The 72,089-nt window shown below is 42.5% G+C and overlaps 1 protein-coding gene, 1 long non-coding RNA gene, 1 other non-coding gene and 2 pseudogenes across 4 annotated transcripts; 3 read left to right on the top strand and 2 right to left on the bottom strand.

Annotated features, from left to right (window-relative positions):
* Positions 1 to 1,646: 1,646 nt before the first annotated feature.
* LOC136530030 (small nucleolar RNA R71) lies at positions 1,647 to 1,755 on the bottom strand. Its single transcript, XR_010777539.1, has one exon. It is a non-coding gene; the product is annotated as a small nucleolar RNA R71 (small nucleolar RNA).
* Positions 1,756 to 35,821: 34,066 nt separating this feature from the next.
* On the top strand, positions 35,822 to 47,985 carry LOC136526526 (putative F-box protein At2g33200; annotated as a pseudogene).
* Positions 42,599 to 50,990, bottom strand: LOC136527568 (UDP-sugar pyrophosphorylase-like). Its single transcript, XM_066520344.1, has 17 exons — positions 50,637 to 50,990; positions 48,880 to 48,984; positions 48,511 to 48,627; positions 47,995 to 48,135; positions 47,358 to 47,457; positions 46,993 to 47,120; positions 46,803 to 46,874; positions 46,622 to 46,686; positions 46,444 to 46,504; positions 46,052 to 46,169; positions 45,604 to 45,728; positions 44,914 to 44,990; positions 44,649 to 44,754; positions 43,977 to 44,036; positions 43,548 to 43,628; positions 43,197 to 43,436; positions 42,599 to 43,055 (listed from the first exon to the last, which is right to left on the bottom strand). Exons 1-17 carry the CDS (start codon positions 50,769 to 50,771, stop codon positions 42,888 to 42,890), a joined length of 1,899 nt encoding a protein of 632 aa, XP_066376441.1. The 5' UTR covers positions 50,772 to 50,990; the 3' UTR covers positions 42,599 to 42,887.
* A 302-nt stretch (positions 50,991 to 51,292) lies between these two features.
* Positions 51,293 to 52,987, top strand: LOC136529891 (uncharacterized). 2 transcript variants are annotated; one of them, XR_010777461.1, is made up of 4 exons: positions 51,293 to 51,616; positions 51,734 to 51,787; positions 52,140 to 52,417; positions 52,511 to 52,987. It is a non-coding gene; the product is annotated as an uncharacterized lncRNA (long non-coding RNA). The 2 variants fall into 2 exon arrangements; XR_010777462.1 differs by having other exon boundaries at positions 51,716 to 52,417.
* A 15,389-nt stretch (positions 52,988 to 68,376) lies between these two features.
* Positions 68,377 to 71,884, top strand: LOC136525150 (pentatricopeptide repeat-containing protein At4g28010-like; annotated as a pseudogene).
* The last annotated feature ends 205 nt before the right edge of the window (positions 71,885 to 72,089 follow it).

The raw sequence follows: 72,089 nt of genomic DNA, 5'->3' as shown, positions 1-72,089 counted from the left end.
ATATATATCAGCCCCCGCCACCCCCAGGCATAACTCCAGTCATCAAGGCATTTGAGAAGACAGAAACCCTAATCATCCTCAGAGCTCCATCAATTCTAAGGCATAGCTAGTAAGGCTAGGTCTAGAGGGAGGCAAGCAGGCTTCACTTGGATTCCTGATTGTGTCAAGAGCGTGGTTTAGTATAATCTTTGTACACCCTCTCTTTTGTATCTCCTTTACTTTGATATGCTAGCTACAATTATTATGATAATATTAGTATTCATCTCATTTATGGTCTTCATTATAATGTTCATTGTCTACTTTGATTATATGCTTAGTATAGTTGGATTATCATCATATTCATGCATAAGATCGTATAGTGCTCACTCTAAGGATCCATTGGTGGGTGGTCGATATTGTGTAAGCGTGGTGCTTATACATTGTTTACATGTGGATACACCCTATAATTGCACTAATTAATGTATGCTTTGACTTGTAATTAAGAATGACTTAGGAATTATTCCTCTAATATTCTACCTAACCATGCTAATGCCATAGAAAGGAGTACTCTGAGTGATTTATCATTATCATTGATCAGTACTTATCATATATATATCTTATACTATGACTTACCCCTGTTATGAGTAGAACATTGGTTATGGTTTACTTCTCCATCAATAGTATAAGTTATCAATATATGTCCATGCTAGACCTTCTCTGTGGTAAAAATATAAATAACGATACCTAGAATACTCTCAGGTGAAGTGCTACAATGGTATACTATCTGTGCGCTTGCAGATCCTTTTCATTCATATATTTATATATTCTTTCTAGTCACATAAAATGATAAAGAACTGCTTAGTATTATTCTAATAGTAATGCTATGTAGTACCAACATGCATCTCTGGCATTATCACTAGGGATGACAATCTAGTAAAGTAATGTTAGGAGATATAGGTTTATACTAGGTGGCTACTAAAACAAGTGACAAGTTAATAAATACCAACAAGTATTTCTGGTGCCGTTGCCAGGGAAGGTAGCTAGGCAAAGGAAGTATTAATAAACTTATACTTATTGATATGATTGAAATAACCATTGACCTCTACTCAAACAGGCTTATCCTTGTTTTGTCTACTTGTGTATCTTATGCAGGGTAATGTATGATTGGTTTTGACCTTCCAACAAACTACGTTGATGATCTAGAAGCATTAATCAAGAAAACTAGAGCTAAACTCAAGAAAGTTTTAGCTTTAGAGTCATAAGACAACCATATAAGGCGAAGCTTAACACCAGAATTTGAAGCCATGGCTAACAAGACTCTCCATGAATTCTCTGCTCCAACTATGGCCAACATCCATACTGGACCGACAGTCAATGTTGGAGACAAGGATTCGAGCTCAAGCTAGCCCTCATCAACATGGTGCAAGCAAGCCAATGTTGTGGAAAGGCACATGAAGATGCGAGTGCATATCTCCAACACTTCCTAGAGATTTGTAGCACTTTCACAATCAAAGGAGTGACCCAAGATGCCATACTACTTCGCATTTTCCCATTCTCACTCTTGGGAAAGACAAAGCAATGGTTCTACGCCAACAAAGATAGAAATACTACATGTGATAATTTCTCTACTGCCTTTCTAGCAAAGTTCTTTCCCACAGGTAAGACCAATGCTCTACGTGGGAGAATCTCAAGTTTTTAGCAACAACATAATGAATATGTACCTAAGGCATAGGAATGCTTTTAAGATTACATTGTAGAATGTCCCCATCATGGGATGGAGAATTGGCTACTCATGTAGACTTTCTACCATGGGTTCACCAACAGTACCCATGAGACTATGGATGCTGCTGCTGGAGGTGTATTCCTATCACTCACAATTTCAGTTGCAACAGCTCTTGTGGGGAAGATGGCCTCCAACCAAGGTTGAAATGAAGAACATCTTCAGACCCGCAAGAGAGGTGGATGTATGCATCAACTCAAGGAGGTAGACATGTTGTCTGCCAAGATGGACCTGCTTATGAAGAAGCTCAAAGATCGTGTCAATAAGAAGCAAGAAGTCTTACACATTCATAATTCCCATATGACATGTGAATAGTGTGGAAAGACTGGGCATTCAGGGAGCAACTGCCCTGAGACCCATCAGGATGTGAACTTTATCAACAACAACTACTCTCATTCTCAACAGAATTAAGGATGGAATCAGCAACAAAGGCCGAACTACTAAGGTAATTACCAAGGTAACTATCAAGGTAATAATTTTAATAATTTCAATCAACCACCCTTGAGAGAATTAATTGTCGACCAATCCAAACTTATGGAAGGGTTATCTAGAAAGGTAGCTACCAATGATAAAATTCTAGCGAACATAAATAATAGAATAGATAGCTTTACTTCTGCCATTAAGAACCAGCATAGCTTTAATAAAATGGTAGAATCACAAATAGCTCAGCTGGCTACTGTTGTTCCTCTATCCGACAAAGGTAAGATTTTGGAGCAACCGGAAGATCTATAAATTACAAATCTTCTCGATATTTACAATGCAGCTTACTACTACACGGAGCCATTGATGGGAAGGTGGATAGACTATACCTTGCTAGAAAAGAAGAGCGATCCAGGGAAACCTGTCATCCCCATTGCCATTGGAACTTACATTTTCCAAGAAGTTATCTATGACTTCGGAGCAAGTGTCAACATCATACCTAAGGTAATCTATGATAAAATTAATGGAGATACTTTGTTGTATACAAATATGTGTTTGAAGCTTGTAGATCAGTCACTCTGTTATCCTAAGGGAATTCTTGAAGATGCCATTGTTCGAGTGGGACAATCATATGTTCCTGTAAACTTTGTGGTTTTGGAAACAAGTGGAGATGTAAGGGCACCCATTATTTTGGGCCAATGTTTCCTAAGCACCACAAAAGCCATCATCTACACAGATAGTGCCAAGATCTATTTCACAATCATTGATAGAAAGGAGAAGTTTTCTTTCAAGAACCGTATCTTGTAATCTCCTGGACATCCGCAAACGCCATACCTGCCCGAAGAGACAACAATGACCAAGAAGAAGAACAACAGGAGAAGGAGGAAGAACAAGGCCAGGCAGCCACAAGAAGAATCAATTAACATTATTAACACACTCCGATAAGAGTACGACCACCTCCTCGCTTCACCATTCCTAGCTAAGAAGGATGATCCAGGCGTACCAATGATCGAGTGTACCATTGGACAAAGAATCTTCCACAAGACCTTCTGCGACATTGGATCGGGTGTAAATATAATATCCAAGGTAATATATGAATATTTATTTGGTGATGAACCTTTGTTCCCTACATATATGCAATTGCAGATGGTGGACCAATCAATCCGATTTTCAGAGGGAATAACAAAAGATGTCATGGTAAGAATACATGATTACTATGCCCCTGCCGACTTCATGGTTCTAGGCATGGGTGAAGAAGAAGATGATACGCCCATCATCCTTGGAAGACCATTCCTCAACACCACCAACATGATTATCTACGTCGGATCTAAACAAGTCCACTTCCAATTCCCTAGAGAGAAGGTACGCTATTATTTTAATAGTTATACCAGTTATGAATAGCCAAAGAAGAGCCACTCTAGGAGGAGACATTGATCATCCCAACACCGGAAGAATCAACCCCAAGGCATGAACAGGAAGAAGATGAAGAACCTAAAGAAGTTATGAACGATGAACCTACTATGCCTAAGACTAGTCCACAAACCAAGTAGGTGTGGAAAGAAAAGGTAACATCATCATCAGAGTCACCAACACAAGAGGTGCAACCATCAAGGTCTCCATCTCTGAGACCGGATGATGCACCCGAAGAATAAAGGGCTCTTCTCTAGTAAAGTCTTGTCCGGAGGACTTAAAAATCCAAACCCTCACTGAGAGGTAACATCGATAATTATCCATATTTACTTCCTAGCATTTCATGAATTACTTTTCACTTTAGCATATTTACTATTCTACATTAGCATTGCATTTAGAAAAAGGAAGATAAAAACTTTCATGACTGCATTACATCATTGCATCATAAATCCTAAGCCCCATGTGAATAAATCTACGGTGTAAACACCCACGGGAATATTCACTGTGGTGGCATAAAAAATATATATATCATCCATGCATATTTTCTTTCTATATTATATAAATAAGAAAATCCAAAAATATTAAATAGACATCCTGCTAGAACTTTACCAATTATGAAATTTGTCTAAACCTTAAGAACAACTAATCTCTGGATGGCTGACCGCTAACCCTTTATCCTAATCCATTCCATGAGTTTTGGTATTCTTGATAGTATTTTGCAGGATGATATGATCAAGAGCAAGTTCACCCAGTTGTCTTCATCTCATCTCATCCCGGGATGAGAGGGACATCTGCTGGTAAATCTGCTCCGAAAAGGATCACTCAACTTCAACATTCGACCGCGCCAACATCCAGCTTAGGGGAAAGGCATCCCCTATGTATCTAGCTAAGTATTTCTTTCCCTTTTGTTCTATTATTTCTAAGTCATAAAAATATGCATAACAAACTAAAAGCAAAATAAAATTATTATCTTTATCTTTTATATATAATAGTAAGGTGTGATCTTAAAAATAAAAACAAAATAAAAAGTGTGTCTAGTTTTCTATTTTAAGAGCTAAATAAAATGACTCTGAAGGATAATCTCTTGCAATGGAAATGATGAATAGTTGCTCTGTCGTAATTCCTTTTAAGTACCTAGTTTTCAGCCTTGAATTCTCCTGAGTTTTGGATACAACTGTTTTGATATAAGAATTTACTCTAAACTTGAAACTCGTGGGTAGCGTATGCTTGATTTAAGTCTAGGTAATTGACGGATATGATATGAGAAGGTCTGAGCAGTTGTTTATCTTATTCCAAGTGATACTAAAGTTCTAGAGATTTATCTTTTGAAAAAACATAAAAATGCTTCATGATGAGCTCATGTATGACAAAGCTTGAATTTCAACCAAAGCCATATATGATATTTAGATTAGAAAAACTTCCACTTATATGCTGCTTGTTTTGTATTGAGTTTAGTCAAGCTTTGTTGACCCTTATGAGAGGTTTGTCATGCTCTTAAAATCAAGATCACATACACACCACCCAAATATGCACTACTCCTACACTGGGGGTAGGTGCAACAACATGCCATTCCATCTAGATCCACCCAAAAATGTTTTACTCCTACACTAGGAGTAAAACACCAAAAATATTCTTGATAGGAGATCCACCAAATAAATGCTCTAAGTTCTTGATGCTATCTCTCAAAAGTTTTGTTGCAGAAAAGAAACATGGGGCTATCCAAAAGTTATTCATAAAAAAGAGAAAAAGAAAAAAAAGAGATGAGAAAAAAATGGACAAGTGTCCGAGATATTTTAAACAATGGGTACTCAGATGCCCGCCTGTTTACACCAAAATTTGGAAGAAGAGTTGCAAGGACTCAAAAGCTCCCAAGATCATGTCAATTGCGTGCAGATCGGAACCAGCTGATTCGGATACAAAAACTAGAATTGGCTTTCTTCGGATAGCGCCAGCAGATAACGACAAAGGCTACGTTCGGCGCAAGGACGAAACATGTTGGACTCTACAAAAAGAGAAAGATTAGAGTCCAAGTTATCTTAAATTAGGAATGTTTTCTCTAGGGTCAAAAATTATGATGAGTCATGCTTAGACAGGAGTCATGCGCAGGTCCTGGGTATAAATATCAAGCCCCGGCTATTGTAAAAAACAACAATCAATCCAATATACAAGTTATTTACTTTTTTGGCTCTGGCCACCCCTTAGGAGTAGGAGTAGAGTAGATCTCGGCGAGTTCTTCAGTAAGTATGGCTACATCGATCCGGTCGACCTCCACTGCATGTTGTAAGTACCATCATGGCTTATACCTCTGTTCGTACGACTGCATCGATCCGGTCGACCTCCACTACAACTCTGGTATAAGTTAGTTATCGACTCTTGCCTAGTTCAAGTATGACTGCATCGATCCGGTTGACCCCCACTACATGAACTAGATCAAGGTCAAGTTATCAGCTCTACCTTAGAGTGGCAGTCTTTGGTAGATTCATTAAGTTACCGATATTGCTTATTGCTTTCATTATTTATCTAATTGTAGCAATATCACTCTGCCCGATTGAGATTAACCTAGATCGGCCTTATATCTTGTTTAGCCCATCGTTTGTTAGTCTGAAACTGATCTAATCTATACCTTAAACGATGAGTTATGTTTTATCGGTTATTTTACTTTAATCTTGATCGTTCATAGCGTGCGGTTAAAGCATGTTGTGTCTTGAGTAGATTTATTGGCTAGCGAGAATCGTTCCATGGTCCGTTATCATGGCATGTGTGATTCTACCTCACACCCCACTGTTAACACCATGGAGTGGGGATCGTTATTTGATAGATCTATTCCTGATAAGGCTTGACTTTAATTGTGCGCTATGCCTGAATTAGCTGTTTTAGCCGATATCGAGTGCTTTCACGAACAGTTCGCATCACGAGACCATTGAAGTAAAGATAGGTTGAAAGATATGTTAGCCCCATGATCTTATTATTCTATTACAGTCTACATGATTCTGCATCATGCCCCACTGATATTAGTAATGAGTTAGGGTCATCGAGTCTATTGTTATTTCTATGGCCTGCATGATTCTGCCTCATACCCCACTGGTAATAGTGATAGATGAGATCTAACATGTTCATTAGATTTATCTTTATTAAACGATTAAGTGATGTTGAATTGTTTCTTTATATAAAAGGAGTTCGGTTGCTTGTAATCATTAGTTCAGCATAACCCAATCATTGTTGACACCTTATTGCCATTGATTAATATCTGCTCAAATAACGACATTTATCTTGAATGATAACTGATTCTTCTTATACAACCTAATGAGCTTTAACCGATTTATTCTCATGAATATGTTGGAATCGACTGTTTAGTCGATCTCCTTTCATATCGGCTCTCTGAGCCACATATTCAGGACTGTTTGGTAACACCGACAAGTTCCGCCCTTAATTACTGATAAGCTTTCCCTCCTTGTCAATTACAGGGTCAAATTAACTGGCACGTCTTGGGAGGAGTGCACAGGATCGACCATCCCTGCGCTGAAGCTAGGCAGATCTATAGCTTCATCGAGTAGACTCTTCCGGCTTGCTGCGTGTGTCCTCGGCATGGGACAAAAATTCTGTGTCGACACACGTTTCTGGCACGCCCGGTGGGACCCCACAATCATCATGGCGGTTCACAACAACAACGACATCCTTATGCTGCATTATGAAGATCTACCTAATGGGGATAAGGGTATGATCAGCAAAGCTACAGAAGAGTTTCAGAACAAATGTTTGTTGTCCTACACTAAAACACATGACAACACAATTGTTCAGAAATTTCCACTACCAAGAGTTTTGTTACACGGGCAGACAGACACAACTGAAGCTGAAGATAGGCGTTTCTTTAAGGAAGTGGTAGACAAATCTATTCGTGATGCCATATCAAGCCATAACGAAGCTTTCATGGACATATTCCACAATGCCATGAGAGAGGCGATTCATGGATTTCCAGTTGGTCAAGGCGGACTGGCTTATTACAACATTCTAGATCCGTCGACCCAAGGGACTAATCAAGTCGGTACCAGCCATCAAGAAGCAGCATTAGCTGGTAGTGGTGACGTCTAGATAGTCCAGGGTTCATCTGAACTGGCTCAAGGAACTACTGCAAATCAGACACAGTACAATCCTAGACCGTCAGTACAGCATGTGCAATAGCCAGCGGGGCAAAGTCAGAACCAGGTGATCAATTTTGGCATATTAGGCCACATACCGTCGTCGGCTCAAAAAATTGCACCATCAATTCAAAGGATCCGTAGGGATATGATCCTTATGTCTATAATCAGAGACTTCAAGTAGCAAGCCAGCAAAGGACCCAGCAGATTGAGATTCCACAAGGGTATCACTATGGCATAGATTATAACACCCTCCACATAATACCAAATCTAGGATATCAAGGCACGTGGGATTTCAATCCACAGATGGGTCAGCAGGTGTAGAGAAATCCAAATCCGCAAGCTAATGAATTATTGCTGAGGGTAACCGAGATGATGAAGAATCAGTTCGGTCTAAAGCCAAAAGGGCTGACCTTTTAGTATAAATGCCCATATCTAGAATAGTATGATTTGGTTGCTCTTCCAACAAATTATAGGCTCCTAGAATTCGCTAAGGTCACTGGCCATGACAGTACAAGCACGATAGAACATATCAGTCGGTATCTTACACAATTGGGCAAAGCGTTAGTTGAGGATGTCCATCGAGTTCGTTTCTTCTCTCTGTCCTTATCACGGCCAGCCTTCACTTGGTTTTCATCATTGTCAGTAAATTCCATTGCCAATTGGGCTAACCTGGAGAAGAAGTTTCATACATATTTTTACACTGGGACTGGAGAAAAGAAGATTACCGATCTAACAACTATAAGACAAAAGACTAATGAATCAGGCACTGAATTTCTTCAGAGGTTCCGAGAAACTAGGAACTTGTGCTTCTCCTTAAACTTGGCCGATGATCAATTAGCTGCTTTAGCTGTTCAAGGAATACTGCCGATGTGGAAAGAAAAGCTATTAGGATAGGAATTTGACAACTTGGGTCAATTGGCTCAGCGAATAGCAGCGCTCAATAGCCAATTCCAGAGTATGCGCAGAGATACTCAGTTCTAGAAGAGTACTACAGTAGCTGAAGCTTATGATCCATACTCATCCGATGACGACTATGAAGATAAATAAGAAGAGGTTGATGCGGCTGAATGGAATTAGGGCAAGAAGACAGTGATGATGCCCAATCCTTGGGGAAGAGGAGTCGAGGAGAGCTATGACTTTGATGTCACCAAATCAGATAAGTTTTTCGATTTCTTGCTTGAGAAAGGGCAGATCAAATTGCCTGATGGTCATGTCATATTGCCCCCTGATCAGTTGAAGAATAAGAAGTTCTGCAAATTTCATAATGTTACTTCTCATTCAACCAACGAATGCAGGATTTTCCGGCAGCATATACAGAGGGCCATTCAGCAGGGGAGGCTCAAATTTGATATGCCTCAAAAAATGAAAGTTGATGATAATCCTTTCCTAGGAGATCAAAACATGGTTGATGCTGGGTTATTCAAAGGAAAAACTAAGGTCCTAACATCAACTAAATCAAAAGAAGCTAGAATAGTCGATCCCAAGATGCAAATATCGGCTGACGAGTACAGAGAGATTAGAAGACGTCGTGCCAAGCAAAAGAGCAGATATGAGCGGGGGGAGACGTCAAAAGCAAAGACAACAAAGCCATAGGTCATGTCTCGAATTTTATTGAATAAATGGCAGTGGCAGAAGGAAAAGGATTATCAGTGTTGGTCGAAAGATCAAGCGTACCAGCATCAACTAAAAGAAGAGAGGTATGAAAGGAAACAAGCCGAATTACATTGGAATTGTCCTTTCTTCAAACATTGCTGGAATGAAGGTTTGAAGTTGCCTACCAGACATGACTGTCCAGAATGCAGCAATCAATATCGGGAGTATAGGTAGTCTCAAACCAACTGCCGGTCTATCCATGCTCAAGATGCATATCATCATAATAACATGGATTGGTGCTTAAAAAATAAAAGTGTTCATGATCGGCTTGGAAAAAGAGTCATTGATCAGGATTGGACTGATTATGAAGAAAAAGGCAATGAAAGAAAGTATGCTTGGCAAGAAGGCGAATGGTGTCTAGGAGGATTAACAAGAAGCCAGAAGAGAAGGGTGCAACACCTAAGGAACAAAGAGATGGAACAGGCTTAGGCATCCGGTAAAACTCAAGTGTGGCGTACCAAGCAAATAGCCGATAGAAAGCAACCATCGGCTAATGTCCAAATGGCTTTTCTATTACCATCGGGATTCAGAGCTCCAGGAGATCAAGAAGTTTATTCGGATTTTGATGAATCAGAGTATAAGGAGATAGTTGCCAAGTAAACAGTTGTACAACTAGCAATATTTGACAAACCAGTCAAACATCGGCACTTAAAAGCTTTATATATGAAAGGTCTTGTTGATGGGAGGGCGATGAACAAGATGTTGGTGGATAGAGGTGCTTCTGTTAATCTTATGCCTTACACTACTTTTCATAAACTTGGCAAAGGACTAGAAGATCTGATGGAGACTGACATGATGCTTAAGGATTTTGGAGGTAATACATCTAAGACCCGGGGGCAATAAACATTGAACTAATAATCGGGAGTAAGACTCTGCTCACCACATTCTTCGTCATCGATGGAAAAGGGTTGTATAGTTTGCTCCTCGGCCATGATTGGATTCATGCGAATTGTTGTATACCATCGACCATGCATCATTGTTTGATTCAATAGCATGGAGATGACATCGAACTGGTTCGCGCTAATGAGTCCATGAGCATCGTAACAACTGATCCAGTCTTTTGGGAACTAGGAGACTTTGAATGTTTTTCTGGCAAGTCATGGGAAGGAGGCTTCATTAAGATCAGCAATGAAAGCCAACAACCAATGCAAGCTATCGGCTCTGAGAGTTTGTTTTAGTAGAAAAAATCATGGCTTCACATCGGCCATTGGATTAAAGGAAAAATAAGCGTTGAGTCTTAGAGATGGGTTTAGGCCGACGTATGTGAATGCTGAGTCAAAGTATGAGTGCGATTCAGAGTTAATGGATTTCTTAAAGAAGTTCTGTTTCGAATGCTTGACCTAGGTTGATTGATCATTTGACCTTTGATATGAAAAAGTTCTACGGGGTGTTATCCTAACAATTGATCAACACTTGATAGCCGATTCGTTCTCGGCTCTAATAGCTGGTACTAGGAGTGTATCGCCTCTAGTTCAAAAAATAAAAATCTTCAAAGACAATAAAAGCTGATACGATATGTATCGCCTATAGAGCAAAAACAAAAGATAAAAACAGTCATACACAAGAGCATTGTACTAAAGTACATTCACGGAAAGAACAGAAGTCTTTGTTCATCGGATGACCCTAGATACGATCTAACCAAAGATCTTGTTCACCACATCCTGGGCGGATGTGATGTCTACTATGGCCTCCGCTGCCATGACAAATTCTTCGAGCAGGTCCTCATGCTCTTTAGGACCGTCGCCCATTGGTAAACCAGTCTCCATGGTGTGGAGCTTGTACTCAGTCTAGACTTGTGCCGTGGTCAGCGCCACCACCACACCATGACGAACGCCGTGGAGGGCGATCTCCCGAACATGGACCGAGACATCTTGGAGACAAGCATTGATAGGGGAACCCCATGCATTGATGGCATCCACGGCCGCGTTTGTCGCTAGTTGGAGAGACTCCAACTGCACCATCAGGGCTGACAGTCACAGGAACAAAAGACTATCAAGATAAAGATAATGGAAATCAGAATGAGGCGTTCCTAGAATTTATCTTACCCACCACCATGGCATCAGACTCGGCTAGCCATGCTCAGACGGCGCTGGCCTCCTCCTCAACCACGTGAAGGTTGGCTTGAGAGACCCCGAGGCGAATCTCCAGTTGGCCGTTCTCCCAAGTCACCTCAGAATAGCGATTCTGAGCCATCCTCCACTCGTGAAGGTAGCGCCAGGCGTCGTCGCCATTGTAGGAGTAAGAAGAATCCGATGACGAGGCCAGCACAGAAGATGTGGTGTTAGAAGGCCCGTTGGCCCTGGGAAGAGGACGGAGATTGTCATTCACAACAAACTTGTAGGCAAATCAAAACTGTTCATCATCATAAACAAGAAATGTCAATCGCACCTCATACGTCAGAGACACTGGTTCATCGTCATGTTCTCCTCCATCACTCGCTTGCCGCGGTTATCCTCGCCGGCCATGGATTTGACTGGATCTACAAGAAGGGAAGGGAACCGCTATAGGGTTTTAGAAGGCAGAGAAGTGCAAAGGAACAATTACGAGTGGAGATATGCTTGAGGCTGAAACCATCGACTGGTATTTGAAGCCACAAAGCGAAGAGGTGCACGCCTTGGGAAGTGCGGTAGACAACCTCAATTAATAAAAGGCGAATCGTCGCCTCACTAATGCCGAAGAGAATACGACATTAGGCGATTGAAGGCAGAAAATCGAAGGGTTCTCTTAATGAAAGCCGTGTTTTCAGACTCAATTGGATTGAGATCAGAAGTCTGGGATCGGCTGTATCAAATTGGCTCTTTAGCCAAAAAAAGAAGCATAATTAAATAATAGAGAGTATGATCGATTCTACACAAGATACGCGTTGACATGCAGATCTCAAGTCTGGAACATCATGGGTCGCTCTCAATATTTTTAGCCGAATAGCATCAGCTCCCATGATATGTTTGACTTCTTGGACTGATCTAGGGATGCTCTCGAAGACGTACTTATGACGACCAAAAGCGAGATAGCCGGTATGGTCACCTAATCGGGAGAAACCTTATCGGATCAAGCGTTATGCGCTTGGTACATTTTGGAAACACTGAGAGGAGAAGAAGGATTCGGCAGAGCAATCGAATGGGAAATATTTGAAGGAATATTACCCTAACATTTGGATTAATACTTGACAACCAATTTGCTCGGTTGACAACTCTACTAGCCGAACCAGAAGGGTATCGCTTCTGGTGCAAAAATAAACCTAGAAACGTAAAAGCCGGTACAATGTGTATCGTCCGCAGGAGCAAAGCAAACATGGACAGAGTGATGCATATAGCATGAAGCACGAAACAAAAGGAAAATCACTCAAGACAGAGGAATTGTTTGCTAATATCACCTATTACAAACTACGGGCCAGAAAACACTTTGGCTATTATATCATCGACCTAGGACATAAAGGTTATAGAGTTGGCGACATCAAAGAAATCCACGACCAGGCACTCATAATCTCCAGGGTATCCGTTGGTTGAAGCTCCACGGGGAAGAAGCCAAAGATCGTGGCCAGAGTGAACTTGCGCAGCAGCCAACGCCATGACAGCACCATGATGAATGCCATGAAGAGCAACTTCTCTGACGTAGTTTGGGATGTCATGCAAGTGAACCATCAGAACGATGCCCCTAGCATTGACAAATCCTGCCGCATGGTCCGCAGCTAAACGGAGGCTTTCCAGTTGAGCTGATAGATCTAAAGGATTTAAGAAAGAGGTGATCAGGATCTTGGAGGCAAAAGTTAAGAAGACATAGAAAATTATGGTAAATATCTCACTAGTGATTCTGGCTTCAGCCTTGGCTAGCCTTTCCTGCACTAGGTTTGCCTCAAGAGGTGATCGGCCCTGAACTATGGCTATAGCCAACTCCACAATAGCGAGGCAATCGGCAAGTTTCTCGCCAGTCTGATCCATGGAAGCGATCGAGTCATTGTTATCTCTTGGCCTCCTCAGATAGTGGGGAAGCTGGCAACAAATTGGTGCTGAGGATGACCCCGAAGGCTGAGCAGAGTCAGCCCTTTGCTCTGAAATGATAGGAACATCGCGAAGTGCACCCTCTTGACAAAGGATGCGATGTCGCGATGAAGCAGATCCATCGAGAGCCTCCTCAGTAGATCTATTATTGTTCTTCATAATCTCAAGCCTACGGAAAAAGCAAAAACTATACTAAGGATACAGGAGGTTTGAGACGAAGCGGGTAGTTTTTTTATCCAGAGCCATGGCCCGTATATATAACCCGGGAAGGCGAGAAGATGGACTTCGCTAGGGGTGTAAAACTAAAATCAGGAATGGAAATGGATCAATGCTCCAGAAGTTCAAGGGACATATAATGAAGAGATAACAAATTCAGACTTATTGCTTCCCTGAATTACAAAATATCATGGGGCGGATACAAAAATTTACATTGACCAGAGACCAACCCACCAAGATTTCTTTAGATTGAAGGGAGTCCGAACCCTCACAAGGACAAAGGTCATCGTGGACCGAGTCACGTCGGCCCGTTGATAAAATTGTGCTAGAAAAAGGGGAAAGGTCATCCAAAAGATGCCCAGTTGATTCCTTGGTGAACTATGGGAAAGAAGCCTGTGGCTTTCATGGTGGGCATTTGGTGGAACGAATAAGGGAAATGTGTCCACACATTTTAACCCTTACAAACACTAGAACAGCACTACGAGCATGGTGAGAAGACACAGGTGATGGCACAAGACTTCTTCTAGCTGTAGTAGCTGATTCTCTTGCTTGACAAGGCGCTAGAATGAGCGACACAATCACCCTATGCACAAGAATTCTTCTAACCGCTCAAGATCTTCATAGCAAGAGAATGGACCATGTAGGGTCCGGCGGAACTAGAGGTGCTCGAGGGAGCAGATGAAAGAAAAACATGACTGAATTGTTGAGTTGCTCTCGCTAGGGTCGGATAGGCATTTTATAGCCGGCCCAGGAAGATTAATCCAAGTGCCCATGAAGCAGTGACGCTCTTGTAAAAAGTTTTGAGGCATAGGCTCATGAGTGGATGCAAGTGGTGACAAATAGTGGACCCTAGATCAAGGTTCTCTACCCATGACTGTGGACCAATCAGGGATACAGACATGATAATTTTAGAATAAAATTACTTTTATCCTAAAATTGGGGACATATGTTTACACCAAAATTTGGAAGAAGAGTCGTAGGGACTCGAAAACTCTCAAGATCATGTCAATTGTGTGCAGATCGGAACCAGCTGATTCGAATACAAAAATTGGAATCGGCTTTCTTCGGATAGCGCCAGCAGATAACGACAAAGGCTACGTTCGGTGCCAGGACGAAACATGTTGGACTCTACAAAAAGGGAAAGAGTAGAGTCCAAGTTATCTTAAATTAGGAATGTTTTCTCTAGGATCAAAAGTTGTGATGAGTCCTGCTTAGACAGGAGTCATGCGTAGGTCCCGGGTATAAATATCAAGCCCCGGCTATTGTAAAAAACAACAATCAATCTAATATACATGTTATTTACTTTTTTGGCTCCGGCCACCCCTTAGGAGTAGGAGTAGAGTAGATCTCGGCGAGTTCTTCAGTAAGTATGGCTGCATCGATTCGGTCGACCTCCACTGCATGTTGTAAGTACCGTCATGGCTTATACCTCTGTTCATATGGCTGCATCGATCCGGTCGACCTCCACTGCGACTCTAGTATAAGTTAGCTATCGATTCTTGCCTAGTTCAAGTATGGTTGCATCGATCCGATCGACCCCCACTGCATGAACTAGATCAAGGTCAAGTTATCAGCTCTACCATAGAATGACAGTCTTTGGTAGATTCATTAAGTTACCGATATTGCTTATTGCTTTCATTATTTATCTAAATTACAGCAATATCACTCTGCCCAATTGGGATTGATCTAGATCGGCCTTATATCTTATTTAACCCATCGTTTGTTAATATAAAACTGATCTAATCTGTATATTAAATGATGAGGTATGTTTTATCGGTTGTTTTACATCAATCTTGATCGTGCATAGCGTGCGTTTAAAGCATGTTGCGTCTTGAGTAGATTTATTGGCTAGCGAAAACCGTTCCATGGCCCATTATCATGGCCTGTGTGGTTCTGCCTCACACCCCACTATTAGCACCGTGGAGTGGGGATCATTTTTTGGTAGATCTATTCCTGATAAGGCATGACTTTAACTATGCGCTATGCCTGAATCGACTGTTTTAGCCGATATCGAGTGCTTCTTTCACAAACAGCTCGCATCATAAGACCGTTGAAGTAAAGATAGGTTGAAACATGTGTTAGCCCCATGATCTTATTATTGTATTATGGCCTACATGATTCTGCCTCATGCCCCACTAATATTAGTAATGAGTTAGGGTCATCGAGTCTATTGTTATTTCTACGGCATGCATGATTCTGCCTCATGCCCCACTGGTTATAGCAATAGATGAGATCTAATATGTTCATTAGATTTATCTTTATTAAACTGTTAAATGGTGTTGAATTGTTTCTTTATATAAAAAGGGGTTCGGTTGCTCATAATCATTGGCTCAGCATAAATCAATCATTGTTGATATCTTATTGCCATTGATTAATATCTGCTCAAATAGCGACATTTATCTTGAATGATAACCGATTCTTCTTATACAACCCAATGTGCTTTAACCGATTTATTCTCATGAATATGCTAGAATCGACTGTTTAGTCGATCTCCTTTCATATCGACTCCTAGAGCCGCACATTCGGGACTGTCTGGCAACACCGGCAAGTTCCGCCCTTAATTACTGATAAGCTTTCTCTCCTTGTCAATTAAAGGGTCAAATTGACCAGCACGTCTCGGGAGGAGTGCATAGGATCGACCATCCCTGCACTGAAGCTAGGCGGATCTACAGCTCCACCGAGCAGACCCTTTTGGCTTGCTACGTGTGTCCTCAACACAGGACAAAAAATCTATGTCGACACCGCCTAAAAAGATGAATAAGATAGCTCATGTTTTCTTGCAAAGTTGTTTTCAAGTTCCAAAAAGAGAGATATGTTTTTAAGGAGCATAGTAGAATTAGGTTAGCCACCATATATATCCACCACATATCCATACACATGCACATCTTGATTTGATTATATGACTTAACTCTCTTTGGATCCAAGGTTTGACTTTACAACATATGTATTGCAAGTATGCTCTTTCATGCTTTTTCCACTCCTATGAGCTCCACATAAGCCGTAGTTGTAGGAAGAGAAAGGCATAACACCACTATTGCCTTAGTGAGGATCCACAAATACCACATATATTGAGAGACTTGAGAGTGTCATACAATGAAAGCTCTGAGTTTTATTTTGAAAATCTATAAAAATTCTGGAATAATGGTTGAACAAAGAACTCAAGACATAGTGCTTGACTTGATCGTTCTGCTTTCAATTGCTCAAAACCCAAGTGCAGGATGAGAAACCCCATGGTTGAAGGTAATATGGATGAGTTTGAAAGTCAGATCGGTTCATTCTAATCCAGAGGAGAATTCATGTTTGAACGCATGTGTACTTTTGAGGAGTTGCATCAATGTTTTCAAAATCCTTAAACTCCTGATCCATTTACTAAGTTTAGCTTTGCTAAGGGACTAGCAAAGGTTAAGCTTGGGGGAGCTTATTGACGGTAGTTAACAACCATTATAAATTATCAATAAAACATGTATAAGGGCATAATTATGATCACCAACAAAGGTCTAGGGGTTTAAACTAATAAATTTTATGAGTTTTGGTGAATCTGTATTTTCTACAGGGTTTATCTAGAAAACCATCAAGGTGGACCTACATGTCATATTTAATCGCGCTTATCCACAGCGAAACAGACACCAAAAGACTTTAGAAGACTCAAGAGGACTCCACACCGAGGCAGAGTGGTAGAGGCTACCAGGTGGGGCCGCTCGGCCCCACCTACAGGCCGCCCAGCCCCTAGGCCCACCTATCAGCCTCCGCATCGTAATATCGGTTCTCCACCTCCTCCTAGGTTGCATCTACGCCATTCTTTAAGTCGATTTGATCCAAGGGCTCACGATGGATGGTCTGGCCTATATATATCAGCCCCTGCCACCCCCTAGGCATAACTCCAGTCATCAAGGCATTTGAGAAGACAAAACCCTAATCATCCTCAGAGCTCCATCAATTCTAAGGCATAGCTAGTTAGGCTAGGTCTAGAGGGAGGCAAGCAGGCTTCCCTTGCATTCCTGATCGTATCAAGAGCGTGGTTTGGTATTGTAAGGACGAGATGGCGACTAGAGGGGCGTGAATAGTCTTTTCTAAAACTTAATCGCGTCGGCTAACCGATACAAATGCGGAATTAAAACTATCGGTCTAGCCAAGACTATACCCACTATATATGTTCACTAGCACCTTGCAAAGATAACAATTATGCAACAAAGGTGCCGGGCTAGCAAGAGCTCTCTTAATCAATTCTAGGAGCATGGTCACACAAACCTATGCCACTAGTACTTTAAGCAATGAGGGAGCTCCTACACATGCTAGTAAGCAAAAGCACAAAGCTAACTAAGCTCACTAGCAATGCTCAATAACAAGGCAACCAATGCCTAATTAGAGAGCGCAAATACTTAGCTACACAAACTAAGCAATGTGACTAACAAGGTTACTAAAACCAAATTAGCCACGCAAGGGAGCTACTTCTATGCTACACAATCAAGAAGGTAATTAGCAAGCTACACAAGCTATCTAATTACAAGAGCAACTACACAAGCTTAATATGTATAAAAGTAATTGCAAGCTTGTGTAATGGGGATGCAAACCAACGGGAAGAACAAGGTTGACACGATGATTTTTCTCCCGAGGTTCACGTGTTTGCCAACACGCTAGTCCCCATTGTGTCGACCGCTCACTTGGTGGTTCGACGGCTAATTAGCATCACTCGCTAAGCCCGCACGTCGGGCACCGCAAGAACCTACCCCTTGAGTGAGGGTAGCTCAATGACACGCTTTACTAGAGTTGCTCTTCGTGGCTCCCGTGGGGCGAGCACAATGCCCCTCACAAGCACTTCTCTGGAGCCCCGCACAAGCTTCTTGCGCGCTTCGACGGAGACCACCACCAAGCCGTCTAGGAGGTGGCAACCTCTAAGAGTAACTAGCACCACCGGCTTGCAACTCGATCACCTAGTGCCACTCAATGCAACCTCATGATGCAATCGCACTAGAATCACTCACTCACACAATGGAATGATCACTATCAAGTATATGTGTGATGGAGGGCTCCCAAGCACTCACAAGCATGGACACTAAGTCCCCTTAGGTGCTCAGCACTAGCCATGGCCGAGAGCCACTTCTATTTATAGCCCCAAGGACTAAACTAGCCGTTATCCCTTCACTAGGCAAAAGTTGGGCTGACCGGACGCTCCGGTCGTGTTGACCGAACGCTGGACCTCAGCGTCCGGTCGCCCACAGATGGCCACGTGTCCCGATACCAATGGTCACTTGACCTGACCAGACGCAGTAGCTTCAACTGACCGGACGCAGCAACCCCAGCGTCCGGTCATTTCCAGTAAGGTACCAGACATGACCGGACACGTCCGATCGCACATGATCGGACGTAGCCTAGCGTCTGGTCACTCTCTAGCTTCTGCGTCATCGTACGTCAGCCTAACCGGACGCACCCTGCTAGCGTCCGGTCACTTCTAGTGCCAGCGTCCGGTCGAAGACCGACGCTGCATGCTCTCGGCCACCACTGACCGGACGTAGGACCCCAGTGTCCGGTCACCACGTGACCAGCGTCCGGTGCACTCTGTGAGACCCTATCTTTTCTGTGTAGGGCACCGGTGGCACCGTCGGATTGTCCGCACTCTACGGGCGGACACTCCGCTGGTGGAGTTTCTTCACCAAGTTGATCCACATCAACTTCAACTTCTTCTCCTTTGTAAATGTGCCAACACCACCAAGTGTACACCACCATGTGTATGTGTGTTAGCATTTTTACAATCATTTCCCAAAGGATGTTAGCCACTCAACTTGCCACGCCACTCGATCCTAGTGACTATGCAAAGTTAGATCACTCGAGTGGCACTAGATGACCGATATGCAAACAAGTTTATCCCTCTTGATAGTACGGCCATCTATCCCAAACCCGGTCATAAACTTCTCTACACACCTATGACCGGTGAAATGAAATGCCCTAGGTTATACCTTTGCCTTGCGCATTCCATTTCATCTCCTCCAATGTCGATGCAACACATGCACCAACACGATCGACAATGATATGATCCACTTCATATCATCACATGATCATATTGGTTCATCGATCTTGACTTCACTTGTTCTTCACCGTTGCCATCGTCCATCGGCGCCAAGTCTTGCTCAAGTTTCACCGCCACGCGGTCCATCACTCCAAAGCCTTCGAATTGCCCTTCACGCTTGCAACCGGTCCATCAAGCCAAGTCTTGTCTTGATCTTCTCCACCTTGATCACATGACTCAATGTCATGTCTCATGTGCAATAAGCTCCTTCGTCATCACATGTGTGAGCTTTGCAACATCTCCAAGCCATTTTCACCTTCATGGCATATGTTGCTCACACACATGTACCTGTGGACTAATCACCTGTGTATCTCACATAAACACAATTAGTCCACCTAGGTTGTCACTCAATTACCAAAACCAAACAAGGACATTTCAATCTCCCCCTTTTTGGTAATTGATGACAACTCTACAAAGATATATAAATTAAGCTCTTTTGGATTCATGTTGCTTGCCCAAGCAATTTTACCATGTGTAAATGATTTTGGACAAGTATCACAAACCCGAAATGGTAGTATTAGCTCCCCCTACATATGTGCTAGAGTGTTTGATTTGAAGTTCGCACATATGCATAGATTGAAATTGTGGGAGAGTAATTACTACCGAATGATGCTAAGGTGTATAGAATAAACCTTTGAAGTGTGATACCAATCGGAGTTGCACCTTTAAGTTCATCCTTAGCACCATGGTTAGCTAGATGTCACTTGGAAATAAAATCACTAGATACCTCGTGAGATCAACAATAGAAGCAAGGTACTAGCATTACTTGTAAAGCATACCAAGTGTCTAGCTATCATCCTATGCATGCTAGTTATCAAATCATCATTCAAGTTCTATAACTAGCATACACCACATAAGCATGCATATTGAATTTAAGAACTTATGCAATGCAAGCAAGCACATGAATATGCACATATCAAATGCAATCAATCAAGGTTCATGAGCTTGCTCCCCCTATTTGTGTGCTTCTCTTGTCCAAGAATTTTGATCCTTCTCTTTTCTCCAATGTTGCTCCCTCTTTGTCCATGTCCATGTCCTATCTCTTGTACAATCTCTCCCCCATGGTACAAGTTCTCCCCCCATATATCTTTCATATCATATCTTTGTACAACTTCTCCCCCTTTGTCACCAATTTCCATAAAAGGTATGCTTCATATTGATGCAAAGGTATGCACTTTGGGGTAGATGGTTGAGGCTTGAGTCTTGTATTTTTTGATGGACATTACTTGATTGTTGGAATGACACTACTTGTAGATACCATTTACAACTTGTAACTTGTACTACTTGTATCTTATCATTCTATGTATGGGTCATCCATTTTATTTGCACTTAAGCTCTTGTAGGTGAGGGATGCATTCTTTATTTGATGACTACTTAAAATTGAGGATCACTTATGGAACCATCTTTTGCATGATAGATATCACTTGTATAATTGATGCTATATGTAGATGTGATACCAATTGAAATAATTTTCTATTTTGGAACCACTAGTTGGATTTATCAAATTTTGATCATCTTCTTGAACATTTGCTATCTTTATGAGTACCACTTATAGGATATCACTTGTGGGTTGATCTAGACATTACTTGTGAATTCTTGATGAAATACTTAAGTCTAGATACCACTTGAAACATACAAATTAGATATCCATTTGTATTGTTGTCTTGTGCATGTACTCTTATCATTATCATGAGCTTCTTATGTGACTTGAACTAAATTGATTTGCTTAAGCTTTCAAGTCCGGTTTGAACCAATGACAAGCTTCTTCACACCTCATGTAAGGGTTATCTTGCCAATGTTGTACTTGTTACTTGTTTAGCAATCCAAATTAAAATCAAGTACTTGGGTTCACTAGCTCATGAACAAATTCACATACTAACCATTAGATCAAATAATCATTCAAGCAATAGTGGTAGGCTATAAATTTAAATATTTCATTTGTTATGCATGATCCTATTAAGCATGCACTAACCGCATACTAGTAAAGTATGAAATGATCATGCACATTACAATGATACCTTTGCTATGTTGGAGTAGAGGGTAGTCACATAAATTCTAATTCACTACTCCAATAAGCAATGTAAAGTCCGATTAAGAGCTTGGTGAAGACCAATAGATACCAATTTGAATTTCATTCTTCACCTATATGAAATGAATACCACTTATGATCAAGTGCACTTTCTTGTTGTGGTTGACTTGCTTCATCTTTTGATTCTTGCTTGCATGAGAGAACTATTTGAAATACCACTTGAAATAACTAGCTCTCTATTGGGTGTTGATTGCTTTTCTTGGTCAATCCTTTTGATTTCTTCAACTAAGTATCTTAAATGTCCCTCGAATCACCACTTCCATATTAGCCTTCCAAGTACCACACTTGGTTTACCTACTCATAGGCGGCAAGCCCCTACACTAGGGAGAAGTGACCTCTCTCCAAGAACCATTCTTGATACTCCTTTGAAATGACTTTATTGATTGATCCAAGTGATGGACTTAACTTTGATGAGTAACCTTGATTCCTTCTTTAAGTCCTTTTCTTTCTACTTTGTTTAAGTCCTTTTCTTTCTACCCAAAAGATTTCCAATCATATCTAGAACTTAAACTTCAATTCCAACTTGAGTTTGATCTTGATCTTCATCTTGAGTACCAAAAGTGTGCAAAATACACTTTTCAGTCAAATGGCCTTGTACTCTTTGCTTGTAATGCTTCTAGATCATCTCAAAACCAAACTTAGGTACCTCAAACACTTGTAAACATGTTTCCAACTTGAGGACCTTTCAATCAAAGTGACTCTAGATCAATCCAATACTTGTCACTTTTCTGGGAGATTCCGTACTCTCCAAAGAAGTAAGCATATTTCTCAAAGTACAAATCTAAATACCACGAAATTTGGTGGATATGAGATTCACTAAGTTATATAGCAGCCATAAAAATTTTAGCTTCATTTGATCTCATATGAACTGCCAAATTTTAATTCTTCCACCACTGCTACAAGCTGAAAACTGCTACACTATAGCTGACAAGAACCACTCCAAAACCGAAGCATTTCTTATCCAATTTTCATGAAATTTATATAGCATCTCATACCATAAGTCTAGAGCATGTACACAAATTTTCATGCCAATCCAATAGGTTTTGATCTCTCAAACATGGCTAAGATCACAGCTAGCTCAGATTTTGCAAGATAGGACAGATTTCAAAAATTTGAGCTATACCTCATCAAATATGAATCAAACTTGAAACTAACTTGTTTGAATACTTTTATAAGACATATATCCAATCAAATCACTTACTAAAAGTCATCTTATGAATTTATCCAATACAAATCAATCCAAACTTGATTACTTAATCAATTCATCCATTCAAACATCTTATAGCAAGCAACTTTGCATATTTATATCCAATTCAATCAACTCATATGCACCCAAATGAAATGATCAACAAGAGATATACCTTGGTTAGCTCATGATCATACAATTAGCAAACTTCAACTCAATTATTTGCAAGCCATCAAATAATCCAATAAATCACCACAACTTGAATATGACACTTGTATGTTGTAGCATTTGGACTTCATTCAACTATCATGGCATTGGGTTATGATATGCACTAGGCTTCACATCTTGATTCAACATACGATGATCAATATGAAATCAATTGAATCAAGCCTCCAATGCCAATGGTACCTACACACATTCATCCACCTTTTGATGGTACCCAAACAATTTTGGGTCCTCTCAAGTTAGGAGCAACATACTTAGGCAACGCCTTAGTATGAGTAGCGGGATGTTTTGCAATAGCAACCATAGAGGTACCATTACCATCCTTTCTAAGCATATCATGATTATCAATTGAAATGGGCTTAGAAGTATTACCTAGGGGACATGAATGTGCCATGTGTCCCCTTTCCCGGCATGAGTAGCACTTCCTTTTTGATTGAGCCTTTTCTTCCTTGCTCATGTTGTGCTTCTCATTGCCTTGCCTCTCATGGATTGCTTGAGCCTTCTTCTCAAGCTTGGTAGGACACTTAGAGGCAAAGTGTCCCATATTTCCACACTTGAAGCAATTGATGTGAGCATAGACTTTCTTCTCATCTTCATTCTTGCTCATCATCTTGGCATCTTGGATTTGCATTGGATGCCTTGCCTTTCCACCCCTTCTTGTTTTCTTCCACTTCTTCATCAAGTCACCACCTTCATGGTTGATCTTGATTTGCTCTTGGGGTGTCTTCTCTTGCTCAACTTATGGCTTTGGTTGAGGCTTCACTTGTTGCTTCACCAATTGCTTGGTTGGGCACATCGAGGTAAGATGACCCCAAGTGCGGCACTTGAAGCACTTCACATGCTTAAGCCTCTCTTCTTCTTTTAGCTTCTTGAGCTTCTCGATGTTAGGGCAACCATTTGCAAAGTGTCCCGCTTCATGACACAGGTAGCACATGGTGTGAGAGAGCTTTCTTTGATGTAGCTTCTTCATCTTTCTTTCTCTCTTTCTTTCGCCCTTTGTCATCTTCTTTTCAAAGCCAAGGCCACACTTGTCACCATAGTTTCTTTGAGTTTTCAACATATGCTCAAAGGTGACTTTTGAGTTGTAGCACCTCTCTAACTTGTTGCTCAATTTCTTCACTTCATTTTTGAGCTCATTGTTCTCCTTCAAAAGGTTAGTCTCACAAGACATAGAAGTAGAACAAGCATCTATATGTGAAGAGCATGACATATCTAATAAATCATCACAAGAGGTGGATACATGCTTCTTGCCTACATCATAAGGGTTAGCCACAATTTGTGATTTATCATTTGACCCATGTGATGAGCTCTCACTAGTTTTAGTTTTTCCATTAGAAATCTCCATAGTGAGAAAAGCATGGTCTTGTACCAAGTTATCATGAGCAACACTAAGTTCCTCATGAGCCAATTTTAGCTCCTCATGTGAACAAGTAGTAACATAGAGTAGATGCTTTTGTTGTTCACATGTGTTCTTTAGAAAAGAGTTATCATTTTTCAATTTCTCGGTTTTAGCCATCTCTTTTTCTAAAGCTTTGATCATGCAACCATATCTATCTAGAAGCTCCTCATATGAATCAAGGTCAATCACATTTGCATTAGATACCTTAGTGTCACCTTATGACATGAAGCAATGTGATGTAGTTGGAGAGCTTGTAGTAGCATCTTCATCATGGCTTGAGCATGAACCATCATCACCATCAAGTGTGCATGGGGTAGCATCATCACTTGCAACACTTGTGGCATCATTATCAACTTTGTCAAGTGAACTTATAGTGGATCAATCATCGTCATCATCACTTGACCATGAGGTGGAGCAATCTTCCACAATCACCAAATTGTGGTTATGCTCAGCACACTCATGTGCCTCCTCCTTGGGCTCATCATCATAGGAGACCGCACCATACTTCTCATTGAGATAACTCCAAATCTCATGGGTGGTCTTCATGTCAATGATCTCTCCAAATATGCAATCATGCAAAGATCTATACATGATATTAGTAGCTTGGATATCGAGATCTAGGCATTTCTCTTGTGCTTGAGTTAGATTATCTTCATCCAACACATGAGAAAAGCCTACATCTACCATCCACCACATTTGAGGGCAAATAAACTTAAAATTGCATATCATCCAATTTTTCCATCGTGTAAATTGTGTGCCATCAAAAATGTGTGGACAATCAACATCTAGCCCATAAGCCGCCATCCTCTTGGGTCAGTGAAGACCACAAATGAGAGACCTAGCTATGATACCACTTGTAAGGTCGAGATGGTGACTAGAGGGGGGGTGAATAGTCTTTTCTAAAACTTAATCGCGTTGGCTAACCGATACAAATGCGGAATTAAAACTATCGGTCTAGCCAAGACTATACCCACTATATATGTTCACTAGCACCTTGCAAAGATAACAATTATGCAACAAAGGTGCCGGGCTAGCTAGAGCTCTCTTAATCAATTCTAGGAGCAAGGTCACACAAACCTATGCCACTAGTACTTTAAGCAATGAGGGAGCTCCTACACATGCTAGTAAGCAAAAGCACAAAGCTAACTAAGCTCACTAGCAATGCTCAATAACAAGGCAATCAATGCCTAATTAGAGAGCACAAATACTTAGCTACACAAACTAAGCAATGTGACTAACAAGGTTACTAAAACCAAATTAGCCACGCAAGGGAGCTACTTCTATGCTACACAAGCAAGAAGGTAATTAGCAAGCTACACAAGCTATCTAATTACAAGAGCAACTACACAAGCTTAATATGTATAAAAGTAATTGCAAGCTTGTGTAATGGGGATGCAAACCAACGGGAAGAACAAGGTTGACACGATGATTTTTCTCCCGAGGTTCACGTGTTTGCCAACACGCTAGTCCCCGTTGTGTCGACCGCTCACTTGGTGGTTCAGCGGCTAATTAGCATTACTCGCTAAGCCCGCACGTTGGGCACCACAAGAACCTACCCCTTGAGTGAGGGTAGCTCAATGACACGCTTTACTAGAGTTGCTCTTCGCAGCTCCCGCGGGGCGAGCACAATGCCCCTCACAAGCACTTCTCCGGAGCCCCGCACAAGCTTCTTGCGCGCTTTGATGGAGACCACCACCAAGCCATCTAGGAGGTGGCAACCTCCAAGAGTAACAAGCACCACCGGCTTACAACTCGATCACCTAGTGCCACTCGATGCAACCTCATGATGCAATCATTCTAGAATCGCTCACTCACACAATCGAATGATCACTATCAAGTATATGTGTGATGGAGGGCTCCCAAGCACTCACAAGCATGGACACTAAGTCCCCTTAGGTGCTCAGCACTAGCCATGGCCGAGAGCCACTTCTATTTATAGCCCCAAGGGCTAAACTAGCCGTTACCCCTTCACTGGGCAAAAGTCGGGCTGACCGGATGCTCCGGTCATGTTGACCGGACGCTGGACCTCAGCGTCCGGTCGCCTGCAGACGGCCATGTGTCCCGATACCAACGGTCACTTGACCTAACCAGACGCAGCAGCTTCAACTGACCGGATGCAGCAACCCCAGTGTCCGATCATTTCCAGTAAGGTACCAGACATGACCGGACACGTCCGATCGCACATGATCGGATGTAGCCCAGCGTCCGGTCACTCTCTAGCTTCTGCATCATCGTACGTCAGCCTGACCGGACACACCCTGCCAGCGTCCAGTCACTTCCAGTGCCAGCGTCCGGTCAAAGACCGACGCTGCATGCTCTCGGCCACCACTGACCGGACGCAGGACCCCAGCATCCGGTCACCATGTGACCAGCGTCCGGTGCACTCTGTGAGACCCTGTCTTTTCTGTGTAGGGCGCTGGTGGCACCGTCGGACTGTCCGCACTCTATGGGCGGACACTCTGCCGGTGGAGTTTCTTCACCAAGTTGATCCACATCAACTTCAACTTCTTCTCCTTTATAAATGTGCCAACACCACCAAGTGTACACCACCATGTGTTTGTGTGTTAGCATTTTCACAATCATTTCCCAAAGGATGTTAGCCACTCAACTTGCCACACCACTCGATCCTAGCGACGATGCAAAGTTAGATCACTCGAGTGGCACTAGATGACCGATATGCAAACAAGTTTGTCCCTCTTGATAGTACGGCCATCTATCCTAAACCCGGTCATAAACTTCTCTACACACCTATGACCGGTGAAATAAAATGCCCTAGGTTATACCTTTGCCTTGCGCATTCCATTTCATCTCCTCCAATGTCGATGCAATACATGCACCAACACGATCGACAATGATATGATCCACTTCATATCATCACGTGATCATATTGGTTCATCGATCTTGACTTCACTTGTTCTTCACCGTTGCCATCGTCCATCGGCGCCAAGTCTTGCTCAAGTTTCACCGCCACGCGGTCCATCACTCCAAATCCTTCGACTTGCCCTTCATGCTTGCAACCGGTCCATCAAGCCAAGTCTTGTCTTGATCTTCTCCACCTTGATCACATGACTCAATGTCATGTCTCATGTGCAATAAGCTCCTTCATCATCACATGTGTGAGCTTTGCAACATCTCCAAGCCATTTTCACCTTCATGGCATATGTTGCTCACACACATGTACCTGTGGACTAATCACCTATGTATCTCACATAAACACAATTAGTCCACCTAGGTTGTCACTCAATTACCAAAACCAAACAAGGACCTTTCAGGTATAATCTTTATATCCCCTCTCTTTTGTATCTCCATTACTTTGATATGCTAGCTACAATTGTTATGATAATATTAGTATTCATCTCATTTATGGTCTTCATTATAATGTTCATCGTCTACTTTGATTATATGCTTAGTATAGTTGGATTATTATCATGTCCATGCATAAGTTTGTATAGTGCTCACTCTAAGGATCCATGGGTGGGTGGTCGACATTGTGTAAGCGTGGTGCTTATACGTTGTTTACCTGCGAATACACCCTATATTTTGGGTCATGTGATAGATCGCGAATGTGACACTCCCGTGGAGTCCTTTGTAGTCCACTCCCCAAATATAGGTTTGCACGTAGGATGCGGTTACGAAGGAAGACAAGCTCCGCTCTTAATCTTCCTTAGTAATATCCCTTATGTGTAGATATGACGATGGTCTTAGCAATGACTACTAGATATAATTGCACTAATCAATATATGCTTTGACTTGTAATTAAGAATGACTTAGGAATTATTCCTCTAATATTGTACCTGACCATGCTAATGCCATAGAAAGGAGTACTCTGAGTGATTTATCATTATCATTGATCAGTACTTATCATATATATATATATATATATATATATATATATATATATATATATATATATCTTATACTATGACTTACCCCTGCTATGAATAGAATATTGATTATGGTTTACTTCTCCATCAATAGTATAAGTTATCAATATATGTCCATGCTAGACCTTCTCTGTGGTAAAAATATAAATAACGATACCTAGAATACTCTCGGGTGAAGTGCTACAATGGTATATTATCTGTGCGCTTGCAGATCCTTTTCATTCATATATTTATATATTCTTTCTAGTCACATAAAATGATAAAGAACTGCTTAGTATTATTCTAATAGTAATGCTATGTAGTACCAACAAGCATCTCTGGCATCATCACTAGGGATGATAACCTAATAAAGTAATGTTAGGAGATATATGTTTATAATAGGTGTCTACTAAAACAAGTGACAAGTTAATAAATACCAACATCGAAGACTATGCTTGGCCATAAGCAAGGCTTACCACCTAACGATTTCCAATCTATGATGCTAGCAGCGGGGGTCAGACCTAACTGATACAGCCATAAAAGCACTTATAGACCAGAACTCATCAACTAGCAAACCTTACCTAGGACTAAACATGCCCTGACCACATGCTATCTTCTATCAAGATTGGATTAGAACGGCTAGACTAGCAAGAACCATCGTCAAAGCGAGGTGTAAACAATGTAGTGCGATGACATGATGATTCAAAAAGAAATATAAAGCTGATCTATCTCAATCTTAACTGAGCAGGAGATTCGTATCAAAATTCGTATGAGATTAGACTTAACCGAGGGCAGCCGTGTGGATTTTGATAAGAATCGAGGATAACTATCAGCAACTGCAAGAGATCAGACTTTACCAAGGGCAACCTTACAATCAACTGACGATAACTAACTTATACAAAGCTTGCAAGAGGTAAGACCTAACCGATGCAGCCTTACAAACAAGGTATAAGTCATGACAGATACTCATAGACAAACCAGAGGTTGGACCTAACCGATGTAGCCCTGCTCGCTAAAGAAATAGTCAAAATCTACTCTACTCCTACTCTTAAGGGATGGCATGAGCTGAAAAGTAAAGGTATTGATTTGTGTTGATCGTTGGAGATGTCCATTACAATGGCCGAGGTTCAATATTTATACCCAAGGCCTGACTATGAGTCCTGATCGAATAAGACCGGTTACAAACTTGAAAAAGAAAAACTCACTAATTTAAGATAACTTGGACTCCAATCTTTCCCTTCTGTGGAGTCCGACGTGTCTTCTTGCTTCGTGCCTTGCTGATCCTGCCAATAGGGTCCATTCCCTTAATATCGCCATTTCGCTAGTGGATCTGGCAATCTGTTTAGCCGATTTGATTGGAGGACTCGACTTTCCTTGATAATTTCTTGTCTTCAGGGATCTCCTATCTTGAACCAAATTTCTGTGTCAACACTATCTTCACTCCTGCATGAATATTAGCATAGAAGCTATATTTATAGCTAGTAGCTACCTTGTACTTTTCCCGTAATTAGATTGGCTAGCTAGTACGCTATGTCTATAGTTTCCTTTGAACTAAGAAATATCTTGATTTCAATGGATCGCATGATAAGCAATAAATTGGTCTAGGGCCAAGTAGCCTAAGATCAGGGGGAGTTGCTTAAATTGAAATTGGCTAAATAGAGAAGTGACCTAATTGAATGGGATGGATTATAGTGGAAATTGAGTTGATAGATAAAACACTTAGATGGTTTGGGATTTATGTAGAAAAGGCATTACGGGAATTTTGCATTAATGGCAATTAGAAAATTCTAGAAGAAATTTCATGTGAATTTGGTATGAGTACTTGGATTAATTTTTTGGCTAAACAATAAAGAAGCTAGAAAATAAAATAGTTTTCTAAACTATGATATGTGTAAATCAGAGGGAGACCCTGCATTTATAGGAATGCTGAACATTCTTAAGTGCATTTTATGTATTCTAGCTCGCTGCATTTAGTGTGTAATAACCCCCATATTTAAATATATGCATGGATATTTTCTATAAAATTTTATCATAGCATACATGAATGGGCCTCCGCTTGTAGTTGGAGATGCATAAATTTGATTATTTTAAGCCCATGATAGGAAATATCTTTTGAAGTATGCTATAAAGATCTAATATTGTCATTAGGGGGAGAGAAAGCCTATATTGAATGTCAAATATTATTTCCACATAAGAAAAATGATCTAAAGAAAATATTCCTCGAAGCTTGAAGCAGGAATAATATCACACACTAAATCAAACAATAGTTTGACTAATGCTCTTGTGAAGCATGAAGCGGAGCATATGCCAGATATTTTTGAAAAATAAAAGGAGTAACTTGAAGTTATACATCAGAAGTAGTGTTTACTAGTAGTAAACTAAATATTATAAAATCAACGAGGACGCATGTGGATTCTAGTTTAGTGTATACTTGTCAAATAAAATAAGAACAAACTCCATTCTCATGAAGAGAACACCTCATGAAGAAGGTTAAATACCTCATGAAGAGGATCATCATGAAGATAAAATCCAACACACTAAGCGTGCACATCATTAGTGTTGGGTATGAAGAACAACAAATTATCTCTTGTTTGGGAAATAACAAAGAGAGAATAATCTCATATTATGAGAATATTGAGAGAAAATAATAGTTGTCGACAACGCTACCCTATAATTGCAAATATTTCTCTTATGAGAATCCGGATCCGAAAAACAAAGTCCATGGTAAAGTCGCCTGTAGCGATTATATCGGGTCAATAAAGAAAACAACTGAGGTTGAATCTCCTACTAAGAAGAAATAATTGTTCTGCTATATCTCTACAAATGAAATGAATGAATATAGAATATGTAGTTAATAAGTGGATTATGAAAATCCATATAATTCCTAAAGAATATAAATCGCAATATATGAAAATTAAATCTCATACCAAGTATTAAGAAGTCATATAAAATATTTCTGAATGAATATTGAAGTCTCCAGAAGAGTATATCCTAGAAGGAATAGTCATTGAATGACTTTGTAGTGATTACACTATCTCCTTGTGTATATCACATAATAATTTCTCATGTAGAGAATATATCTCATAGAAGAGAAATATTATTCAATAAGAATGAGAACATCCTTGAAGGATTTACCAGTCGATTCTTAAATAAACACCAGTAATCCCTGAAGTGAATGTAGACCCGAGAGAAAGAAAATGAGGAATCCTAAAATACCATGAATGTGTCATACAAATACTTAGAAAGTGCATATTGAAAGGCTATCAATGAAGTGATGATATCCTCTAAATACCATAGAAGGTATAAGAATAATGGTGGCTTTGGTAATTGAATTATTCCCTAAATGTGAAATGCAAGACTAGATTTATTATTTTGTGGTACAATCAAAATTCTAAAGATTTGTAGAACATATAATTGGAAAATTCACTAAGAAAGAATTATAAGTATTCAAACTCTAGTATAAGTTTGATGCACTATCTAGAAGATATTGAATATTATGACTTATTTACCCCCATAATTCTCTGAAAGAATTTGTTACCCTGAAGGATAAAATTTATTTATTTTGCACAACTAATAAGTGATTATTATGCACGAACCATATTGCTCTTGTTTATGCTCATATTATAATTCACAGAAGAATTATGACACAATTTTTGTAAGATATAGTATTATGGTACTGCATACTATTAATTAAGCACACAGTTGTGAGAAATGTGATCTAAACAATGAAGTTCAAAGTATAGCTATATGAGGAGGAGCAATTTGATTGAATCTACCTTGAAGGTAATTAAAACCACTAGAATTACAAAGATCATGTAGACCATATTTGCTAAAACATTAAAGTTTATGCATAAATCATAAAGATAAATATCTATTCATGAAGAATAGAATATCCTGAAGAATACATGACCAAGAAGGTTAAATATTGTACTCTTTTTTTCTAAGTGAGTTTTTACTTGAAGGTTTCTCACGCAAGGTTTTTAATGAGACAGCGTGTGCAATGCAATTAAGAATGCGATGTACTCTTTTCTCTAAGAACCGTTTTTCCCACTGGATTTTTTGGATGGAGTTTTTAATGAGGCATGTGCATATCGTGGTAATCGCCTAAGGGGAGTGTTGTAAAACATACGGACTCTATCCTAGAAGGAAAGGAGAAGGTGGAATCCTAATCCTAGTCCGTTTGTATGTGGGCTCTTACCAAACTCTTAGGCCTTGGCATGACTATATATATGTGAGAACTCTATATTGTAATCCCCAATATTCACAGAAATAAAGAAGTCTCCCTATCTCTTGTGTCTATGTGTTTTACTTTTATCTACTATGTTGATCATGAGAGACGGAAAGGGAAAGGTCCTAACCGCTGGCAACATGTTTTATAACACACAACTAGAGACGTTTATTGGATTCTTTTTTTTGAGCTGGAATTTAAATGGTTTGGAGTTAGAATAAAAATTTTATTTTCATTGTTTAGTGATTTTTAAAGGAAGTTCAAGCAACATGATGCAGATCGCACGTAATAATTGGTGCAACTTACTCAGTGTAAACTCTCTCCCATTCTACTGTAGCTTAGTAATCCTTGGCACAAGCCTTCTTGGGCTACAACCCTCCATTACCGAATTTGTTTTGGCATATGTGATTAATACTCTCTCCATTTTAAATTATAAGTCATCCTAATTTTTTTAGAGTGAAAATTATAGAGAAAATTACAAAGAGTTATGACATCACATCAAATAGGTATTGTTTTATCAAATATAAAAAAATTGCATTATTCGATGTCATAACTCTTTGTAATTTTCTCTATAATTTTGGTCAAACTTGAGATACTTTGACTATTCAAGAAAGCTGAAATGACTTATAATTTAGAAGGAAGAGCGTATATCATATGGAGACTCCCTGTCCTCCCGCTTGTTATTTCCATAAAAAAAATTGTGGTGCATTGTGGGTCTACATTCAAAAGCTTTAGTAGTTTTTGGCTGTAATTATGTGGTCACTGATCTTGCTATGCTACGGCTTCGATTTCCTCCACATAGTAGAGTATCTCTCTCTTGTGATGTCATGAGCTCTCCAGGGTTTGGGTCCCATGTCGTTCGTCTCCATCCAAGGGGGACTAGAACTCTTGTGGTGTTTTCCATTTCTTTTACTCCTCCATTTTTTGCAATTCGTAATACATAAGCAGACATTTATACACGCACACACGGCTCACTATCGAGGGATATCTCACTTACCACTAAAAGAACAACAACATTAAATTCTGGAGTAAATCAAAAAAGAATTATGAGTAACCACGTCAAGTCAAAGAACTTGAACTCGTTGAAAAGACTCTTACAAAGAACCCAATAAAAATGAACAATGCTCTAAACAAATAAGTACTAGACCTACCTGTGTGATTGGAAGCGAGGAGGCAATACGATTTCCTTCTATTTTGGTTTGCACTGTACCATTGTGTAGATCCAAAACCGGCCCCAAAAGAAATTAATTTAGACGGTGAAGTACTACATAGTACTCCATCTATTCTAAATTTTAAGATGATTTATCTTTTTTTTTCTAATTAAGTAAAATAATATATTTAGAAAAAACAATATTTTATAATTTAGAACGTAGAAAGTACTACCATATTCATAGTTAATTATATGAAGACGAGTATGTATCAAACGAAATTTGTTTCCAGTTTGTAACGACTAAGGTCCGTTTGGAACAGAGAAACACGTCCGTTCTAGTCACGAAACACTAGAAACCGCGCCAAACAAATTTCCTGGCAACAGGATCAGAGCCGGAATGTTTCTCGCTTTTTTTACGTAAGCACACAAAACGACGTAGGCTGGTTTCTAGTGATTTTTTTATTCTGGTCTCCCTTTTTCCAATAGTAATTATTTTTTTCATAAATTCTTTTTCAGTGTATTAAGTTAAAATGTATTGTATTGAAGTTGTTTGTCCACAGAAATATCAAAAAAATTTGAAGCATATTTTTTTTTTGAGAATCAAAATCCAGCCAAACAATCTTATGAAGTGATTCGATCTATCGATGGAATTTTTTTTTGAGACAACTACGAGCCAATTCCTACCACATACACCTTGACACTTGACTAACGATGTCGTTATATCGCACGTGCCTCCTATTCTGGCCCTCTGGCAAGAGTCGCCCATTTACGGTGCGATAATGATACGGTGAGGGCGTCCGTGCGTCCAGACACGCTCATCTAGGCTTGTGGGACCAGCCTAGTCTGTTTCTCTTCACGGTCCATCTAAAAATAAAAATGAACGCATTTCTCTTCCTCCTCGCCTCGTTACGTGGTTTCATCTTGTCGCTGTAGCCGCGATGCCCGCACCCGACTGCCGAGCCGGCACTCCCAACGGCCTTCCTCTGCGTCCTGTCCTCGCTCCTCTCCATGCCGCTCCCCTGCGCTGCACTCTCTGCCTCTCCCGCGCCCTCCTCCATCCTCCATCACCACCACATCCGAGCAGGGCAGTCGCCTTTCTCCCTCTCCACCGTGCTCACCGACAGTCGCGCAGGAGAGGGAGGTGTCGCTGGCTAAGCCCAGGCCAGGCGCAGCGCGTATGGCCGCTGTCAGGTCGCACCACCATCCTCGGCCGCCGGCTGGCTGGAACCTACCGTTCCCCGCTCTACTCTGCATCGTCCAGAAGAAGGGTGAAAAATACATGTTGCAAGCATATGTTTCAAGTGTTTTAGATGTTTCATATGTATATTGCAAGTGTTTCATACGGATGTTGCAAAAGTAGATTGTGATGTTATCATATGTTACAATAGTTATATCCGTATTTTGCAAGCTTCCGTTTTCAATGTTTCATCTGTTTTTTCGGACGCATGTTGCAAGTGTGGTTATCTGGATGTTGCATCTATTTTCACACATATGTTGCACATGTTTTATCTGGATGTTTCGTATGTTTGCAATGGTTTTCAAGTGTTTTTTATGTGTTTTTGCAAGTGTTTCAGACGCATGTTTTAAGTGTTTCATCTGTATTTAAACGTATGTTTCAAAAATTATATCTCGATATTTTAAAAATAGATCAGATGTTGCATGTGTCGGCAACGGGTCGTCATCCACCTATTCCTGTTGACCGACAGCGTGGGTTGCCTGTGCTTTGGTTGTGGTTAGTCGGGCCTCCAGTTCCTTCGTTTTCCTAAACCGTCCTTGTCCTTGCGAAGGTCGTCCGGTGTCCTCGGTGCTGTCCCTGCCTCTTCCGTTTTCCTTTGCCCTCTCCAAGCGCCGCCGCCGTCGCCGGCCCAGCTCCTGTTTCCGTGCTCTTCGTCGGCGGCTCCGTCGCTGCCCTGCGCGCGGCAATCCAATCCATCCCCACTCTGTCCTCATCCTGATACGTAGTTCATCGTCTACGAACAAACGAACCAAAAAAAAGCTACTCCGTACGTCGATCTTGACTCGATGTCAGGAGCGGAGCTGCCAGAGGACGTCCTAGCGACGATACTCGCGGCTCTCGAGGTCCCAGACCTCCTCCGCGCGGGCTGCGTCTGCTCCTCCTAGCGCCACGCCTGCGACTCCCTGCGTCACGAGCCGCAGCTCGGGGCTCGGATCCGGCCGCAGACGCCGTGCCTTCTCTACACCAACGCGTCCTCCGGCGCGAGCGCCGCGGGCCTCTACAGCCTCGCAGAGGAGAAGCTGTACACGCTCGCTCTCCCGGACCCTCCTATCCGCAGCTGCAGTGGCGAATCTAGGATTTTAGGTGAGGGTATGCTTCCCCAAAAAATTCATACACAATTCGATAAATTCATTTAGCAATTCGGTAATAAGGCTTAAATTCATGAATTAAGTAGACACCATATCCACTAAATACAATATAAATAGTTTCAAAAGCCATACCGATAATTGAAATATATGCATAATAGAGTACCAAAGACTTACTATGTTATTTTGCTGATGTTTTTATTCGATGCTTTCGAAGGGACATAGATGTCTCAATTATATCATCTTCATCAACTTCAAAGAAAATGTCTCGCTCAATGAAAGTGACTAGACAATCATCCAAAAGACTATCTCTCATCTTATTTCGTAACTTTGTTTTCACTAAAACCATTGCAGAAAATACCCTTTCAACACTTGCCGTTGCCACGGGTAGAAGCAATACCAATTTGAGAAGCTCATAAACCATATCATACACTTTATGCCTCCTTGTTTGAACAAGCTTAACTGAGAGATCAACAATATTTTCTAGACCTTTGAATCTATCATCCTGCCTCATGTCATCAATATAATTATCTAGCTGCAATTCAAGTCTGAGCAAATTATTATTTGAGAAATCCTTTGGGTAGAACTCAGCTAGTCTGCGTAGCTTCTTTGCATCAAAATACTCAAATGAATTAGAAGGATTGAAGGTTGCCATACAAGACAACAACTTCATATTAATCTCATCAAACCGATTATCAAGTTCTTGACTTATTTGATCAATGACACTAATATATACTTCTCTTCTGAAGTGATCATCATTGGTTTGCTTTCGAGCACGAGCTTTCCTCGTTGATTTGCCGTAAGGAACATAATCACCATCCATAGCAGGAACATCAACACCATGTTTATCACAAAATGAAGTGACCCTCTCAAGAAAATTATCCCAACCATCAGACCTCAATTCTTGCATTTTTTTCTTTGCCACGTTAACAAGTGATATTGCATTAAGAATATTTTGCTCCCTTCTTTGTAAACACTCAGATAACTCATTTGTGTATCTAAGAATAATATACATTAAGTGTGCAAAGAAAATAAACTCAAAGGTCTCAAATGCTCCAGTCACAAAATGTATTTTGGTCCAATCATCCTTATATGTCGGATCATCCCCAAGATTAACCAGTACATCATGGATTGATTCATACATAGTAATGATGCTGCATATAGTTTTGTAATGAGATCCCCATCGAGTATCTCCAGGCCTAGGTAAACCATCTCTTGATGTAATCCAGTTCCAGATACAATTTCACCACAGTCAAGTGCTTTCTTCACATTCTCAAGCCGAGCATTTCTAAGCATGTCATGACGCTTACAAGAAACTCCAACAATATTCAACAAGATAGATACTTGATCAAAAAAAGAACTGCAATCAGTATTTCCCTTAGCAACAGCAACAAGAACCAATTGGAGTTGATGAGCAAAACAATGAATATAATAAGCAGAAGGTGATTCTTGCATGATCAGTGTTTTCAACCCTTTAATATCTCCTTTCATGTTGCTAGCCCTATCATATCCTTGACCACGGATTTGAGTCAAACTCAAGCCATGACTAACAAGTAAAGCTTCAATTGCATTCTTTAGTGATAAAGAAGTAGTATCATCTACATAAACAACTCCAATAAAATGCTCGCATGGCCTTCTCAGTTTATCAACATAACGCAAGCAAAGAGCTAGTTGTTCTTTATGTGATATATCACTAGACTCATCTGCTAAAATTGCAAAGGGCTCATCACCAAGTTCTTCAATTATTTTCTTTCTAGTTTCTAGGGCACAACAGTGAATAATTTGCTTTTGTATGTCTGGGCTAGTTAATGTACAGTTACCTAGAGCATTGTCCAAAACATACTTGTTTACTTCTTCACTATTTCTGGCAAGAAATTTCAAAAGTTCAATGAAGTTCCCTCTGTTGCTAGATTCTTCACTTTCATCATGTCCACGAAATGCCAACCCTTAATGCAAAAGAAACTTGATACACCTAAGTGAATAAGTCAACCTTTTCTTATAAAGTCGAAGATCCTCATCACTCCACTTCTGAATATTATAATCAATTCCTACCTTGGGATTTATAAAGGCAATGTATCTCTCTTGAGCTGCAATATGTGCCTTGGAACCCAAATGTTTTAGAAGTGCATTCTCTCCTATATTCCAATTATTCCAGCTATCAACAGTAAATGCCTCTGACCCCGTGCCCTTCTTAAACAAGTAGCATATAAAGCAAAATACAGCATCCTTCTTAATACTATACTCAATCCATTCATGATTGTACATCCAACAAAAACTGAATTGGCGATTTTGTCCTGAAATCTTTGTTTTCGGAAAATCATGTGCAAAAGGTTTGAATGGACCTTTAGTAATATATGCTCTTCGAATTGCATCTTGATCATTAACAGGATAACTAAGAATGGGACGTCTTTCACCTGGATCATGTGGAAGGCGATTGATGTCATAAACTGGTGGCAGTGAAGATGGCTATGCTGGTGGCGGTGGCGGTGGTGGCGGTGGTGGCCGTAGCATACGATTTTCAATTTCCTCAACTACTCTCTCATCAGTCTGTTCTTCCACCATAGGTACAACCGGATCAGGAGAGCGATTAGAAGTAGCACCAGCTGCCGCTGCCTTCCTCTTTGCTTCATGCTTCTTAAAAAGAGATGCAATGTCCCCGTTTCTCTTCATAACTGTTGATTGCAAAAATATTACAAAGAACACAATGCCAAATAATTAAATAAATTGTGCTTGCATGATTGGACTGACATATGTGATTATGGATCACTCACATGATACGAGTACTGAACAAAAAATCAATCTAGGTCAACTCCGATGTTGGAAAAAATCCTCCACCTTGCTGTGTGATAGATGATCCTATAATTTTAGCGCTAAGCAATTAGCAATTAAAGTACACATGATTTTTTTTTAAAAAAACAAAGAACAAAAAATGTCACCTGAACGGCTGGACAATTCTGATGCCGATGCTTCTCGTCTGTCAGTCTGTGTGCCTGTGCCTTTGCTTTCAATCGGACGAGAAGACACAAGGACGGGCGGCTGGCGGCTGGTGGCTGGCGACCGACGGACGGAGTATTGGCGTCGGCGTCAGTCTCGGCGATTGGCGTAGGGCACGGCGCCGCACGCCGAACTCGCGAAGACTCGAGGCGATCGAAGTCCAACCGTTCGCTGCGCCGCTGCCTCGATCCGTCCACGGTCCACCGTCTGATTTGGCGTAGCTGGCCGCATGGGCCGTGTCCGCGTGGGCCTGACGGACGCTTGCTTGCACTCGCGAGTCGGCCTGCCTGCCTGCCTGCTCGTGCCTCGCTGATTCCTTGGTCTCGTAAATGAGGGATTTTTTTTTTGATAAATACGTATATGTACTCCACTTCACGCCGGAAACACAGGGTATGCTGGAGCATATACAGCATACCCTGTAGCTCCGCCCCTACCTCATCGGCTCGGCCTACGGCTGGATCGTCACCGTCGACAGGAGGTCCGAGCTCGACCTCCTCAACCCCATCACAGGTGACCAGATCGACCTCCCGTCCGTCACCACCATCGAGCAGGTCAGGCCACTCCGCAACTGTCACGGTGCTGTTCGCCTGTACGAGTACTCATGGTACGTACACTGCAACCCACACAGAACGCTCAACGCCATCAGTCTTTCGCCTTCACAAGCTGCGGGACTATGTCTTTCAGAAGGCGTTCTTGTCCAACGATCCGTCCACTGGAGCCTACACTGTTGTGCTCATCCATAACCCGTACTGGCAGCTCTCGTTCGCGAGAGCCGGGAATGACCACTGGACTTGGTTGCCAGACGGTGTTATGTATGCAGATTGTGTCTTTAAGGACGATGGCCTACTGTATGCAATGCGGGTTGATGGTGAAATCCACGCATACGATCTAAGTGACCCTGCATTGAAACCACGAGTTGTCATGGATGGGTTTAAGGTCGGCCCTGGTGGAATCTACATTGTCCAAGCTCCATGTGGTGATCTGCTGCAAATTCACAGGGAGTATCCTGATGAGGAGGATGAAGAGGTGCCTGGTGACGAACCTGACTTAGACCCACCAGACGATGATGAGTATTTCTCAGAACCGGACAGGGCTACATCGGAATATGATGCAGAACCGGCGTGGTGGAGCGTATCAGAAGATGGTGCAGAACCAGAGTTAGACTCTATGCCACTTCACGAAAAGGTTGTGTTCAAAGTATATAGAGTGGACTTGACAGCAAAGAAGCTTGTGGAAGTAAGTAGTTTGGGTGACAATGTGCTGTTTCTTGGGCTCAACCAATCACTCTGTCTATAAGCCAAAGAATATCCAGAATTGAAGGGGAATCATATTTACTTTACTGATGATGGTGAGTGTATGGCTTCTGGAAAGCAAGAAAAACGTGAGATGGGAGTTTTTAACTTGGATAATCTGACCAGTGAGAAAATTGTTTGTCCTCGGATTTGGTTCAACTGGCCACCCCCCATGTGGATAGTACCAAATCCTAGAAAGATGAATCAGGCATTGCTCAGTTAGGTGTGAGATCTTGTCCTATATATAAAGGTAATCTTTTATCCTTGTTCGTTCCATGCTTCTAGTACTATCCTGTAACTTGCAACGGTACATTATTGTGAAAAGGATAGGAGTGTTTTGTTTGTTGCTTGGTGCAAATGGCTCACCACTGACGGTCTCATTGTAACTCTTTCATCTTTCATGTTTATAATAGTAGTTCTGGTGTCTAGGAATCAGCTATAGCTATACAGTAGTATTGGCCATGGCTGAAAGCACTGTTGGCTAATTTGGTGTGCGAGAAAAATACTGTTCGCTGGCTGAAAAAGTATGGCTAGCCAAACAAGCCCAAGCAAACAGGGCGATTATTCAGGGTGGTCGGCACGGTTATTTTAGCTGCAGCAGCTGCAACTGCAAACACTGTACTAGCAGCGGCTTATGGCAGCAGCTGCAGCAAACGAAGCAATTGGGTTTAATATATACTTTCACTTCTGAAAGGATCTAGTTCTTTTGGAGGAACATTGTTGGATCTGTGACAGTGAACGTGGGTATTTTTTGGATGCTTGTTCCTTGCATGAATAAAGAAGAATCATGTGTATGAGTTATTTTCAGGAAGACTTGATTTTAATGGCCATTTTTTACATCACTAGACTTGTAGTGGTATCTGCTAATGGGCATGTCAGCATGTGGGTCATTCTAGCTCTCTTGAACTCTAAAGAAAATGTTATTTTCCATGAAGCTGCATTTCTGGTTATATTTTAGAGAAGATAGATATTTCTGTCTTTTTTGTGCATCTGAATGAACTTATATTTGCAAACTTTGAGCCAGTCATACGAAGATTCAGATAACTCTATTCATAATGTACCTTCATTTTTTACCCCCAAAAAAAATGTACCTTCATTTGAAATTTTTCCATAAGGAAAATGGTATTTCGTGTAAGTGGTCCTAAAGCTACATGTGGTGCATTGCATGGGATTTGGTACCCTCTCGGTGCTGATTCAGAAGTTATTTGATCGCCGTGCTTGAGCCAGTGCACCACGTCTCCTTATCACAGTAAAAGAGTTTCCGCATTCTAAATATTTGCTTGGCAGGCGTGTTTGCTCTTGCTTGTTGGACCTGTCACTGTTATTATTCACGCAGAACTGTAATTTTACTAGCTTGTGCTTTGTACTCGGTCACCTGATCTGTTCAGTGATGTTTTTGTGTGCTGATTTGCTGGTTCTGCAATGTTGAACATTTGGATCTGAGAAACGATAGCTATGTCACTATGGCTGTCCTGCTACCTTCCTACTCTGGTCTTGGTAATTGCTGAAATAACAACCAGGTCCGATGCATGCTATTTCTTGAAAGAAATGCCGACTGTTTCTTGCTGATACACTCTGCAAGAGTTAAAACTAACGATACTAATTTGGTTAGCAAAAAGAATATCAGATTGAAGGTTGGTCTTTAAAACATCCGGTTAAGAAAGAGTCTTTATAATACTCATATGCTGCACTTGACATCGAACATCATCCTTACAAAAATAACGTAATATAAGACGATTGTCAGGACTTATACGATTTAAAAGATGCAAGTTCCAAATCTCGAACAGGGAACAGCAATGGTTCACTTTCCCTAACCTTTTAGTTTTAGGTATACATAGAGATCGCTGGTCCAGATTTGTTCCTTTCGTTCACGGCATCTCGTTAGTCGCCTCAGCACTCACTCATCACCACTCACCACATTCCTTTCCACGGCCATTGAAAACGGCAAAAGTGATCTTTTTTTTAAAAAAAAAGGAAAAAGTAATCGCTAAAAGGGTTGCAAAGACTCTTCTCGACACAAGCGCACAGCCATTGCTCTCCTTTTTCTCATGAAATAATCACAATTAGCGAATGCTGCAGCACTAGGATATTCCATGGTTTATGTGCCAAAGAAAAAGGATGCAATATGTAGTATAACACTAACTACGTACTGCCACACTTACTTGATTCAGTGCCAAGTTTTCTAAAACTCAATATTGTAACATAAACATCAGACCCCAAATAAATAATCAGCTCTGATTACACTGAAGAGGAGAGAATGTTTGGCTATGAACGAGGGTACTATACAGGTACAGATATACATAAAGAATGTTGACTGATTAGTGAAGCACTTTGCTCCTTATTATACTTGGGAAGGAGAAGAACAGTTTCAGCTATGTTGCCAATGGCCTCCCAGAATCTAGGAGGCAATCCAGATGTGAACTATTTCCAGTTGGTAGGAAGCTACTCAGGTCAATCAAGCAAATCAAGAATGCTTTGTTTCATGCACTCAAGCTATGCTTTCCTGGCTCGGTGTAGTTCACCTCTAGTTGCTCAACCTTCTCAAACTTAAATCCACGGATTCTGATCTCTTCCTTCTCCGACGTGTCCTTGTAATCGACATGCTGGATAGTCCAGCCTTTATTTTGTACATGACTGGTAAGTTTAACCTGCAAACAGACATGGATGCATGGTATGAACCGCTGGAGTATGAGCAAAATATTTCGTTGCTAAGGTAATAACCAAACTACGGAGGTATCTGTAATATATGCCAGGACTCTGAGTTAACGGTGCTCAATGTTATGTATTACCTCTGCTTCATCGACAGCATTGACAATAAGAGTGCCGTCCAACGAGAGGCCTTCAAGGAAGACGTTCTGACCATTGATGACCAAAGCTGACCTCTGAGAAACTGAAGAGTTGTCATGCACTTTCTCCTTGACACTCTTGAAGGTGAGACCCCACCGTGGACTCCAGGTTATGCGTGGCCAAACCTCTACCTCTTGTCCGTTGAAGGTATCAACAACAGGGTCAGCTATCTGTGCACCAGCCTGGAAAGAGGGAGGAAAAGGAGCTCGTTGAGCTGGAACACAAACAATTTGAGAACGCCCATGGCCATTGGCCAGTGTGCCCTTGCCAAAGGAATATGCTAATGGAATCACCTTTCTCAAGATAAGGCTGTTCGCCTTGTAAATCGCCATCTCTCCCGAGGTTGCACTATGATAAGGATTGCCTTTTGGAACCTGCATGAAGCCATATAAAAAATCTTATGATTATATATATATAAACACCACAGGAAAGCAAAACTGTGAAGAAAAAGCCAGGTGCTTTAAAGTAACCGAAGCATGGCCAAGGCTGATGCATACTCTCCGTAAACAAATATTGATAGTGTCGTTAGAGGTGAATGGAGGAACTATAGTTAAATCCAACCATTACTACAGGAAAAGGTCCAACATAAGTACCCAACAATTAACAGGCCTATCAATTAAGATTGTGTACCCTTAGCATAAATGCTTCACAATCAATGGTAAAATTCTAACGAAGTAAAATGAGAAAATCATCTCAGAGTGAATTGGAACTAGGAACCATACTTTAGCTCCGTCTTCAGGATTATTCTTCACAGGAGCATAAGCAAGCCATGTAGCCATCACCTAGCATTTAAGTAAATCAAGGCATGGTAATAAGAATACAATACAATAATTAGGGATGAATCATGAAAAATGCAGCAAAATTTCTAAATAATAGTTAATAACATGAATGTCTTATGGGTAAGAAATAACACATGTAATGAACATCATTTGATTACACCCACTCTCCCGTGATTGTAGTGTTTTCCCCTTTTCTCTGAAAGGTAGAGCAGCACTTAGGATTCCTAACAGAATACAGAAAACAGGTTGCCTTTTTAAGAAAGTATATCATGTGAGGATAAGTGGATAACTATTTACAAGTTCTCATTTCCTGATAGTGCCCATTAATTATAAATTGGAGTGAAGGCGCTGCAGAGAATCTATAGAATTCCTATGCTGTCTTATAGTTTTTTTTTGGGTAAATGCTGTCTTATAGCTACCACATAAACAAGATAACACATTGGTAAAATAGCAAGATTGGGAGACCCACAGGCTATATTGACTAGAAGAAAACTGAAAGCGGGAAACCATGGCACTCTTTCAGGGTACTGATCCAAATGGTACAACTGATAAAGTTGGTTAACTGATGCATCATGCATATGCTTAAGACTAAATGGATGATCAACTGCCTCTTACCGTGAATCCAACTTTTGCTGAGGGAGGCAACGTTTTTGGATAGTCTTGCATCATGCACTCTAGACGAGTGGAGGATTTAAATGCTGTCATGGTCGAATCAGTATACCTAAATTGACAAAAATGATCAGAGGCTGGGGTTAAACAAAGGACAAACATTCATATTAAGAAGTTGTACACAAAACAAAGATCAAAGAAAAAACTAATATCATAATATCAATCACTATAAATAGAAGTACTTAACAGCAAGTGGTTAGAAAAAAATTACTTGGGATTTACAAATTCAGAAATGGCACCATGTGTTTTCTTGAGCTCCTCAATGTATGGTCCAAGCTCCAGTATCAACTACAAAAGCATAGTGTTTTTCATAGTACAACAAAATATGCAGCTTGAATGTAACATCATATAACAACATTGACATAGTTCTGCCCAGTTTTAAAAGCAATGGATAAAATAAACATGAAAGGTTATAAGGCACATAATGTGACATTGAAGGTAACAACATCCACAAAACTCGTATTGGTTTTAGCATCACACCTCCGGATCATAAGAGCAGGACAATCATTAATAGATGGTCCATCCTCATCAGAAGGGAAAAATATGACATGTTGGAAAACCAAGAGTCCACGGATCTCTTGACGTGTGGTAAATTATCCTTTGGAACGTATAGTTTAACAACAACAACAACAACAACAACAAAGCCTTTTAGTTCCAAGCAAGTTGGGGTAGGCTAGAGTTGAAACCCAACATGAGCCACTAGTCACGGTTCAGGCACGTTAATAGCTTCTTTCCAAGCACTCCTATCCAAACAAAGATCTCTAGTATATCCCAGCATTTCAAATCTCTTTTTATTGCCTCCCCCCATGTCAGCTTCGGTCTTCCTCTACCTCTCCTCACATTAATATCTTGACTTAGGACTCCACAATGCACTGGATAGGACTTGGAACGTATAGTTTACCTGGTTTATATTTCCAGGATATGGAGAATAGCCTGTCTCACAATTTGCATCTCCATCAGGATGTCCAGTTGCACGAAGGAGTGGATCAAACTGATTGTACTCTACATTGATGACCATTGTTCTACCTGTGCACAAAATGGAATTATGACAAATTTGACAAAACAACCCTATCGCCAGTGGTTAAGAGAAGTGAAATGCATTATTTTGTTCAATTCGATGGACTAGCCGATTAGAATACCAGTATGGAACAATCGAGAAGTGATTCTCCTAAATCCTTGTGGATATAAGGATAGTTTTCTTGATTTTCATAATACATACCAACAAAAGATTGAAGTCTTGATTGATTTTTTTTTTGCTAAAAAATATCACAATGATCTACATATTTTTCGTTTAAAACTTAAGTCATGAAAAACTCATAGCAAATGGGGCAAATGACAGTAAAACCTACCATCAACATGAGTAAGTTTGGTAATTCCTCCAATTGCTTCCTTAGCCTTCCTAGGAACCGCGAGAGAATTTACATTGTAACCCTTGGTGGCACTGACACCTAATGCCGATGGTATTGCCTACAAAATAATCAAGAAAATCAAGTCGGTTCTCTGTAACCAAAGGTCCTGAGCTCAAGGAAGCAGTTCACCACAAATATATAAGGGTCCTTAGAAATATACCAAGAGGTAACACAATGTACAACTAGGGAGGTAACTAGGCACTAAAATTTGGTACCTTACGTACCAGATTTCAAGTTATAATTTTGGTACCTCCTGGTACATTTTTAAGGATAGTAAAATTCTATCTTTTAACAGTAAAATTATAACACAGTAGGGAAGCCAGTGTACAAACATTGAAAAGCAATCCATTTGTATCCTGGAAAAAGAGAACCCACTTCCGCCCTTCACTCTTCCTAACAAAAGAATAGACAGTATAGTTTCATTAAATTACTTCATGATATATGGCTGCTAATTTTCTTCAAATGGAAGAAACTGCCCCCAGTGGTGAATTTTTGAATCAATGAACATACCATTGCTCAAGCAAGCCACTTGAATAAAGAAGAGAATGAACATCTCCATGCCCATGTGGCTTTGTCTGCCAAGTCACAAAACTGGTAGAAAGAAAGGTGGACAGAAACTCAGTGTATGTGGAAACAATATGGTGCTATATTCAAATACAATTTTACTGATCCTCGAATGGAAATTTCCAACCTGAATTTTGTACTTGTCACTTGGGTCTAATGCAAGCCATGCATCATTGTCAGCTAGACATGCTACTTTTTCCTGAAAATGGAAGAGAATGTACAGTCATCACAAAAGGTAACTGCTATGTGCTTTGCATACATAAAAACATTTTCCCCTCCTAACTAGCATGTGAAAAGAACAAAGAAACAGAAGGAACCTGCTTTAGTAATTTCACTTGAGATGGTTCCATTCCAAAGTAAGAGTTTGTCTCCAAAAGCTTGATAGTTAGTGCATTTGTATCATCAGAAGTCATAATAACAAATGGGATCTTTGTTTGGCACCCATCTGCATGGTGGATGAATATCATCAATCAGAATAAAGCAACACCTGAACATTCTCTAAGGTCCAGCATGTATTATGTGTAAGGAATGAAACTAGCAACTAAATCAAGCAATTGCTAGATACCGAAGGGACATAAAAGAAAATGATATCACCTATTGTAAAGATCGAAAATCATTTGTAAGAATTAAAACAATGATAGGCTCCACAAAGAAAGAACTCAGATAAACGTAGAGTACATACCATCAACCATTTTGCAGCTGGCTTCTTGTAAAGCCAGGATAGACTCTATATAATGTTGAAGGAAACATTTTCCAGTAGTTGTTTCCCGGGGAAGTGCTACCTGACCAAAAAGTAACAAAATCACCAGTGAGAAATTACAGAAACATGGTTGGATTATCTCTAAACTTTCAAGGACACAAGCTAATAATGCTCATATACTCTTAATCCTGTTTTAGAGTCATACAGTTAGTGCTTTAAAAACTCCGCCTATGTTGTCTCAACATAGCAGGTCCCAAGCCCTGGTAAAGGAGGGTTGTGATAGGCGTGGCGAGCCAACGTTAAATCTAGCCATTCTAATGGAGATGATGAAACAGTTAGTGCTTTAAGCTAGGAAATAATTTACTTTACCACCTGTAGTCATTAAGCTTTCTTACAACCAAGTCCTAAATGATGTTTCTATTTTCTGTGCAGGATGATGTGCAATATCAGCATTCAGTAAGAGAAAAAGAGAACAAAATAAGATTAGCAAAATCAGAGTTACAAGACACCATACCAGTACAGCATCTAGTTTGAGTTCCAATTAAAGTGTGCCTAGCTACTGTACTACCTCATGACACAAGCTTAGATACTAGTTTGCTATTAGCAGCTCAGCACATACCTTAATTCCTTTGTAACCAAGCCTTTCACCAAGCCCTCCGGCTACAAGAACAAATGCAGCATTGCGGGCTTCTTTTATCCCAGCTGCTTCCAGTGAAACAAAATTGTCATCTCCAAAGTTCAAAACCTCCCCTGAAGGCACCTGTAAGTAAGGTATGGCAAAGTTTATTAGCTGTGTCATCAAGAAAAGTGGAAAGGTAAAGAAAGTAGAGAATTACCCAAACTAACATAAAGAACATCCATTTTTAAGCATCAATTTATCTCAAGAAATTTTTTTCGGGTTGTGGTGTACTCCCTCCGTTCCAAATTATAAGTTGCTTTGACTTTTTTGGTTCATCCATTTTCCTATGTATCTAGACATATTATTATAACTAGATGTATAGCAAAATAGATGTACCAAAAAAGTCAAAATGACTTATAATTTGGAACATATGGAGTATTAAACTATTCATAGAACAATTCCCATGAAAATGATAGATACTTAGGCCAAACTAAACCATTGGTAAAAAAGACTTACAGAAGGGGTGAAACCATCATATGGGTTTTTGCCTGCCTTTGAATCTGCAAGAAGTTTTTTGGCATTCTGGATGTAAGATACCAGACCTCCAGGATAGCTTGAATTAAGTCGGCGAACCTAAGACAATGACAAATTGACAAAATTATTAGAATAAAAGGGAAAAAAAACTTTATACATTTGTGCTTATGACTTCCTTGCATAGATTATAATGCAACTCCAGTCACAAACAAGATATGTCTTGGACATTGGCACAGTCTTCAAAACATAGTTTTACTAATACTTTTTGTTACAAAATATTTGTAAAAAAATATAAAATATATACTTTTATGAAACTACATCACACTATATGTTCTGAGTTTGAGTACACACCTGATCAAAGAAGCGTCTTTTCTTGTCATCATCGACACCTGGTTCAGGCCAGTGTTCAAACAGGTGAATCTGGCCCTCATTCAACAGCATTTTTGCTAGCTCAACCTAGAATCACCAGGCAACAAGAGCATTGTAGCAGGAGAAAACAAAAACAGGTGTTTAATTCCATCGATTGAATAAACTTAACATGGTATGTCGCACCACAGACTAGTACATTTAGATACACTGTGTTCTGAAATAATGGTGAGCAATCATTCAGCCAAACCCAGGGCCAATAGGAACTTTTGTGATTCGTGAGGAAGGGCCAAGTTAGATGTACATCAGTTGAGGACCACCGTGCTGAACATGTGAAAAGTGCAGTAGAACTTAAATTGTTCGCCCAAAGGACCACATTGTTTATTATACTAACAAGAACACTGTTCACAACTGAGAATAGAGGAATGTACAGATGTACCAAAGTATTCATACTCGTAGTAACATTTTTACACAGGAAATTAATGCTCGAGCACAAGTATATGATCTACAGTATCCAAATTGAGTATGAGCACCATGCTTCCTAGTCCCACTGTGGGCCTGTGGCAGGAGCAGAGGGTGGTTAAACTCGGCGCGTGTTGAGTTACGTGAAGTTTGGATTTTGGGCTACTGTAGTACTTTCGTTTTTATTTGATAATTAGTGTTCAATCATGAACTACTTAGGCTCAAAACGTTCATCTCGCAATTTCCAACCAAACTGTACAATTAGTTTTTTTTTGTCTACATTTAATGCTCCATGCACGTATCGCAAGATTCGATGTAATAGGTACTGTAGCACTTTTTTGGGAATTTGGATGGAAACTAAACACGCACATGAACACATTGGTACGACACCGGTACTGTTTTAGGAACCAGCAGTCACCATCATGAAAAACTGAAAATCACAGAATTAAACTCCATTTCTTCTAGAATTGTGTGTCAAGAGGGAGGAAGTCCTAAATTGTAGCAGTGGATGTGGGTCCACTTCGCCCCCACCGGCCGGGCACCGTCAACACGTGAGGGGACTTCAAAGAATGGCAGCGAGTGGGGTAGTTATCCGTACCGTCCAGCGTCCGGCATTCAATCATCAGGCGCTACACCTAAACTCCTCCAATCTAATCAGGCCTTGTTTAGTTCTAGAGCGTAAAGTTTTGGAGTGTCACAGGAGGATGTCGCATGGGGTATTCGGATGCTAATATAAAAACAAATTATAGAATCCGTCAGTAAACCGCGAAGCGAATTTATTAAGCCTAATTAATCCATCATTAGCAGATGTGTTACTATAGCACTTTATTATCAAATCATGGACTAATTAGACTTAAAAGATTCGTCTCGTAAAGTAGTCGTAATCTATGTAATTAATTAATTTTTAGTCTATATTTAATACTTGTCAAACATTTCGATGGGAGAGGACGTAAACTTCTTACGAGGAATTAAACAAGCCCTCAGTAATATTCACCTACGCGGCATGCGAACATAACTACCAAGTACCAAGTCAAATCAAATCATACGGCGGAGCGTCCACACACACCAGGGGCGGAGCATCGCATCACGGCCGACGAAGCGAGAGAATTTGGAATTCGCAGCGAGTGGAATGAGGCGTGAGATCGGCGCGGTTCGAGCGCCGAGTCTACTAGCACCGGCAAATCCACCGGCAACAACAGAACGGCCAGTACGACGGCGCGACCTCTTCTTCAGTACATACGGAGTAAGTATATAACAGACTAGTAGCAGGCTGCGCTCACCTCGTCGGGCGCGAGCAGCTGCAGGTTCCGCCGCAGCGGCGGGCACGCCGCCGCCCACTCTCCGTCGCCAGTGCCGGCGCCGGAGATCCCCAGCGCCGCGACCCCCGCCGCCGCGGCGTCGGTGCCCGAAGCCATCGCGGGCGAGGAGGCTGAACTGGAGGGCGGAGGAGGCGACCCGCGTCGCGTCGGTGACTGTCAGTTGCGTGACTGCGTCGTCGTCCTTCCGTGGAGGCGGAGGTGGGCACGCTTCACGGGGCGTGCAGTGGCAAACCGTTTCCTCGCTGGCTCTCTCTCCTCTGCGGTGGTGTGATTCGTCGGCTTGGAAGGTTTGGTTTGGAAGGATCGCGGCTGCCGTGCCTAGAAGAGACGGGTAGGATTGGTCATAGCTGTGGGCCCGTGGGCCCGTGGGCGCCTGGGCGGTGGGGTCCCAAAAACTGTTTTTTTTTAAAACCAAAAAACTGTTTAATGATGGTAGCCGCTAGCATTTATCGCTGACTTCGGGCTCGGGGACAAGGCCGATCGCGACGAGCCCACAGCCGTAGAGGCCCGGCCCGTCTCTTGCGTCACGGGCCGTGTCGTAACTAAGCCCAGAATAGAAAATAAAAATTTCCGCCATATCCTAGCCCTGGCCTGCTCGGCTGCTAGCGGCGGCCGCCCTCACCGAACGCGGAACGCTCGCTGCCCATATCCTCGAGAAGTCGAGACTGACGACAGCGATTCCTCGGCGAGTCGGCGTCGGGCGTTGGCGACGGCGACGGCGACGGCGAGAGGTCTCCACGCGTCGACCACGGCTCTAAAGCCCCAGCCGGCCGGCGGCCGCCCCTTGCCCTCTTCTGCAGGCTGCAGCTTTGCCCAGCGGCCGCCCTGCCGGCGCCCCGCGCAACCACGCCCGGCAGCCGGCCGGCCCTTCTGCAGCAGCCAACAGGCAACCCGCCCAGGCTGAGGCAGTGAGGCTTCACGCCCCCGCTTCAGAAATCACGGTGAGAAAACAGACCGAACACGAAGAGCAGAACAGTACCGCATTTTTATTTCGATTTCATTGTCTAGTCCACTAGTTCTAACAGCAGCATTTTAATTAGCAACATTTCATATTGAAGGCAAGAATGGAAAGGTATTTTAGTAAGAAAGATGTGTCCAAGATTAGTCCAAAGGTAATTTTGCCCCTTTATTTTTAACTTTGTGATTTTACGCCCGATGAAGCTCCGTTTTGCCCTTACTATTAAGGGTTAATTGGATTGATGCCATTACAATTCTCGCGTTTCTTAGAAATACCATTACTATTAATCTTATTGTAAGCATGCCAATACAATTACACTGGAGTCTGAAAAATACCATTATGTACACTTGCCGCGACCTGTGGTCCACATGCAGGTGTATACAGTTAGTACGCACATTCGTATAGACCCTTTTGCCCCCAGCTTCTCCATACATGCGGCCGTTTGACTAGATCGAGTCAATCCATCAATTCCTCACCGCCTCCTCTCTCTCTCGCTCGAACCCTAGCTCGTCAGCCTCGGAGGCGACTACGACCAGCGGCAGCGGCGACTACTGCTCGCGGCGGCGGCGACTGCGACTACCGCAGGCGCCGGCGTCGACCGCGACTACTGCTGCTCCTTCCCCGCCCCATCTGCTGAGCGGAGATGGCATCCACAGTTGCCGGTTCAAGTGCTAGCCAGGTTGGTGGTCTCCCACGGATCGATTGCCCCAAATGCAAGATCCAGGTCATTAGGCGCAAGGGCAAGGCTGGCAATATGTATTACACTTGTCCCAACAATTTTTCGGTAATTTGTCTTGCTTTTCCTTTGATGTTGGGTTCCATGTTCGTCCAGCTACAAATAGTGTTAAGTGGGTTGGGTTTTGATTGTCAATTGCAGAACGATGACACTTGTGCGAACTATTGGTTTGAGGATCAATACCTAGCCTATCTGCGCGCCAATCATCTAGACAAGCTCAGAGATGTGGAAGTGGAAGGTGTACAGGGCCCTTTTGTTGCTCCTGTGGTTCAACGCATAGAACAGAAGAGTGACACAAAGATTGGGATGATGGACTTGAAGGTTCAGATCGTTGACTTGAAGGTTGACATTTTAAAGTTGGAGCAGGAGATGAAAGAATTGAAGAATGGAGGATTGAACAAGGCTTTTAGCTTAGGCAATGCATTAGTTGCTGTGGTGATGCTAAATCTATTTGTAAGCCTCTTAGTTGCAGCAGTTTGGAAATGAAGTAGTATGCACCTTGGTTCCAGTAGTTTGGAGTTTAGTGATCTTAGCCTGTAGGTTGTCAAGTGCTACTACTAATTTATGTTTATTTCTGTCTGTGCAACTGTGTATCTGTGATCAAGGAATGTATGTTTATGTAGGTTTTGTGAATCTGTGAATTTGTGATGAATCTGTCAATGTGTGCAACACAGCTTCTTCGAATCTGTATTCCTTAAAAAATGACCTCACCTAGTGAACCATCAATTTGCCCACTTTGTTTTTCGGGTGCCACCCATTCTCATCTATTTAATTTGGACCATATCATGTGAGCTGTAGCATTTGGTGGCAGAGATATATGTTTTGCAAAGGCCCGGGTCATCATCTAGGTATGAGTATATGTGATTATGCAATATATAGCAACTATGCAACGATCAGAACTACTAATTGGGACAAACGACTAGTTACTTTGAACCAAGAGCTTGGAAGCTGTTTATATCATGAGTTAAGAACCTCACTGAGAATCACAGCGTGGTGTATATGTAGTTATATAACCTCACTGAGAACCAAGTGGCAGCATTGACGACACACGCTTCACAATTGCTGGCAGCTCTGAAGGCTCGGTGACGTGTGGCCAAGTGGACTGAGGTTCCAGATCTTGGCATTCATGTCTTCATTTGTTTCCATGGAACCCATGCTCAGCACACACTAAACAGAAATAGGGGGTGGCCATAACAAATATTCGATGCTGACCATAACAGACATCGAGTTCAGGCCCTAGCATACATCAAGTTCAGGGCCTACAATACATCAAGTTCAAGGCCTACAATACATAACGTTCAGGCCACAAAAGAAACTAATTTCATGCTTGTGATCACAACATATCACATGGTGTTTAAGAAGTCCTTCAGGCTTCTCACAACACTAGCTGCTGGAGCAGCAGCTTTCTTTTGCTGCTTCTTTTTCTTAGGTGTCTTCTTCTTCTTAGGTGTTTTCTTCTTCTTGGGTGCACCCTTCTTCTTAGGTGTTGTCTTCTTCTTCTTCATTTGTGAAGGTCCAGCACTGTCATCATCTTCCAACTATTGCCTTTTCCTATAGATGCACACTATGATTAGCAAAAACTAGAGAATGTCACAAGAATTAGAAAGAGACATATAAATCATTTTACCTTTTTCCCTTTGAATTCAGTCCAACTTTACCATCTTCTCCTAGCTCTGGTTGTTTAGAGAAGTGCCCAAAATCTCCACACCTTTTACACCTAACCTTCTTTTTGGTAGCATTTTTCTCAAGGCAACCTCTAATTCTCACCACTCTTGGCCTACCTACAGCTCTACCTAGCAGAGGAGGGAAAACTTTGAAGCCTAGGTCAACCTATGGCCACTATGACCTGTCTAGCAATGGCTCAACTTTAGAAGCATATGCAGCCCTGAATCTATGAACAGAGTAGTACTCATGCACAAAATCTGCTATTTTAATTCCTCTGTTGGAAAGAATCCATGCCAGGGCATCTTTGCATGGTTTTCCTATGATTTGCCACTCCTTACATGAACAGGAGTGACCTTGTAGGTCAACCATGTGCCTCTTGTGGTTGTTCCAGTCATCTATAAGTGTTACTTCAGCTATGCCTTCATCACTTCTTGCAACCTTCACAACTTTGAGGTTTTTGCTTATAGTGTTCAGGTCTTTGATGACATTGGGCAGTATACCATCCTGCATATCCTTACCAATCTGCCTTCTTAAGTACCTCTTTTCCATTATGAGTTCCCTAATCCCATCTACCAGTTCATGCAGCAAAAGTCATTTCAACTTCTTTATCTGAGCATTGAAACTCTCAAAAACATTATTGGTCAAATAGTCACATTTACTTAGCTCTAAAAATCCACACATGTACCATATCAACTTGTGATGTTGCTGAAGGAAGTCAATGGCATCTAGGTCAAAATTTGCTATCTTCTGCATGTGCCACCTGAACAACCATTCTGTGTAACTCCTTGCAACAGGGTATAGGTGGTCAGTAAACACATCTCCTTGATAATGTTTCATAAAGTTGATGTACATGTGCCTCATACACTCTCTGTACTCCACTTCAGGGAACACTGCACCCATAGCCTTCTCAAGTCCTTTACAAGCATCAGTACATATGACTAAACCTGTAGGTGAACCCACTGCTCTATGCAACTGCTGCATGAACCACTTCCAATTGTCTTCTGTTTCAGAATAAAAACACCATATGCCACATGGTATAACCAGTTGTGCCCATCCACAGCAGTTGCTGATGCCAACTGCCCTGTATATCTACCATGCAATGCAGACGTATCTACACCTATAAATGGCCTACAACCAGCTAAGAAGCCATCAATACATGGCTTCAGGGCTACAAAAATCCTCTTGAAGCGTTTCTTCTTCTTCCCTTCTAACTCTATCTCTACAATGCTTCCAGGAGAACTTATTTCTATCTATGCTTTCCAATTGAACAATAGCTGAAAACTTTTTGAGTACTTCCCATGAACCTGTTGTAGGGCAACCGTCAAATCTGACCATGCCTTGGAGTATTTCAGTTTAATGCCATAGTCTCCTTCTAGCTTTTCGTTTGCATCCTTGGCTCCTTTATTTGGGTTCTTCTTGACCCAGTCCGTCAACCTATCTGCACACCAACCTTGACTAGCCATCTTTCCCTCCCTCAGCTTTGTAGTGGGACAATTATGTTTAGCATGTAATGTTTTAATCTACATAAGAAATTAAGATGAATATCATATGTATAACTGAATAAGTTACAAACAGTAAGAAAAGGACCACACCAACTTGTATTGTTTTCTTATAAAAAATCCTAGATGCATGAATTCTCCATGGGCACCCTTCGGCAGCACAATATGCAATGAATCTTGTCTTGTCAGTTTGCAACTTAGCTAACTCGAAACCTTTCTTGACAGCATAATGTCTAATAGCTTTCCTGAATGTTACTATGTCAGGAAACAATTGTCCCTTGACAATCTTTGGATTTTTAGGATCATGGAGGACAGTTATTTCCTGGAGATCTACATCATCAATTTTTGCCTCAAGAGGAGCACCTCCATCAGCAACAATAGGATCAGCATTATCAACAGATGGTTGGGCACTGTCAGTGTTGGCTAGGTGTGTAGGTGGTACTAAAATATAGATGTGCTCATCATCAACCCCAACATACTCCTCTTCATTATCAAATATATCTGGCTCCCTATCAGGCTCTACGTTCGACTCATCGGCAGTACAAGGATTGGCAGCAGAAGAATGTAACACCCTTGGTGTTTGGCTTCCACTAAATTGCATGTTATTTCATAAACATATGCATCATCTATGTCATCATGCCATTGTCACTGAAACACACATATGCAACATTCGCAAATTCTGTTTGTTTCATACCTGATTGCTTATGAATGGTAGTAGTGCAACCTGTGAATGCAACATGAATTTCTCATACCTTGAAACATGGCAACATGGTAGCAATGTGACAAGTATAAAATAACAACAAAGTAATGAAACATGTGAAACATGGAATTGCAACAATTGAGTGAATTGATTGTTTTATGCTTCATCACATGTGATCATTAGAAATTGGTATAACAATCGTGTAAAGTGGTTGATCATGGTCTAATACACCTTAACTACACTTAGGGTAATTGTTGGAACATTGTTCATATAGATCAAAATGACAAAAATGCGCTCAAGTGGAGGTTTGACTTGAATTGACCCTTAGAGTGCCACTGTTTGACTGCTTCAAAAGACCAGCTTAGAGACCTTGCATGGTTGTGCACTCTTTACCAAAGTTGTAGCTAATTTATCAAGGAATAAAAGTTGTTTTATGATCATCTCATGAAAATGGCTAGAATATGCTCAAACATGGCCCACAATGTGACAAGTATAAAATAACAACAAAGTAATGAAACATGTGAAACATGGAATTGCAACAATTGAGTGAATTGATTGTTTTATGCTTCATCACATGTGATCATTAGAAATTGGTATAACAATCGTGTAAAGTGGTTGATCATGGTCTAATACACCTTAACTACACTTAGGGTAATTGTTGGAACATTGTTCATATAGATCAAAATGACAAAAATGCCCTCAAGTGGAGGTTTGACTTGAATTGACCCTTAGAGTGCCACTGTTTGACTGCTTCAAAAGACCAGCTTAGAGACCTTGCATGGCTATGCACTCTTTACCAAAGTTGTAGCTAATTTATCAAGGAATAAAAGTTGTTTTATGATCATCTCATGAAAATGGCTAGAATATGCTCAAACATGGCCCACAAGTCAGAATTCCATGCTGATTTCACACTTGGAAAAATTGCTAAGTCATAATCCATTTTTCAGTTTGATTGAGCCACCTTTGGCTTGATACAACTCAGGATACAGGGTGAATTAGCTGTTGATGTCTAAATCAAAGTTGTAGCCCTACCATAGCTCTACAACTTTTGTATACATTATTTCCACTAAATCGTCATGGTTTAGGAGATCCATCACTGCTAAGTTCGCCTGTCAGTCGGTTTCCGTTGTCTGAATGGGTGCTACAGTGACTGACCGCCATCAGACAATAGACGCCGCGTGTGTGCCACCCATCGCCGGACTTCTGCTCGCGCTGCCACGCGCCACGGGCATCCTGGCGCTGCTGGCCGTGACTTGAGCACCCCGCGCGCCTGCCCGACGCACTCGCTAGCTCTATTTGCCTCTCTCTCGCCTACACCGCGCACAGCGCCGAGCCGCAGCAGCTTCCCCATTTTCGACCGAGCATCACCATCGTCATGCACGCTCACCACTGCAAAAACGCGCCGGCCATCTTGCTCCTCGCTTCGCCGTGATCTCCTCTACCACCTCCACCTCTCAGTTAGTTCGTTTGAGTCTTGGTAAGCGCGAATTCGTTAGTTCTTCCACCGCCGCCATGGCGGGACCTCGCCAGAGTTGGCGCTCCACGCGGCCAACTGTCCTCGCGCCCTTGCCATCCCTTCTCTCCCTTGTGCTAGGTGCTGTGGACGCTACTGATGCTCGTAGGGTCAACCGATAGGGCCATGACGCAGTAGCCTCGCCGGAGCCGGCCATGCCGTGGCCATGCGCCGCCATGATCGTCGCCACCCCCTGTAGCCACAGCTATAGCTTCAATTGAGGGCACCACTAGATGTGCACGGGTGAGGTGATCGCCGTAGCACCGCTGGACTCGCCGGAGCTGTCACCGGCGACGACCTACGCCGTCGTCTTCCTCCTTTCCCCTGCCTGTGTCACTGTCGCGCGGGCCCCCTTTGTCAGTCGCTGCTGCAGAGGCGGGAGCCAGCCTAGGCCACGCCGTTCTGGGCCGCGCTGGCGTCGCTTGCGCATGCGCTGTGGGCCGCTGGATCTGTTCGGGCCGGCCCAGCAAGTAGAGTTAGGGTTTCAAATTCATTTCTGTTTTATTCTTTTCACAGAATTGTGTATAGATTCAAAAATATGTATCTCCTAGTTGGTAGCTTCAAATGATGTGGTTCCAATTTTGTTGAGTTCATGATAATGTCTAGTTTTTATTAAAAATATAAATTATGCTATGTTCTGTTATGAAAAATAGAGTTGCTATTTATCTCTTTTAATCATGGAGGAAATAGGGATAATTATATCTTTTTCTATGTAGCTTCAAATGGCATGAAATTTTTATGGTGTACTGCTCATCTCATGAATAGCTTGTAGTTAAATTTTCATACAAATTGGACACTGTATGTAGGAGATATAAAATTCTCTTATTTACATGGATGGATCTTGTGTGAATTTTCATAATTTTTCTATAGATCCAGTAAGGGTAAAATTTGGTGAGTGCTATTCTTATGCTAGAATGATGCTAGGAGAAATTAGAAATCTGTTGCTTGACACTTTTCAATAGGGTTTCCTAATTATGCTAGAAATAGACATGCCACCTGTTATTTTGGGTACAGCAAGTTCTGCTTGCCCAATGGCTTTGAAATTTTTATGGTAGTCTATATGAAGCATGAGATAGCTACTGCGAATTTTGTAGATTTTTCTGAATAGTTTTACTATATATTGCTTTAATCACCTAATTAACTAAATAAATTAGAAAAGGATATTAAATAATTTATTTAGAAGTTGGCACTATACTTTCTAATATTTCTCTGGTATGCACAACAAGTTGGTAAACTTGGTTTGGTCCAATTATGTTTTTGCATCATCACTAAATAATTAATTTAGTAACCCTGTCATTTCTGAACAGATTCTAGGTTTACTGGAATTCGATTTGGTTAAAGTATGAATCATGCTTTGATGTTTACAAATGATTTGTAGAGAATTTCATAGGCTTTCCAGAATGTCCTCTTGCAAGTCATTTGAATTTATAGAACTCTGGTTATGATTGAATTAAGGAACTACTCGTTGCATGTAAAACCTTAACTTTGATTTAAGTATGCCTTTACTATTTCTAAGTTTGTGGTAATGTTCCTAGGTGTTAGGCCTTTAACTGAAGATGAGCACCTTTATCTTAGGTTATGCAAGTTAGGTAAGTTGATCTTGTTCTTTAAGTTAAGTTAGATACATGTTCTAAAGTGATTTGAATAGAGCTATTCTTAATCGGTAAACGAGTGTCCAATGATGTTTCGTTAAACACTTACTGTGATTCATTCATCATGAGCATCATGTCATTCCTTATGCATCCATGATATTTATCTTGTGTATCGGCATGCAATAGGTGTACCGGAAGGAGTGACCCTGCTGGAATTCAAAGAACCGAGCGAGCAGCAGCAGCCGACACCGGAGGTTCAGGAGGTGCAGCCTTCAGGAGAAGTGCCAGACGAGGTCGCCGTTGAGTGCCCGGATCACCGTCCGTGCAACTTTGTGAAAGGCAAGCCCCGGAGCATATTAAGCTTTCTAATTTCTGAAATGCAGTTAAAGTATTATTGTTACATATATATTGTTGCATTAAGTTTAGGTGTTGGATGCAAACACTTGTTGCATTGGTTATCCAATCCTTGTCCAGATATTGATACCCTGAATCCTATGTAGCTCAGGCTCGTGTAGTGCTTAGCCCTACTTTAACACGGTAGAAGTCAGATGATTTCCTGTCACCTGCGAGATATAGGAAGATACATATGGCACGGTTGGCTATATTTGCTATCGTGGAAAAAAACCAGTCTTAATTTGAAATGAAGACCGAACGGAGGCTTACCGGTTTGCAGTAACTCCGTCTGTGTTGATTAAGGAATGAATCTTGGAGCCTTTCCTATTCATGTTGAACGCATGCCTCTTTCTTAGTTGGCCGTGTCCGAAGACCGACCGCGAAGCCGAGTAGCTCACCTCAGGCCGGGAGTCGATAAGTATAAAGTGCGCCTCAGAAGGGAGCCGTAGGCGTGAGTCCAAGGGCAGGTGATTTAAAAGTCCTGATCGTCCTGGCAGAAGGGTAATCCCGGAGAGTGCTGGCGCTGATCGAACCCGTGAATTTGGTTCCTGAGTTGTTCTAAAGGTGACCCACGGCTACCCTTGCTAAGTATGCCAGGGTGAGAGTTAGGAATACCCCCTCAGCTGAGTTGTAATTAGATTCGAGTCGCCGTCTCTCCAAGTTAGTGAGAACTTGACGGGCTTATCTCCAAAGTAGATACACTAAATAACCTAATGGTTCGGAAATGATGATATAATGACGACAGCCTTATTATACCTGCTATGGTTAATATTGTTTGCTCCTAATAAGTGAGTGCTCTAGTACAGGTGCTAATATAGTAGATAGGTAAATGATGATAAGCTTGATGCTAAGTTTAAATTGGTTCCTATATTCATAAGCTCTTTTATGCAACTGTGTCAAGCTAGCCCACCTCATAAGCCTTGCATGATCCTTGGTGTCTTTTACTTCTAGTTTTGACGGGTAAGTCTAGCTGAGTACCTTCTCGTACTCAGGGTTTATCTTCCACCTGTTGCAGATGACCAGTTCTACTTTGGTTGCTGCAAATATTGCCTTCTCCCAGCTGGGGATGAAGACTAGACCGTTGGGCACGGTCTCTACTAGTTCTCGTACCTGATGATGCTTTTGTGGGACACGACTCAGATCTGGCAATGTATTTGAAACTATGAAGTTATGTACTAAACTATGTTGCTTCCACAAATTCGAACTTAGTTTGTAATATTTATTTGAACTCTGATGGATGTAATCCGAATGCTACTTGCGAAATATTGTAATGGATGATGTGTTGTGTTGAATCACTATGGTCTTGGTTTGTATATCGAGAGTTGGTTGAAATCCTTCGTGATTTCTGGACTACCGGGATTATGGGAGCTTAAGTACAGGAATTTGATCACTTCGGTGATTGTTTTTGTACTTACGTTCTTATGATTTGGTCGGTTCTGTTACAAAGAAGCTTGGGCATTTGGAATGGTAGCAGAAGAAGCATTTGCATTTGGAATGGCTATAGTTAAAACATTTGCATTTGGAATGACAGCAGTAGAAGCATTTGCATTTGGAATGGCAACAGTAGAAGCACTTGCATTTGGAATGGCAGCAGTAGAATCACTTGCATTTGGAATGGCAGCAGCACAAGCATTTGCATCAAGATTGAAATTAGTAGGGTTGACTGCTCCATCATCAGGTGGAATAACACATAAAGGCTCTAACAACTCATACTCAAGTGCATCAGAAACAACATTATCAAAGACTCCTACCAACACACAGCAACAAATTTCAGACTTATACATGTCAAACAAATCTATCATCTGAATGTCACTGTCTAATCTGACATCTTCTTTCATATTTTTGTCAAAGAATCACAGAGATGCAGACTAGTTAGAGGCCCATTTAACTTCATTCCACAAGCTTTCCCTCAACAAGTCTAAAAAAATGACCCTATCTCGACATCCCATTTAATCATAGAACCTTTGGTGTAAACTTTCCTACCCAACGCATCTGTTGTATTGAAACCTTCAACTTTAATCTCTAGCGAGAATAGGTCGGTCCTAGCATGAAGTAAGCAGATCAAGTCAACGAGTTCTACAACAAATTGCAGTAATAACTAGCCTATTCGTCGATGGAAAGTCATGTCAGATCAAAATGGTTTCAGATGCATACCTTGGTATGTTGTCGTCCATTGCTGCAGCACGGTTACCATGCGCCTCGTCCTCCATGGAGGACATGACCACCATAGTACTCAAGCTTGCACCATGATCTTCAATCGACTACCATCGGTAGCGGGCGCCGCCGCCGCGAGCAGTAGTCGCCGCTGCGAGCAGGCGCCTCCGAGGCCGACGAGCTAGGGTTCGAGCGAGAGAGAGAGAGGAGGCGGTGGGGAATGGATGGATTGACTCGATCTAGTCAAACGGCCGCATGTATGGAGAAGCTGGGGGCAAAAGGATCCATAGGAATGTACGTGCTAGCTGCATACACCTGCATGTGGGCCACAAGTCGCGGCAAGTGTACATATTGGTATTTTTAGCCTCCAGTGTAATTGTAATGGCACGCTTACAATAAGACTAATAGTAATGGTATTTCTAAGAAACGCGAGAATTGTAATGGCACCAATCCAATTAACCCTTCCGTCAGAAATATTTGGATTAAAGGAAAAAAAAGAAAGGCACGTGTACCAAAAGCCAGTGAGACCCCTTTCTCTTGAGGCTTTTACATGTATGTCATTAAAAAAGTTTGTAATTACACACAAGCCATTAAAAAAATTGACCGTACACAGGTGCCACTGCTCTAAACTTCTTTGCCTTACAAGCCATTCCGTCCATGTTCTGTTTGTTTTTCGTCGTTTGGTGTGGGACCGGCCAGTGAAATTGTCCATATTACCCTTGGCGGTGGAAACCGACTACGATTCACCACCTTAGTTTTCTTTCTCTCTGTGTTCCTCCTTGTCTTCTTCCCCTTGCGCGTCGTCAGCACCGTGCCCGGTGGCCTGGCCATGCGCCCCCGGCACCTCCAGGCCTCGGCCCCACCCTTCGCCCCCGGCGCCTCCCGGCACCAGCCCCGCCCTGCGACCCCGACGGCCTAGCCCCATGCTCCCGGCCCCAGCACCGCCCTGCACCCTCGGCGACGACGGCCTGGCCCTGTGCCCCCGGTGACCGCGCACGCTCCAGGCCCCGCGCCCGGCCGTGCGTCAGCGCCTGCTCCTCGATGACCCGACCCACGACTCAGCCCGATGACCTCCCAGGCGGTCATGACGCCGTCGTCCGTCGTGGCGGACCCGGTGGCCTCGCTGGTCGTCGTGTGGAGAGGGGAGCTGGGGCGCCGCCGCGCCACGTCGCCAGATCCGATGGCGCCTGGCTACTCCTCACCCGCCTAGATCCCGTCACCGTTCGCGCGGCCGAGCTCCTAGTCGTCCTCGTTGCGCCCCGTCACCGTCAACGCGGCCGAGCTCGTAGCTGCCCCACCGCTCGCCCGCCGTCGCCGTCTCCTTCACCAGATCTGCCGCTGCGCTCCTCATCAGCCACGTGCTGCAGTTGGCGTCCGCCGTAGCCATACCCGTGCGCGGCTGCTAGCTCTAGGGTGCCGTCGCCGTCTCAGTCCCCCAGCCTCGTCGCGCACTCGCCATAGGCGCGCGGCGCCCAAGATGTTGGATGCACCACCGGTGGGGATAGGAACAGGACGTGGACGCCGCCCGGGAAGAGCAAGGAGGTGCCCTAGTGGCATCGCCGCTCGTCGCCATGGAGAGGGGAGCCGGGGTGCCGCCGTTCCTCGTCGGCAGATCCAGCGACGCGTGCTCTAGGAGGGTGGCCGCGACGCTCCAGTGACGGGGGCCGCGATCCAGGGGGAGCGGGGCGCAAGGCCAGCGGGTGGCTCCAGGAGGCCGTCCGCGTCGCCTCCAAGGGCCGCCGGGAGGGAGGAGGCCACGCGCCCGGGGAGAGCAAGGAGGTTCCCCGGCGGCCTCGCTGCCAGATCTGGCGCCGGCACTCCTAGTCCGCCGCGCGCTGCTGTCGCCGTGAGCCGGAGCCATCCCCGCGCTCTCTCTCCCCCAGGGTTTTTCGCGGTTTGGTGTGGGACCGCCGAGGGTAATATGGACAATTTCACTGGCCGGTCCCACACCAAACGGCGAAAAATAAACAGAACACGGACGGAATGGCTTATAAGGCAAAGAAGTTTAGAGCAGTGGCACCTATGTGCGGTCAATTTCTCTTTCCTCACTCGATCAGCCGAACGCTCCCGAACCAGAGTCGCGTGTTAGGGTTTCCAGGCGGCGGTGCGGCTCCTTCTCCATCCGCCCCGCTTCCCCCTACTCGTGCCCACGGCTCCTCCCTCCGCCCCGCTCCCCCTCGGTGGGCTGACAGGCATATCGGCACCCGATTAGCCGATGGGTCCCTGTCGGCCTTCGGAGAGCCGACAGGCCCTAACATATCTAACCGGACATCTTCTCCCTCGCGCTCGCTCTTTCTCTCTCGCTCCGCACCGGCGCACCATTGGCCGGCGCTTCTCCTGGCTCGCCGCCGGATCCGGCCGAGGGCTTGCCGCCACCGCTGGCCTACGCAGGCCGCCGCCCCCGCCGCCGGCCCCGGGAGTTCTCAGGTACGTTTTTTAGTTAGTTTAGTTTATTAGTTAGTTTAGTTATTATTTGGTAGTTTAGTTTTTTAGTTTAGTTAGATTTTGTTAGTTTAGTTAGATTTCATTCGTTTAGTTTATTAAATAGATTTAGTTTTAGGAGTACTTTTAGTTTTAAGGTTAGGTTAACTTTTAGGGTTAGTTATTAGTTTTTTTTTATGTTTAGGGTTAGTTAGTTTAGTTAATAATTTTTCTTCGACGGATCGGGAGGACATTCTCGTCCATCCCAGCACGAGCCGTGATAGAGAGTTCAAGTCTTAGGTAATTCAATGATTACTTTCCTGATTTCTCATGTACTATGTACGTAATATGCTCTATCTAGCATTTTTTTATATAGGTACACGTGCTTCTTGCAGTGACTACACGGAGGATAATATCAGCTTTGGGACCTTTCACACAGACGACATTTCACATTGGTTCCCTAAGGAGGTAGGGCCCTCCCAGCTTTCTGGTGTACCTCTACCGACTCAGGGTACTGAGCATACTCCAGTTGCCGGAGCTTCAATTCCCACCGACCACACGTACACGACGTCCTTCATTCTTCGGGTCACGGATGCAAGCAGGGCCGCCGCTCCATTCGCTGTTATTATTAGCTGACGACGCAGGGCCAGCTAGCACCTGCAATAGCCTACTGGGCTGTGCAGGAACCAAACAAGCAGGATGCGGACACCTGCAGTAGCCTGCATCCTTCATATAACTAGTTATGATTGAATCCTATACTACAATAATCCATACGGAGTAGCTATCAGTTCTTTGCACAAGAAATTCAGAAATTTCAGGCACAAACTGACAACCATGAGCAGATCAAACAACGCTAGGAGATCAGATACCATGGCCGCAGGCACTGTGGTCGCGTTTATCTCGTCGTCCTCGAGGCCGGGGAGGGTACCAACGAGAGGGCACCGAGTGCCGCTGGCGGCGGGGGGGGGGGGGGGGGGGGGGGGGGGGGGGGGCGCCAGGTGACAGCGGACGAGAGGCGCCTACCCGCGCCCGAGCATAGTCGATGGGAAGGGGACGTGAGCCATCTGCGGTGACGTCCATCGCGTGAGGCCCGACAGTGCACGTGCGACCCCAACCTATCGGCTAGTGGGAACCCGACAGGAATCCTATCGGCTGTTGGTAGGCCGACAGGATGCTAGAAGTCAAAATTTTAGGCAGCGCTCGGGTGATTCAGGCCTACGTGTCACCCGAGTGTCCGTAGGGCCTAAAACACTCGATCGAGGAGGCAAATAAAATCATGTGTTTTTGATACATGTAGCATATGATTGTTACGACCATTGCATCCAAATCAAAAGAACAAAAAAATATTCAAATAATAAAACAAAATTAAATAAAAAACAAAAAAATAGTCAGATTATTTTTATAGAAGCCAAATTGAAAATTTTCAAAGTGGAACCAAATAAAACGTACAGAAACTCAAACATCAGCACCTACCTTTTCTCATTGCTTCGTGAGGGTAGGCAATTGCCTGACTTGTACGTAACTGGCCCTGTTGTTTTCTAGTGCTTGATAGTCTGCAGTGTAGTCTATGGAAAGAAAGAAGTCACTTGTTCACGAGCCAAGAGTTTCCAGCAAGGTTCTATTAATGGTAAACTACTTAGTAGCTAACCCCTGATTATAGGCAATCCCTGCTCTTGTATATAGGTAAAGAAAGGGAGAGGTGCCAAAAAAAATCAGATAACTCTTCAAGTAATTATGACTATTATTATTTAATAATAATTAATTTACACTAATTAAACATAGAACTTACACCAAAATAGAAATAGTAAAATATGATCCAATAAGATATAATCTGTTACTGTTAATAAAGAAACAAATATACATCCATCTGCTGCTTTTGAATGGCGCCGTGCATGCAGGCTGGTCCCCGCGTGGGGATCCCCGCTCAGGATCCTCTGTGGCCACGATGGACCGGCGTTTCTCCTGTGGGGGACTGTAGCCACAGAGTAGTCTGCTGCACTGGATCCAAGGGCGCATGCAGGCGCAGTCTCCAGCACGGCACATCGTCGGACACCACTAGCAAGAGGACGCACGAGATCAGACCGACGACCAAGGATCTGATGGCCGGAAAAATCGAGTGACGGATGTCCAGATATCACTCGGGTGTCATATAGATTTAGCGCAAATTTTAGTATAACTGCTTTTAGATTTGCAATTAATCGTTAAAAAATATTATTTTTTAAAAAAAATCTAAGAAGCAAGACGAGCCCGCCCCGATAAATATTATTCAATAAGTTTTTGTACCGGCCACTGGATGGAACATTCCCGGTACTCAGCTTGTAGAGCGTGCAGATTTATCTCCACAAAGTCTGTATTTCACTATATCAGGTTACCATTTTCTTTCACCGAATTACACAGTAGAATTTGCCGAAGCAAACAGTCCTCAGAGTTTTACATGCCATGTCAAAATCAAAGTGGCACGCATGTATATATATCATATACTAATTAATACGGAGTATATACTGTACCACGAAAATTTCTGTAACCACCACCACCCACCTTCTATGCGCTATTGCCCTGTTCGCTTGGATGATAAGCCATGGCTGAAGGTAGTTAGTTAGCTGACATAAACACATTATTGGATACCTACTTGCATCCTTGTGACCTTGTCTGTTGCGTGGCCATAAATATACACTGCTGGAAACGCGTGCTTTGCCGAGGGCCAAATCTCGGGCACTCGGCAAAGACACTCTTTGCCGAGGGCCAGCCACAGGAGCCCTCGGCAAAGAGGCCTTTGCCGAGGGTCCGGCCCTTGGCAAAGACAGGCCCACGGCAAATCAAATATTTACCGAGGGCCACCCGTTAGGCCCTCGGCAAAGGCTTTTTTTCTGTGAAACCAGTTTTTCGGTAATTTTTTTTTTAAAAAAGTCTTTGCCGAGGGCCCTAGACCAGCCCCTCGGCAAAGATTTTTTTTGGAACCAGTTTTTCGCCCAAAATTTTTTTTATAAATCGTCTTTGCCGAGAGCTTGAGGCGAGGCCCTCGGCAAAGATTTTTTTTTTGGTTTTTTTAGCCCAGTTTTTTTGTGGTGCTACAATACATTGTTTTGAACTCAATTTTAAAATTTGGGCCAATTTTGACTTTTTTGTATATTTTCTTAATTTATTTCGTTTCTTTGATTTTTTTCGAATATGTCAAATTTGAACTGCAGGTACATGGAATATTGCAATCTAGCGTTTCAAAAAATGTTATTCATGTTAATTAGTGCATCCCTATCCACGAACTCGCATCAAATTTCGCGCATCTTCTTCACGTTACATGACGACCGACTTGCCGAAAAAGTGTTTTAAAATTATATAAAATCCATACGAAGTCCGAAAATCACGAAACTTGGCGAGATGTCATGTTATCGCATGTGTAGGCTGTGGTAAAAAAAATTAGAAGGTTTCGAGCAAGTTGTGACGTCGGATGCCTAAAACCCAGACATCTGGTTTCAGGCATCCGACGTCGCAACTCGCTCGAAACCTTCTCAATTTTTTACCACAGCCTACACATGCGATAACATGACATCTCGCCAAGTTTCGTGATTTTCGGACTTCGTATGGATTTTATATAATTTTAAAATACTTTTCCGACAAGTTCCTCGTCATGTTACGTGAAGAAGATGCCCGAAATTTAATGCGAGTTCGTGGATAGGGACTCAACATACACCAAATACCATGAATAATATTTTTCGAATCACTAAATTGCATTATTCCATCCACCTGCAGTTCAAATTTGAAATATTCAAAAAAAATCAACGAAAAGAAATAAATTAGGAAAATATATAAAAAAAAGTCAAAATTAACCCAAATTTTAAAATTGAGTTTTAAATAATGTATTATAGCACCACAAAAAGACTGGGTTCAAAAAACCAAAAAAAAACATTTGCCGAGGGCCTAGCCTGGCCCTCGGCAAAGGGGATCTTTGCCGAGGCCCTCGGCAAAGAAATTTTTAAAGAAAAATAAAAAATCTTTGTCGAGGACCCTGACGTGGACCCTCGGCAAAGGGCCTAACCCTAAATCGGCCAGCGGCCTGGCCCAAAATCCCCGCCCACATTTCATACGCCTCTGCGCGCCGCCGCCGCTGCTCGCCCCACCGCCGCCCCGCGCTCGGCCGCCCCGCCATGAGGAAGCGCCTGGAGCCCCGTCTCGTCTGGGCGCTGGACACCGCCTCCGCCTCGCCCGCCCACCTGCCGCCCCCATCGCGCTCCTCGTCCCCGAAGCCGCCCCGCGGCACCGTTCCTCGCCGTGCTTTTCCGCCGGGGCCGCGCGGACGCCGCGGCGCTCCTCAACCGCCGCCTCCGCGGGGCGCCCGTCCCGGAGGCCCGCTCCCTCCTCTCCGCGCTCCCGGACGTCGGCGACGCCGTCTCCTACAACACCGTCCTCGCCGCGCTCTGCCGCCAGCGCGTGGGCGGTGGCGACCACCTGCACCAGGCGCTCTCCCTCCTCGCCGACATGTCGCAGGAGGCGCACCCGGACACCCGGACACCCGCCCCAACGCCGTGTCCTAGACCACGGTCATGCGGGGGCTCTGCGCGTCGCGCCGCACGGGGGAGGCCGTCGCGTTGCTCCGGTCCATGCAGGCCAGCGGCGTCTGCGCCGACGTCGTCACGTACGGCACGCTCGTCCGTGGGCTCTGCGACGCCGCGGAGCTCGACGCGGCGTTGGAGCTGCTAGCTGAGATGTGCGGGAGTGGTGTTCAGCCCAACGTGGTCGTGTACAGCTGCTTGCTTCGTGGGTACTGCAGGTCCGGCAGGTGGCGGGATGTAGGCAAGGTGTTTGAAGAAATGTCCCGCCGGGGGATCGAACCGGATGTGATCATGTTCACTGGTTTAATCGATGACTTGTGTAAAGAGGGAAGGACGGGTAAGGCTGCAAAGGTGAAGGACATGATGGTGCAGCGGGGGCTGGAGCCAAATGTAGTGACATACAATGTGCTCATCAATTCCCTGTGCAAGGAAGGATCGGTAAGGGAGGCGCTTGCATTGAGGAAGGAGATGGATGACAAGGGTGTGGCACCGGATGTTGTGACATACAATACCCTGATCGCAGGGCTTTCTGGTGTGCTTGAGATGGATGAGGCAATGGGTTTGCTTGAGGAGATGATTCAGGGAGATACTGTAGTTGAGCCTGATGTGGTGACTTTCAACTCAATTATACATGGACTATGTAAGATCGGTCGGATGAGACAACATGGGATAAAAGCCGAGCTATTTCACTATATTCCTTTGCTTGCAGCTATGTGTCAACAGGGAATGATGGAGCAAGCTATGGTTCTGTTCAATGAAATGGATAAGAACTGCGGGCTCGATGCTGTCGCATATAGCACAATGATCCATGGCGCTTGCAAATCAGGGGATACGAAAATGGTTAAACAGTTGATTAAGGATATGCTTGTTGAGGGTCTGGCTCCTGATGCCGTGACATATTCAATGCTAATCAACATGTATGCAAAATTAGGAGACCTAGAAGAAGCTGAGAGGGTGCTTAAACAGATGACTGCAAGTGGCTTTGTGCCTGATGTTGCTGTATTTGATTCACTGATCAAAGGCTATAGTGCTGAAGGCCAGATAAACAAGGTTCTGAAATTGATACATGAAATGAGAGCCAAGAATGTAGCTCTTGATCCAAAAATTATCTCGACCATTATCCGCCTTCCTGAACAGACGCCGCTGCTCTGGTCTGCCACCACCGCCTCGGTCCCTCACAGCCATGGGCCATCAATATTGCAATCAGCTCCACCATCCCTCACTCCCGTCCACCACTATCATGTAGCCTTGACCAGTCGTGCCCTGTGAGTGCTCCTGCTGATCCTCTTGTAAAAAAGTTAAATATCATTTCCTTGGACTCAGCTTGCCTGGTTCCTGCCCATGTGTGCGTCTTCTTACCAGCAATCCTGTACAAGGGCTATTATTTTCCGTCTTGGCGTAGTCGTAATCACTTCGATTGATGTGTTTCCTTACAATGTTTATTCATGCGTAATGCCTCAAAATAATGCTATCACCAAATATTCTGGTTTCTTGAACCATTCTGCAGTTTTTTTCTCACTACTTGTATCTGTGTGTTTTTTAATCTTTCTTGATTTACCTGTTCCAAAATATCCGGCCGTCTCAACATATATCAGTCTGTTGATGGAAATTGGAATTGAGAATACATGCTATTGACATATATAAAAATCGGTTTACTGTTTGATGAACTAGGAAATAACTGGAAATTAGCCTTACCCTCGCCTGTGCAATGCGAGGAGACCGCGACTCGAACCTGGGACCTTCCGGTCACAGGCGGTAAGACTCTACCGCTTGCACCAGGCCCACCCTTCCCCAGACCCCGCACAGAGCGGGAGCTCTCTGCACTGGGTACGCCCTTTTTTAGACACCACAGATGGATCTGATCGCAAATGTGACTAGCTTGCTAAGGAGAATCTGTTGAAGCTGTTGTACGACTACTACGCCTCTGGCACAGGACATCAATTGACTCAAGGAGAACAGAGACGTCCTCCAAAATTCTGTAAGCTGAGCTACCTTCCATACTAGCAAGTTTTAGCTGTATTTACTTGGTAGAATACTGTTGCTTGAGCTGTTATTGTTTTATTCACATTTACTACAAATATTGACCACTGCAAAAAGCACATATTCAGTCCTTTAACTCTTTTTTTTTATTTCAAAAAATAACTACATCATAGTTTTTTCTGGTATCGGACATCATAGCTTTTATACTTTTAAATTTTCGAAATGATACATTTGAGTTTTCGATTAAGTTGTTTAGCCACAAAAGATAGCATAAAAGAAAACAACTAAATTTGTGTCCTGAGAAGAAGGGTAATTTGGCTTTTTCGATGTCTATTGGCCAAGACTATCAGAATATGATCAGTAATGGCGTGAAAGAGATTGAAATTTATATGTAGTGGCATCGATAAGATTTGAGTTTTTTAGTGACAGATGAAAGATACAAGTTTTAACGAATGACATTAGAGAAAATTCCCTTTCATTTTCAGTTGGTATGCGTCATGACTACACTTCTGTCATGCAATGTTCAGGGTCCCACTTCAACGAAAAACAACCAGCAACTGGTATAAGCTGCAGTTTTTGAGGAAAGGTAAAAGCTACTGTTCATACTTCCATGGTAATCTGCATAGGACCCAGGGCCCGGCGACCCTGGGCACCTGCCCGGGCTCTCTACGGCGTGTCGGCGACCACCTGACACAGGACAGGAGAGCCAGTGCAGCACCGCAGCTCTGGAGAATACAGCGTCTTGATTAGCACGTCGATCACTAGATTACAAGACGCAAGACGCAATCTCTAAGTTCCAAAACTGTTTTTCCGGATTATTCACACATGCAATCTCTGCTCCTTTGTGCAGCCTCCGTCCACGGGTTCCAATCATCCCGGTAGTGCGTCACCGGGTGATCCCGCCTTTCCTTCACCACCGTCTCATAGGCTACCTTGATGAGAACTCGTGCTAAGTGATGTGGTTGGACTTTATTGTAATATTTATGGTTTATGGTTCTGACTTGTGCTTGGATTTCATAAACTTGTCGTAATAAACATGTGAATGATGATGAACATATGACTTGTCGTTGTAATATATTGTTATTTGTGGTTCACAATTATGGTTGTGATATATTGTGAGAAAATGAGTTCTGTGTGATATATATATGTATATATATGAAATGCTTGTGTTGATGGAATGCAAAAAAAAAAAAAAAAATTCTGTCTCTTTGCCGAGGGCAATGACCAAGGCCCTCGGCAAAGAAGGGTCCTTTGCC

The sequence above is a fragment of the Miscanthus floridulus genome, chromosome 19 (genome assembly GCF_019320115.1).
Source record: "Miscanthus floridulus cultivar M001 chromosome 19, ASM1932011v1, whole genome shotgun sequence".
NCBI classification, from domain to species: domain Eukaryota; kingdom Viridiplantae; phylum Streptophyta; class Magnoliopsida; order Poales; family Poaceae; genus Miscanthus; species Miscanthus floridulus.
This window is presented reverse-complemented; position numbering and strand designations above follow the sequence as displayed.

Coding starts and splice junctions, on each gene's coding strand:
- LOC136527568 (XM_066520344.1), bottom strand. CDS start 50,771: ATGGCTTCGGGCACCGACGCCGCGGCGGCGGGGGTCGCGGCGCTGGGG. Junction 44,991..45,603: donor ATCCTGGAAATATAAACCAG/GTAAACTATACG, acceptor ATGCTTTTGTAG/TTGATACTGGAGCTTGGACC. Junction 43,629..43,976: donor ATCCTGAAGACGGAGCTAAA/GTATGGTTCCTA, acceptor GGCTTCATGCAG/GTTCCAAAAGGCAATCCTTA.